Here is a 71518-nt window from a genome sequence, read left to right as displayed (position 1 = left end):
AGGTGACTGTCCAGACCTCAGTCTGCAAGTGCCTTAAAATAGGCATCGAGGCAGGAAATGCTAGCTTTCCTTTTTGGAGATGATTCTTTTAATTTAGAACCTGTAAAACATGTATCTAACCCTACGTGTCATCCATATTCTTAACCACGCTTGTGTCACTTTCTCTTCCAGGACTCTGATGAGGAGGAGATTGCCAGCACACCACCCAGTTCAGCAGAGTCTGCATCTGGCTCTGATTAGCCAAGAATAGTCAAGCCATCACACTGGTCCCCCTGCCCCTTAGGCAGGTGGCATGGTGGCTGTACTGCTGAGGGGAGACTGACTGGACCTTTTCACCCAGGCAAATAGGCTGGAGACCTGGCACAGCGCAGGGATACCTATCTTGTTTCACTGGCCTCCCCAGCTTGTCCCCCTTCCAATACCGCAGTAATTAGTCACAGCCAGTTACTGCCTTTGGAGAAAGGACGCCACCTAAAAGACAGTTGAGAAAGGCAGCAGTCCCTTTTCTTCTGCCTCCATGTTGTTGTAGGTGCCCTGTATCCTTTTAGGTGGCAAGCTGAATGGTATACAGCTGGAAGCTGGGACACTGTGCAGCCTCCGTAGTCAGGTTCAGTTGGTATCTCATTCTTCCCCCTTTGTTTTTTAAAGGTTCTCTTTGCATTTCTGTTTTATCATGGCTAACTGAATTAATAAAAATAAAGTGAATATGGATGGGATTTGTTCTAATGTAATCCAAAGCAACAGCTGGACAGATGAGCAAGTACCTTTCACCCTGCAGGAGAACTGCAAGGAGGAAAAAGAAGAAGTGGCCAAGATTTCTGCAGCTGCAAGTGCAGGGAAAGACCTTCCCTACCCCCCACCACTCTTGACCTGAGCCAGTGATTTCCCTGGAGGAAGTTGTACAGCAGCTGTATCTGCCTCTGCCTTGGGCCAAGGGTCTTAACTCTACTGCCTTCCATTAGCAGCAGCACTAATTGTATTTAAAGGGCCATTGTGTGCTGCTGGGACTTGGCTAATGCAAGAAACAGTCAATAGTGTGGAGGTCTGGCAATGCAGGAGGCTCCCATCAGCAGTAATGGCTCTGAGCATCTTTGGCATTAACTCGTGGGACAGTTTCTGGTTTCTCTTGCAAGTGCTACGTAAGGCAGGGTGGGGGAGATGCTCTTGTGCTCTGCCCTTTTAGCACAGGACAGCATTCCTCCAGAGGGGAATAAAGTGAAAGGTGATTATTTTTTTCCCACCTAGAATAAACTCTCCATAACCACCAATATGAAGGCACTTACCAATATGCACACCTATGGAAGGACTAATGGTGGACTTGGTCTGGTCTCTGGTTGAATGACATTAGCTCTTTACTCGGTAAGGATGTTATTCCTGAAATCTGGCTAGAGGTTCATGAATAGAAATAGAAACAGTTGGATTCCCTGATTCAGCCCACGGAATTCTCTAGCCCTACATTAAAGATTCTCCTGGCATGAAACAAGTGACATCTTTATCAGCATTCTGTCCCCTAGATGTGGAAGAAAAATAATTGGAGAGACCTACAAGCAGAATGTGGCAATGAAATCATTCATACCAATCTGTATACTGCATTGTTACAGGATTTCCTCTTGGCTAATATCGGAAAAAGGAAAACCAAGCGTGTGCTACTGGCCATCACAACATCATAAGAGAGCAGGCTCAGACCTATTAGGCATTGGTTTGAATAATTTATATGCTTCAACTTGGCTGTTTAGACAGTCCAAATGAAAGTTATGAGCTCCTGCTATTTTAGAATGGCTGGTTTTCCAGATTCCATTTCCCCACACTGCTACGGTTATGTGTACCAGTCAACCGCTTATCACTCTTTCATTGTCCTAAAATAATCACAATCAACGCTGACCATTTTATTTTAATAACTTCCATATAAAATGACCGGAAAGAGTTGCTATCAGTAACAAACACGCATTGAATCCTATCTGCTTAGGCAAAACAACATTTTCCCTCTCTATAATCCTGGAACCGGATGTATCTACATTTGTGGTAGGGGCAGGAGGAGCTGTACGGGTCATCTGGAATTGTCCCCCTTTGTGGAAGGTTTGAACTGGCAATACATTTCTGCAGTCATACATTGGCTACTTACTATATAATCCAGTGTTTCTCAGCCTTGGTCTCTTTAAGATGGGTGGACTTCAGCTCCCAGAATTCCCCAGCCAGCAATGCTGGGGAATTTTGGGAGTTGAAGCCCACCCATCTTAAAAATGGCCAAGGTTGAGAAAGACTGATACAATCTATGGTATGCTACAGAGACAGATGATGTAAAATCCTGGGCAGACCCCTCTGTTATTCCTTGCTAGCCGCCTTGCACCACCTGACTTTTTTTTTTTACCTTTTTGGTTTGTTTGTTTGTTTTTCACATTTCTATCGCCGCCCACCTCCCCCCAAAAGAGGGGGGATGAACAAGTGAGAAGCTAGGTGCTATGAAGGGCCAGACTCTAGCTTCATTATTTTCAAAAATGTTTCTAGGCCCCACCTTGACCCTGTAGCATAGCTGTAATCCACATGCTTTGTTTATAAGTATCCTCACCTGCCCAGAAAACAAAACAAAACACAAAAGTACTCCTGAGGATGCTCTTTACTCACCTGTTTGGCTTCTGGAAAATAGGAATGTTGCAATTGGCTTTAGTAGCCATTTTGTGAAAGCACCTCTCATCTTTAAAACTTCCAAATGTACCCACTGGCTGAAAGAGGTAGTTTGCCCCTGCAGTTAGATGCTGTTAAGGTTTTAGTTTTTATTAATAATGTCAAATACATTTTAGTTTTGGTTCATAGCTATCTTCCTTCAGTGATTATGATCAAAACTATGTTTGTGTGTATGTAACAGTATTTTCTGCCTAAAACGTGTCACACTTCTTGTGATTCGTAACTGTTCTGCAGATAAAATATAAAAGAAACATTGTCATAGGATTACAAGACATTAAACATGTCAAAACTGAAGGTGTGATATTACAATTTCCTGGCACCCCAGAAATCATAGGATTGCTTAGATTTCTCTCTCTGGGGATCAAACACAGGAGGTACAGCATAACACATGTCCTCTGTGAGTCTGTAGTCAGGCCTGGAGTTGGTTGTCCTCTAACAAAAGGGTAAAAACCATTTGGGAGCAGGATGAGAAGAATTTTAAAGTCACAGGACCCAAAGCTTTTGTGGGTTTCCTAACCTTTCTGCTGAAAGAGGGGTAGGGGGCTTTAATTTATTAAAGGAAAAAAGCCTTATGCCTCATTACCTTTCATCTTTCTGACATAGATCTAATGGATTCTTCTACTTCGATTTTTTCTTCTCCCTCCCCATGAAGAACTGCTTGACTTTTCTAATAATTCCCTATGATCAGTGCTGTCTCCCATTTGACAAGAGCTTACTGTCAGCCCTACAGGGTAGACAGATCAAGAAACCAACTCCACAGGAAGGCTATAACTATTTCTTCTGCCCTTGTTTCTGTAAATGGCTTCTGAATATTTCCTTCAAGGCTATCTCCATGGCTGTCTACACTTACTCTGCTACTGGGCTGAAGTCATGCTGCTACCAAACACTAAGCCAATTCATGTATAAAAGCTGCCTGGGAGCAGGTCTTTAACAAAGAGTCCACTGGAGTTGGGCAGCCAATAAATTTAATAACAACAATGAAGATCTGCTTTGTACCATGGTGACTTGGCTTCCAACTTTTTCCAACCTGATTTTTCTGTGTAGCATCGTCAGCAGCAAGATATTAAAGAAGAGGGAAATGGAGTGACAGTGGTTTACCAAGTCTCTATCACTGAACTTTACGGCTTTTAGAACATTCTGTTGCTGTATCATCTGTCCTGCTGGCCATCAGCTTTCCTTTTTTAGCCATGATGCTCTTGGAGAAAACCTCAAATGTCCTTGATTTCAACGTACATAAAGGGACCTCTTACCCCTTATTTTCCAGCCTCTACATTATATGTGCCCTTCTCTCTCAGCACGTAATGTTGGATCTGGAGTTTATGCTGAAGGAAGAAAGGAGAGGCAAATTGCCCATGCCTCCTTCCCATTTAAGCCTTGAACACCTCGAAAAATCTACTTTGTAAATGGGGAGGGGCAGCCCACCCTTTAGAACAGTTTTGTGAATTGGCATGGAGCAATGGCACAGAGCAAGGTGAGGCAATTTGCTTTTTATCTAGCAGGAGGCTGTACTGGATCTTGCTCTTCTCCATGAATTAAGGCAAGTCTGGATTCAATCCATCTTATTAAAATGCAGGAGATGCCTTACTGCATAAGCAGAATATTACTCTAATATAATTATTTTAATTTTCTAACACGAATCTTGATGTGAAGTGGTTCGGTCTTTTACTAAAATGTGATGATGGCAGTATAATGCATTTAAGATTGAAACTCCCCTAAGAAAAGAAAGTCGGAATGTGCATTTGTATGTGTGTGATTTTTTGTTGTTGTTGTTTTAAGTCTTGAACTTTTCTGGGGCTTCTCTGTATGGCTTCCTTTATCTTGAGTAATGTTCTTCATTTGGCTTTGACCTGGAGAAAAATACATTTGAGGGAAAGGAAAGGATGACATACCCATACAAGTTATGGAATGGAAGCAGCATCTTAGTTATCTTCATATACGTACTTCTTATGGTTATTAAATTCAAACTCCTGTCCAAGCATCACAGTTAAACCTGCACACTTACACAATCATGTCTAGCCTTTCCTGTTCTAGGCAGCCTTGATCAATATTTGTATAATATTATACAGTAAGAGATATACAATCCCTTGTATAAGGGATATACAATATTCCTTGTATATTCCTTGTACAGTAAGGGATATACAATGGTCATTCTTAGGATTTGACCAGTCTGTGCAGAAAAGCTTTTAATGCCTACTTTCCTATCCTTTTCTCCTTTCATCGCTTTTCATCTCTGTATGTTTTTTTTACCTCTTGTAAATTTAACTACTTGGTGACAGTGGATTTTCGATCTACTATATTATGGTTAGAGCACCTGTAGCGCTGCTTTTTTCCCTCTGCTAGGACAACGGATTTGAAAAAGGGGTCTGAGAGGCTTGATCCAATTAGAGTGGATTACCTGATTTCAGCCATCCATTTAAAAGGCTGTGGGGAACCTCTGAGACTCTCTTCCAGTCACCTGCCAGTCAGATCACATTTTCTGCTATGGGATAATTTAATAAGCACTGAATCGTTTTGCTGGAAACTGTCAGGGAAGAGCCTGTTCTTTCCTCTGCTACTTGGCTTGAATGCTTGAGGGCTGCAAAAGCTGGCTTAAAAAGGGTGCAATGGAAATCAGTGGCAAATCCTTCCTGCTGTAACTGGAAGCAAAACAAATATAGAATCCACCTCCCACCCACCCCCTCCCAATTTGGTGTTTCTTGCAGCAGGTTTAGACAAATTATTTATTGGAAACGTACAGATCCGTTGCCCAAAATAAATTGGGACAGACTTCATCCACCTGTTTGGTTTGCTCGATCTAAGTGGCAAGGTTTGGCAAATGGGAGCTATTAACATCCTCTTGTCTGGTCTTGACAACTATTTCACTCGACTGACCCAACTACCTTTGTGAAAGGTGTTAGTTAGCTCAGCTTGCATTTGTAAGGCTAGCCTAATTTTGTTGAAAACCTACTGAAGACAGCCCATCCAGCTTCTGCATAGGAGAGCAAGGTGCCTGCCTTTTAAAAATGTTTCCAGATAGGCAGTAACTTGTATTTAGTGGAGAAGGGGTTATGGGAAGGTAGAGATCTACTAAATGGCATCTGCTACTGATAAAATCACTAGCAAATTATTCTTCGCTTTGCATGGTCTTCCTGGCACTTCTGATTTTGTTTTTATTTATAGAAAAAAGGAATATTGGGTGGCACGGTGCCTTAAAGATAAACTACATTATTAAAGCATGAATTTCTGCAAGTTCATCAAATGCATGTAAGAAGCCAAAAGGGTAGGCACAATTATCTGAATTTTAGAAATGCTAGCTAGCAAGGCAATAGTTCATTCTTACAGGTACCATGTCAATTAGTCCTAAAAAATACATCTTAGTACTTGAATTAATGGTTGTCTTGTAAAAAATAGGTTACACATGAACTGGGCCACAGACCAAACACCTAGTGACCCTCTGGTGTTTTGGATGACATGCCCCAAAGATGATTAACTGTCAACTGTATCACTTGAGATTATGGGTATTGTACTCCAACCATCTGCCCCTTACCTTAGTCATTGTCTTTGAAAAACTCATGTCTCAGTTTGGCTTCCAGTCCACTTTACTTATTTACCAGAGCTGGAGGCATTCTCTTCAATTTTTCCTGTAGCAACAAGCCTATGAACTTCTAGGGCTGAGGGGAAACATGAACCAGGATCCCCCAGGTCCTAAGCAACACTTTTATGACTACATCACAACTGGCCTTCAATTACAGCATTCCTGCTTTTCTGGCAATTAGTCCCCCCCCCTTTTTTTTGATAGCTAATGCACAGAAACTTACAGGAACACTAAACTGTATTCGTAAGTGAGATACAAAGTCTGAGGAAAAAGCAGGAATTTGGTGGCATACTTGCACTCATTGCCATTGATATTAAACACCAAAATGTCCATTTCACCCAGGCCTTTATCAAAATATGGGACTTTCTAAATATTCTTGTGGAATGATTAGAGAATTCTAATCTTGTTCAGAATTCAAGTAATATTGAAGACTTTATGGAAAGCTTTCAAGTATTCTTAGAGACTTGCCCACTAACCAGAATCTAGTTGTACATATTCCCTACGTAGTCAGGTGTTGCTGAATTGGGTTCAGCTCCTGTTTATTAGACAGACAAACGCTCATTCTCTTGACTTGTCTTTAGTAATAACTTGTAGCTCTTACAAGCACAGTTCTGTGCTTTCTTTAATCCTGTCCATCCTTTCCCATTGTCCTTTCTACTTTCTCATCTTGCCAAACATTTTTTTCTAGTTCATTATCTGCTCACATCCCATGTCCAAAGTATATGACTTTCTACTTGCTGATCGTCTCAAGGGGCCAGTCAGCTTTTATTTGGTCCAGACCTGATAAACTGATTCTTTTTGCAATACATGGTACTCTTATAATAGCTGTCTCCAAATCCATAATTCAGAGGCATTTAGTCTCTCACTCTCCTTCAATGTTAGCTTTCATAATTATGCATTACTATTAAAAGGACCATTGCTTTATCTATTTTAATTGCAGTCAGTATAAAGAATATCTTTACTCTTCATGATGTTTTCTAAGTTTGCCATTGCCTTCCTCCCTAATACATTAAACTCTACTTTCCTAACTCTGTGTACCTTTATATTTAAAGCTATCAACTACCTCCACTTTTTCACCATCAAGTGTGAATTCACAAAGCATGAAGGTTGACATTAGTTTTTTTGTTGTAATGTATAATATTAATTCAGATTTTTCATATCTTGTGATACATCTTTATTTTCAACTAATAAAGTGGCATCATCTACATACTGTATCTAGTGGTATTGGTTTCCACCTTCATTTTTGATTCCAGCTGTCATCCTTTCTAATCCTGCAATTTTTAATGCATCCTTTTCTCACTTCCTTCCCTGTTTTTTTCAAATTCAGTTTTTACGGTAGCATCTTGTTAATTGAAAAGATTCCTCAGTAGAGTAATCAAGTGTTCTGGTACACCCATTAGTCTTAATAGGTTCCACATTCTGGCATGCTCTACATAGTCAAAAGCCTTGATGTTGACAATGAAGTAAAGACAAACCTCCTTTGTGTAGTCTCTTGTCCTTTCCAACATCTACCTTATGTTAGTTATTTGATTTGGGGTAGCTCTGCTGTTTATGAAACGTATTTGGCATTTCTTTATTTATGAAATGTTTGGCGTTTCTTCATTTATGGCTGCATTCTTCTTAAGCAAAACTTTGTATGAGGAACTGATGTAATGGTAATGGTTTGATAACGTGAACATTTTTTGTTATGTTCCCTCTTCAATGTCTGATATACACTATGTTTCATATCCCTAAGCTATACAGATTTGTTCCATATTTGTTCACACAGAGTTAACACTTCTAAACTGTGGTTTCAATAAAGAATGTCCATATTTCATTGTAGTTGTCCATATATAATCTATGTCTGCAAGCAACTCATTCATAAATTGCAACTAATATGAGGTCTTCAATCCATTGAGTAATTGGGGACATACAGAAATGTCCCAAACATCCCAAATATTAAACTTTGTCTCAAAATCAAATTAATATATGTCATTATATCTCCCCAGAAGACAGTAAGTTTAGAGCATTAGAAAAAACATATGTTTAAATGAAGTGTTATTCTCACTGGATCTCCAACAACATGAGAATTTATTCATTTCTTTTCTGTGCAAATGCAATGGGATCCAGTAAGGCCAAAAGATAACTTTTTTGTTGAATAAGACTTAATTTAAGATTTATTGAAATGTTTTGATTCTAATGTTAAAACAGTTTGGATATCAAACTGCTTTATCAATAACAAGTTATTTACAAAAATAAATTATAGGCTTTTTATTTCATAAGGTTCAATGGTCACTTCTAATAATTTAGGTGTCTCTGAAATTAAAAATGCCACTGTTCCAAATTAAGACGTCATCCCAAGGGAAGGGGGGGGGGGGCGCGACAACAGCAGACCAATGATATTTATCCTCTGACTCAGAAAATGATTTTAAAAAATCATTATCATCCAGTAAATGATCTAAAGTAAAAATCCAAACATATATCCAAATCTTCCATATAACATATTTTAATCAATTTTGAAGTCTGGATAGCCCACAGTTTTAATTTAGCATGAGAAAAAAGGATCAAAATGCAATTTGCCAGATATAGTACAGTATACTACGATTTTTGAATCTACGTAATAGTGATAGGAGTTGTGTTTAATTCATTATGTTTTATCATATTTCAAATCCAAAACATTCTCATTAACAAAAGGTCCTTTTTGTGCCTAGAAAGGAAAATTATACTATGTGAAGCCTCCAGAATTTAGTACAGTCAAAATATATGCATAATTCAAGATTTGAGAAACCAAAACCTCCATCTTTAATTGACAACTACATCTTTTTCAAAGCTATCTTCCAAAGTGAAGCATCCTGTAGAAATTTACAGAACAGTATACTGAGTTTTTGAAAATACATTATACACACAAACGTGTATAAATACGAATTCCTCAGCAAACTGCATTTTTGTAATGTGTAGTAACTCCTTTCCAGAACATAGCAAATTTAGGTCACTAAAAAACATCTGCTTTAATTGTTATTCTCACTGCATCTACAACAACATGATGTACTTATTACATTTCTATACGAAGACAATGGGGTCCTTGCAAAATGAGGAACTTCTTTTCATTATTGGTACCATTGGTAACCAGATGATCTTGTGTCTTTAGTCTGGTTACATTATCATCTCCAGATCTTCCCAAGTAATTGGAAGAGTGTCTTTCCTACTTGGATGGGGTAGTGGTGAGTGGTGTCTCAACATCTTGCATCCAAACTCATCTCAGTGTTACAGCCATTGAGTAATCAAAAATGTAGAATACAAAAAGGCAACACTGAAACAAATTTAGCAAATCACTGTATTAATTGTGTCCATGCCCATGTATTTTTCTTGATGACAGTATAGAAGTAGTTTGCCATTGCTGCCTTCTGGGTCTAATTTTAGAGTTTCTCTTCCCAGATGTGTTGGCTTCTCTCACATCATCAGTTGTGGAATCCTTCTGGATAGCCTAGAAGATTTGGGAGTCAGGGGCACTATTTTACTGTAGTTCTGCTCCTACTGGTTAATTCCAGTCAGTAGTCATGAAAAGGAAGTGCTTGAGTCCATGGGAACACTAATGTAGGGTCCCACAGGGCTCAGGGCTCCGCTCATGCTGTTCAACGTCTATACAAAATCATAGAGAAAGGTTATCCATTACTTCAGTGTGAAGACATTCAATTATACACTGCCACTGCAGGACGAACTGGAGATGTTACCAGTGTCTGAAGGTTCTGAGGATTTGTATGGAGTAAAACAAGTTCAGATTAAATCCTACCAAGACAAAGTTGCATCAGTAAATGTCTGGATCATCTCATCACACTGGCCCAAGTAGTTACTCTGAAGAATGTAGTTTGCAACTTTGGGCGGGGGGTGGGGAATCTTCCTAGAGTCTTAGCTCCTACTCAAATAGCAGGTAGAAACCATGGCCAGTTTTGTCCAGCTCTGGCTGGTGCATAGTTGCAGCCCTATCCAGACAAGGATGCCATGACATTGATAATTCACACCTTGATCATCATCTGATTAGATTATTGCAATGCACTGTCCCTGGGGCTGTCTTTGGAGAAGACCTGCAGCAGATACAAAATGCAGCAGTTGGATTTCTGGTGGGACAGCCCTCCAGTGTAGAATAACACCAATTCTGAAGTCGCTGCATTGATTGCCAGTAGGTTTCCAGTCTCATTTGAAAGTGTTGGTCAATACTTAGAAAGCCCTTTTATGGTCCAGCAACAGATGCATCAGGCTACACCTTGCCAGAACTGAATTTGCTCATCTGGTCTGATCATCCAAGGAAGAACTGTTGAAAATTCCACCCCAGGAGAATACTGGAGTGTGGGGAACCAGAAGACAGGCTTCTCCATGGCATACCTAGAGGTGCATACCTGCTAGTATCTTACAAATCAATAAAAGCAATGCTATTTCAATGATACTTTTGCCCCAGCTGACCTGATTGAGGGTGCAGAGGAAAACAGACATAAAGTTGAAGTATGCAAGAGCTGTTAGCAGATAAGAGACAGTAAACAACATTTCAGCTCCTGGGAAAGGTGGGAGCATGAGAAAGAGGCTCAAAATAGCTCTGCTTTGATTCTGTTTGGTATAAGAGGCGGCAGAGGGAAAACAGGTTTTCAAGATTTCGTTATTATGCCCTATAACAATAAAAATGAGTTCCAGTAGTCTTTGTGGTGTCTGTTTCCTGACCTGGCTTACCTCAAAGGGCTGGCAGAGGGTGCCTATCATATGTTTATTGAGTAGAGGGTTTTGCTGTCATTTTGTCTTTGTAATATATTCCCTATATGAGACCCAGAATCCTTTAGAATTGGGGTAGGTTATAAATATTGCAAATAAATAAATCTCACCCCCTCCCCTTGTGAATTATGTTTAGGTTCCACCTAGGAGGCATTTTCACGCATCAGAGAATTCACATTCAACAGAACTCAAAGATGCTGCTCTGCTTGACAGAACTGCTTACGCTGCTCTTTGCTGATCCTTTTCTTCATCTTGTGTTTGTTAGCAGTGAAAGCATTTGTCTTTATGGGGAAGAGAGAGCAGAGGACAGCTGGCAGGAATGAGGAAGAAAATAGGACTAAACAAATGACTGTGCTGATGATAACATGTGAAGGAGTGTAACTGGCAGAATCTTATAACAGAGGGCCCAGCTAGGTAGTAGTGTCCAGCTGTCTTTATAAAGGAAGCAGGGTCATGTTGCCAAGGAAACTTCAGAGACAGGTCTGCCCATGAAGTCAACAAGAGTAGAGCCTGACTGAAGCACTCCTTCCTTAAAGGGCTCCTTAAACTGGGTTGTGTGAAAACTTGATGGGATTCTATGAGAGACTCAGGGGAAATAATAATAATAATAATAATAATAATAATAATAATAATAATAATAATAATAATAATAATAATTCACTCAGACACAGCCAATGTTCCATTACTAGAACTTTGCCTCTTGACTAGGGGTTCCAGGAATGTTTTTCCCCCAACTAATAGGATCTGTGGCCTGAAAAAGTTTGAAAGCCCGTTTTAAGGTGTTAAGTCTCCATCTGGTGGCGAAATTTATATCGTGGCTTCTTAAATATACAGTATCTTCATATTGCATACGAAAAGGAGAAGACAATTAGCCATGTGTTTTCCCCTGCTATTTAAAACATGTTGTGAGAATAAAGCTGCCAGTTTCTGTCATATGTGATAACAGTTCACAACTGTAGTGCAGTCACTTGCGAAATCCTGCATGTCTAAAATCATAATCCTTATTTTATCGACAACTAATAGGTAAGTTCCCCAGGTAAGTTCCCTCAACTGCTTTGCAATTTATAGAGAATGGATATCTTTTCATCCTTGTAGCATCAGGTATTTTGCAATATTAACAGCACAGGGTCCATTTTTATTATCCTTCTTTTAGTTTCCAAACCATGTGCTCTCCTACATGTAACCCCTTACCATCTAGAGATATGCTGTGCTCTCAAGAGGTCCACCTGCCATTATGGGATGGTTTGCTTCATGAGTTAGTTTCAGAAATAATGTGGATAAAGCCCATGGAATCCTAAATGTACATAACAGTAGCCTCAGTGTGAATGTTGAAATATCTTATGGCCAAGAGTCTTGTGATCTTCAACAGCACATCTGAGGCTGACTAGATCAGCTCAGACAGGGACTCTGTGACACAGCAGGGTGGCACCTGTCAGTAAATCCTTAAAGTAGCTACATCTTTTCCTAGGATCAATGGCTGCTTTCTGCAGCTTCAACACAATGCCAGGAAAAATGTATTTGGTTTAAACATCCGCAGACAAATACTGTATGTGCACCCTTGGGAACTCCAAAATACCGTTTTGGTCTGAATTTGAAGTGTTGCACAGCCCTAATCTTTTGTACCCTTCCAGAGGGTACAATGGGATGATAAGGATGCATGACAGAAAAGGGAGGAGGTTATTTTCAAGAGGAACAGATAAAACATATTTTTCAGGCAAATGGGATTGAAGGCCAAGCAGTAATTGGTTTCAGAAATGTGAATTAAAGGAGCCGTAGATTACTGCTTCTTAGATCTCTTTCAGTATCTTTTGCAACTGGTTTACAGACCAACAGAACGGAAATACAATAAAATAATGGGAATATATGTATCAGGGAGAATAATTTGGTCCAGCAGCTGTTCTACTACTGAAAGTAGCACCTGCCAGCATGTGCAATGTGGGAGAATGATGGAATGTATTACTTCCCCAGTACAACAATTAAGGCTGCAATTGTATATCAACATAGCTAGAAATAAGCACAATTGAACTAAATGAGACATTTCCCCACCTGTTTCTATAGCATTGTCCTGAAATATGAATAATTAATGTTTTAACCCTAGAAGAATATAAAACCATAGAGTAGGTGTTGGAGACTGTATCATCTTTTGTATCTATGAGCTGTTTTGTCAACTGAGGCAAACAGCAAGACCAAGATAAGGGGAGAGAGCAACTTGGTATAGTGACTAGGATGCTAGACTTGGGTCATGAAGACCCAGGTTCTGGTCTTCCTTGAGGCATGGAAGCCGACTGGGTGTCTTTGGACCAGTCACTCTCTCAGTCCTAGACTGGGAAACTGAAAAATGTCTACCTACTAACCTGCATTGGACTGGCAGATAATGGTTCATAACCTGAATGAAAAGTCCTTTATCTTGCAGTGGGTTGACATGGGCTGATAATAATAATATCTATTATCTATTTTTGTCCCTGCACCTCTTACCTATTGTTAGTGAAATGAATCTCTGTGTCCTAACTGCCAGGAAACACGCTGAGACAAGGAACTGGTCTCTAGTGTTTTATTGCTTGTACATAACAGGAATCCTAACAAACTGAAGAAGCGTGGGAAAAACCCAGCCATATAAACCCCAAAGGTTAAGGAGGTCCCGATCTGTGTCTCTTTGAATGGCTACCTAATTCCTCAGTGCTACGCGTGCGCTTAACAGTCTGGATGGGAGCCCCCTGCTCGCCATCCTTACTCATGACACTCTGTGTTTAAGAAACAAAGGTTTCATGCTTCCTCCTCTTCAAGGAATAGCTGAGCTTTTCTATCATTTTACTACAAAGATAATGAACATTTATTACCATTCAATGATAGGTGAACTAAGTCCACACTTCACATCCAAGATAGCCATACTATGAACTTAAAGGTAAAGGTTTCCCTTGACATTAAGTCCAGTCGTGTCCGACTCTAGGGGGCGGTGCTCATCTCCGTTTCAAAACCGAAGAGCCGGCGTTTGTCCATAGACACTTCCGTGGTCATGTGGCCGGCATGACTAAACGGAACGCCATTACCTGCCCATCAAAGCGCTACCTATTAATCTACTCACATTGCATGTTTTCAAACTGCTTGGTTGGCAGGAGCTGGGACTAGCAACAGGAGCTCACACCGTCACACGGATTTGAACCGCTGACCTTCCAATCGGCAAGTTCTTTTTATGGATGTTCTGCTACTTAATTACTCTGTATTCTGTCAGTGCTCTGCTTGTGTTCAGGAGCACATCCTCTAACAATGGCTTCTGCTGAATTCAAAATCTCCCACAATGTTACAGGCCCATATTAGTTTCCAAGCTGCAAGCTGCTGAATAATCAGGAGTAAAGGATTACAGAAGAAAGTGTAAGTATCCCTGGATAGGCAGAGTAAGCATAGAGAGGCAAGATAGCCAGCTAAGATTTTTTTTAGTTTGGTGGATTGTCCTGTCCTGTCCTAGGCAAGCAGCTGCAAGGGGCAAAGAAGCAGGTTCTACAAGACAACACTTTCCAAACCCTTTTTATCTTCAGAGGTCAGATTTGGGAAGAGTAGGTTGATTGTGTGATGTTTTTGGAAACCCTTGGATTTTGGCAAGTCCTGGAAGTGCTTCTGGAGGTGAGGAGCAACAAGTTTGATAAGGCAAAAACAGGAATGCCTATGTGCATAACTCTGGATATGTAGGTAGCAATGTGCTTGTTTGTATCAGTGAACAGAGAAAGGTCAGAGTGGTTTAGGTCAAAGTGAAGAAAGCTTGCCATACGCTCTATCGTGTGTCTGATTGAAATAATGAGCTCTTTAAGAATGCAGGATAGTGCAGGCATCCCCTCAGACCAAGAGCCAAATATATGAACTGAGGACGCTGCTTAAAAATAAGGGGACTTCCAGGGGAGGCATGGTGAACTACAGTAAGCATGTCTCTGAAGGAGTGGAGATGACAACCACAGCAAAGATCAAATAACTGGTGAGTAGACCGGTTCTTTGGAACCTCTTCAGGTAAGGAGAGGATTGGAGAATATCCACATGTGCTCTGGGTTTGAGGGCCGGGAGACAAAGGGATCAGCCATCATGCTCACAACTGCGGTGGAGCCTTTTAAAGGATACTGGGTTTGCTAACCTTACTTTCTAATCACTCTCAGAAATTGCTTATTTAACTATCTTAAGGCTATTAGAGATCTTCGGAACCACAAGTTTGAAAAGCCACCTGGTAAGTTTACCTTCATTCTTGAACAAAAGAAAAGTTAACCATAAGTTTAAGAACTTAAAGAATTGGAAATAAATGGCAAAAAGCTAAATAAAACTTTGATCTAAAAAAGTTATAAACAAATTAAAGGTCCAAATTCTGGAATATTGAGACTTTTACTATAAGATTCTGGAAATAGTTATATAAAATAATAGCTTTTCATGGCAATCAAATTGTTTTGTCTATTTTAAGTCATAAAAGAGATTTGAGACTTTATGATTTCAAAATTGGACACTAGAGGGGACTAAAGATTTCAGGCAAAAAATAAAAAGGAAAAAAGAAGTGCAAACTTGCCTTTGGTTTTTGGTTAGTACGGAGATTTACAAAATGATGCAAAATGTTATAACATTTGAAATACTCCAGGAGTATTTGAAGAATGGGGCCTGAAATTAGTAGCTACAATGTCAGCAATGATGTCTGCTTCTATGTATAGATTATGTCCAAAAGATGTTAATGAAGGAATGACAGATGTGAAGCAAATTTTGCCTGATGCAAAAATAGTCGAACCAGAAATCCTGGATAATAAAAAAGGTATGCATTATAAGATAGAGAAGGCAGCTAAAGTGGTAATACAAATGATAAGCCAAGAGAATGACCTGGATAAGGACTTTCTATTGGATATACAAAAGGAGTTGGTTAAAGTTTTAAAAATCAAAGTGGAAATACAAATGATAAATCAAGAGAATGACTTGGATAATGACTTTTTACTGGATTTACAAAAGAGGTTTGCTAAAGTGTTGAAGAAGCCTTTGGGATGGGAAAAAGAAAAACTGAAGAGAGACCAAACAACAACATCTGAATGAATTAAAGATTTAGATTGTTAGAAGTAAAAGGAAAGAATATAAAGTTGGTTTATTTGACCAAGGTTAAAATAAGACATGTTTCTATAAAACTCTTTACAGACTTTTTGCTGAAAAGTTGATGATTTATGGATTTGCATACAGATAAGGGATGGGTTATGGGAAGAAGAGATATTTGTAACCTTATAGGTGGTAAAGAGTTGTCAAATTTGTTTATACTTTTTATGAAGTCACTTCTTTTTCTTTATCTTCCTTTCTTCTTCTTTCTTTGCACTTTTTATTCTTTCTATTTCTCCTTCCCTTTCTGTGTTTAATTTGTATTTGCTTTTACTATTGTAATTAAAATCTTCAATAAAATTATAAAAAAAATAATGGTGATGTTCTAGATATTTTTGTTTGGATGTCTCTGCCTCAATATTTTAATGTAGTGAAACATACAATAATCAGATTATAATGTCCAGAATACGTAAGCAGGAATACCTAATGGGAACAGAGACATTCTCTGAAGCCTCTGTTTTCAAGGCTAGAGAACAATTCTGCTTTGTCTGCAAAAGGAGATCACATATAAGGGCATTTTGCCCCAAGGAGGCAAATGCCCCCAGTCAGTGCTTCAGAGATGCAAATGAAGAAAGAACTAGCTAACTAACTTCTCCTCTCAAAGGAAGAAAAAATAGCCAAGCAGGAAAAGGCTGCAGAAGGAGGCACGCTTGACCCCCAAAGGGCAGGAAGTGATGCCTTTGAGGAAGAAGAAGGTGGTGCCTTTCTCAAAGATATTCCACTGGTAGAGCCTCCAAATGGCACAGTGAGCTGAACTCTATCCAGGTAAACAACCCGGATAGTGGAGCGACTGTTCCAATGTTTAAAAATAAAGATTTCTTTGTTGATCTTGACACAAGTTGCAAAGGGCAGATCATAGCGGTAAATGGGAAGCAAACAAGCTTGCAAGGGATTGGAGAGGCTGGGACAGAATGCAGACTGAGTGATGAAGAGACATCCGCTTTGTGTTTGGAGGATGCACTGGACACTCTAGATTTGGACTCCATTTTACTAAGCGTGAGTGATGCAGTCAGGAAGGAACATAAAGTCGAATTTGCTGATAGAGGCTGCTCAAGAGCAAGTAAGGATGGAGATCTGTTTTGGAGGAAACACTGTTGGAATCTGGACTTTTCAGAGTGGATTCCCCAGAAGACTGTGAATTTTCTGGCAGGAGAAAATCAGCTGAAGTTGCAAAGCTAGCAAAGCAATGAAAAAGGAGGAGTGGCCTTGAATTTTGATTCAGAAAATCTGCACATCTGCAGAGTTCGTGGGAGAACTGTCCAAGAGAATTAAATATAAAAAAATTACTGAAAGCATGGAAAATACAGAAAACGCAGTACAATAGCAGCATTTAGTAGGTAAGAAAATCCGGACTGACTTCACTTGCCTGCCCATTGAGTCAAATGGAGGAAACAGGCATTTTGTAGACTATCAACAGTAAAGGAACCAGCAGTCAAGAAATAAGCCCACAGGCTACCACCTGGTAGAGTAGCAATGAAGGCTTTGGGGGAGATATTCAGATGCCAGGATGTGTCCGTATTTACAAAGATCAGAATTCGGCTTGCAATGGCTTTCCTTGTTGAGTCCAACAGGATAGAAAGCGTATTGATGTTTTTGAACTTTGGTGTTGCAGAAGACTCATGAGAACACCATGGACAGCCAAGAAAATAAACAAATGGATCACAGAACAAATCAGTTCAGAACCCTCACTCATGGCATAAATGACCAGGCTCAAGTTACCATATTTTGGACACCTTATGGGAAGATCTAGCTATAATGCTGGGAAGGAAAGAGAAGAAGGCAACCAGCAGCCAGAGGGATGGACTGAGTTAGTGTACAGCATAGATGGATGTACCCTTGGTAGGCTCGAAGGGCCAGGTTGGGGACAGATCATCCCAGAAAAAATCTGGCTACTGGTAGTTAAGAGCCATCCCCAACTTGATGGCACATAACGAATTGGCTACTGCTAGTTTAGTTACAGAGGCTGGGTTAATGTAACAAGCGGCGCTAAAACGCGCCGGGCTTAATTCTGATTCAGCGTTCCGGCTAAGGGAAGAAGTTAACTGCGCACGTGTCCTGCATACAGGACAGGCTTTCTCAAAAGTAACTCATATTCAGACCAGCGGTCCTTACTTTTAGCGACTATGGGGTCACAGCCTAAGAGAGAGGAAAAACGAAAGAGCGGCGAACCAGCAAACCTCTGTCCCGAAGTAGTTGCCCGGGCGTGTTATTAATTACATTCTTCAGTCCAAAGCCTTCATGTCTGAGATCGGAGGACACCCAGCCTCACCCCATAGAGTTGCGATCATCGGTATCTGGGCGGGGCTTTGAGGAACGAGGGGCGGCCTTCCTTTTGGGGTGGGTGTAGTGCCTGTTGGATGCTGCCTGCCCGACCCTGCTGGAGGGAAGAGTGGAAATTAGCTACGCAGTTGATATATACTGGTGCTTGTCGAATGAAAAAAGCCGCGCGGGTTGGAGTCTTACACGGGCAAGGACTTGCTTTCGAAGTTTTGACCATTAGTCATAACGATAGGAGGACGCAACCAGCGAGAATGAGCATCGCATAATTATTGCGCATACTTAAAATGCAAATCACAGGCTCGTTAGCATCCATGCTTATAGGGTGGGGAGGTTATTGCAGAAATGCTTCAGGTTACAGAAGGGAGGCGCATCTGCATAGGCCCACCCCTTAGCCGTTCTCGTAAACCAGTTTTTTCCTTAATAAGGCGGGAGGCAACGGGTTCTCGTCAAACGTAAGCTGAGGCTCCCTCGCTGGCCCTGCCTTTCCGTAACCACTGTGGCCTCCTCGCTGTGACACGTGGGGCTGGGTGTCTCCGCGGCCATGAATATGAATTAGAGCAGGCGTGGCCAGCCTGGGCCTTGATAGGGCCGTCATGAATATGCAAACAGTGCGAGGATCGCCGGAGCCTCCGTCGGGCCCCGGATCGCGGAGCCTGGTAAGGAGCCTTTCGCAGCCGCCCCCGAGAAGGTGGGGAACCGCCGCGTGTCTCTTTTCGCATTCCGCGCAGTGAAATTCCGGCTTGCAGAAAGTCGTGGGATGCCCGGACGCTCTGGGCGGGAGAGGTTGGGGGAGGGGTCGCGGCTGGGGGATGAGGGGGTGCGAGAAAAGGGAAAGGAGCGCGAAGGTATGGAGGGCGCGTGTGAAAGGTGGGGAGGCCGAGAACACCCCCCGATGTTAGAGTTGGGAGCTTTGAAACGGGACGGGACGGTATGAGGAAGGTCGCTTGCGAGGAGTTGAGTCACCGCGGCGGCGATCAGTTCTGGAGACCCTAATTGCGGCGGGGATTTGTAAAAGGCCTGGTCTGAAGATCTGACCGGCTAATAGCGGGGGAAGGATGGCGGACTGGCTGCAGCGGGAAGGCCAGTGAGGTTAGTGCCATATGGTCGGGGGCTACGCTACTTGGTGTGTCGCCTGGGCTTCTCGGCTGCTGCTCCTTGCCTGGATTGTTTGCCGAAATTTGGAACCGTGTGGTTCCTCGTTTTCTTTTGGTTGGCATCCGTCTTCCCTTATTTTTAATCTTTCCACCCTGTTCTGCCTGGACTTCTTTGCAGCGCTACCTGTCTCCAACCGCTCCCACTCTTGGCTGAGGTTCCAGGTGCCCACACCTCCGTTTGAAACTTACTGAACGGCAATTAGTGCAGACAGGCTCTGTGACCCTAAAATACACCCTCTGACCTGTTCTTGGAGCGCATTCTTTCCCATTCCCTGCCTTTCCTGGGGGAAGAGTGGTCCCAGTCAGACAAGGAGAACTCTTCAAATGGCATTTTGGCATCACAGTTTCTGTCTTGTGTGGGGAGCCAGTTGTTTTTTTCTTGTTTACCATGAAGCTCCTTCTGTGATAGGAATAATCTATTCTCTTTGTCCTGGTGAGTATGCTAGAAATCCTCTGTACCTTCCAATTCTTAAAAACCATGTTCCTATCTGCTTAACAGAATTGTATTCTTTGATCTTTAGGCAGCATTTTCATTTTGCTTTCAAAATTTTATGAGGACCTCCTACCTCTGCCCTGTTTTTATTTGGATTTCTTTATTTGGATCTCTCTCTTGGAAATCAGTCTGAGCTAAAAGGAGCCATCAACTATTTCTTCCCAGAAAGAAAACATCATGACAAGGGGGGAGGAGATTAGTTTCTCCACCAACCACAGGGGACATCATCCTACAGACAGTTGTCTGGGGACTGGAAGGGTAGCACGTTCTGGCCTCATCCAGCTACCTTGGTGGTTCTGGATTCATCTTTCAGCAGAAGGAACAAGAGGCACAAATTGCTTTGCAAGGGAGAACTTCCAGAAGCAAAGATCAGCCCAGTTTAAATTGCATATAAATGCCAGCATATTGCTCTTCCTTTCCCCTCCACTCCCTGTCTCTTGTGTGTCTCTGTCTTTTTGGGTTGTGAGCTGGTGGGCAGGGCCTTTCTCTTACTTTTAAGGGATGTAAACTGCTTTGCAAGACGCTTGTCTGAAAAGCAATGTTAAAATAAACCTAACAGTCTTTAGCATAAAATTTATACTTGGGTTTTTATTAAGCCAGCGTGGTTTCATCTAACCCCCCTATTCTTACACATTTTTATAAGTCCATCTGCTGCTGTTTGCTTTTCTCTTCCTCTAAGGAGGCCCCTCCCAGTTAACCATCCCATGAGGGCTTTTAATCCTGGTTCTTATAACAATCGTGTATGCGCTGTGATCATGCTAAGATTAGGATTCTTTTGCAGTCTTCTCTAACCGTGGGCATCATCCAGGTATATGGACTTCAATTCCCACCAGACTTCTTATCAGCGGTCATTCTGGGTGGAAAAGGCTGGGAGTTTGTGCACACACTTCTGGAACTTCCCCAAGTTCAGGAAGGCTCTTTTGATGTGTGAACTTCCACACATATAATAGAAATCAATGCCTTCTGCAAACATTTTATAAGCAGAATAGACAGGATAACATGCAAAACGAATTCAGAAATGGCAAGGGATTTGCTTGAATGTCTGTTATAGTTCAGACAGCATTGCAGGTTGGGGCACTTGAATGACATGGTGTTAAGTTTTCCCTGTCTTTTTATTCTTTTCATAAATTCCATTGTGACTACTTTCCTTCAATGAGGAGGTGGCCTCATTGCCTCATTCCTTTACTAGGAAATGCGACCAAAGGTGTGAATATTTTTAGATGATAAGGTTTCAAACTGGTAGCTTGACTGAGTACTAATTGCACAAGATGCGTTCCTACACAGTGGAGCACTTTCAGAAGAGATAGTTGTGCTGAGAAAACATCACCTCTTCTCCACCTTTTGGAGTGCCGATCACTACTGTGGAGGGAAACCAACCCCCTCAGCTCTTTCCCCATAAGACCTCCCACATGGCTGCTAACTTTCTGTGGAAGGAGAATTGAATTTTACCTATATTTTTTGCAAGGGTTTTTCCTTTTATCTATTTTCTTCCTTTTAGAACAAAATTGCTGAAGATGTAAATGAGGGGTGGGGGGGGATGTTTAGTCATCTCTGGGTCCATCTAATCCTGAAGAGTGTTTGTATAAATGATAGAGGAGTTCTGGTTTTTTTTAAAAAAATATACCAATTTCAGCTGTGGTTTTAGAGGCTAATGTATCTGAAATTAATAGGGGTTTGTTAACTTCACCCAATTTTCTGTCTTTGCTACAGTTTCTGATTCAGGCTAGATTGCATTTAGAACAGATAATGGTGCAGGGACACTCCTCAGAATGGAGAGAGGCAGAGTTTACACATAATGAGTCACATTTTCAAACCAAATGGGACAGCTAGGTTAGTTCAGTACAAGCTTGCAAGAAATATATATTGCAATAGAAGGTTTATTGCTGTGTTACAATAGATATTTCAATTACTGCTGATCAGCATTTATTTAAAGGTAGTAGGAAAAGAGAGAATTAGAAAGTAATAATTGGGGGAAACTTCTTTGGATTCCTGGAAGCAAGTAAGGAACAAGGCTTTATGCTGGAGAAGACAAACAGTATAAGAAGCATTGTATGGAGTTATCTGTGTCAGTCGCCCTCTTTGTTAAGAGGAAGGGAAATTTAGCCTTCTAGATATTGTTGGACTATCATGCTTTACCATGCTCATTGCCTGGGCTGACTAGGAGAGTGGGAGTTGACGTCTAAACCACCTGGAGGCCAAGTGTCCCCATCTCTGCTCAAGAGAAATAAAGCAGTTCTATTTCAACTTGATTTTGAGCTAGGAGGTCATAGGTTGTATCAGTACCGTTGGTCATGGACACTTAATCCACCAATAGCGTAGAGAAGGCCTACATGATCTTCTTCTCTGGATATTTCTGTAGGAGATGTTTTACTGAATATCTTGGAGGTATGAATGCTTTACAACAGGAGTGTCTATAGATATTTAACAGTGCCCTTTGGGCATTCTGTTATTTCTATTTCTTGGCTCAGTTTTTGCATTTGCTACCTTCCTACATATACCTTTTGGCGTCTCTGTGTCTGAAGTTTCTTCCTTCTACATTTTCTCTGCTATTTGCTTGCTCCTCAGGATTTCCTCAACCAGATCCTTCTTATAATCTTGAAGGGGGAGGGGTGTTCTTCTGTCACTTTTAAAGTTGCAACATCTTAAGTTGCAGTTGATGTTGATTCTGATTCAAGTTCTAAGGAACCTTTTTTCTGCTCAGTTGCTTGTCATGTGGTAACTAGATAGATTTAGATGCTTTACTTGAAATATGTGCTTAGCCATTATCTTTTATCTGCCTTGGCTAAATCACTGTCTCCCTGTTTCAGTTCCCCATATATAATGTGGAATAATTTTGTCCTACATCACAAAGTTCTAAGGAAGTACAATGAACATTTCTATATAGATAGCAATAACTACTCTGCTTATACGCCTTTCTTTTATACGCCTTTCTTTTCTTTGCACACTGAATCTTCCTGTCTTTCTTATGTTGTTGTACCTTACTTGTCACTTTACAGATTTATGTTTCTGTATATCAGCTTTTCATCACTGTAGCCCAGGGGTCACTTGGATAATATGATGTGTTTCCTTGCCCCCAAACCTTCTTTAAAGATGCATTACAATTAATTTTAAGCCCTCCCAGCTACATTTTTTTTCTATGAGCAAATTGCTTTATAGAAAATCTAGGGTTAGGATTATGTTAGGATTAGAGCTTGCATCTCCCTGAAAGACTGTAATAGAAAAATCAGTTTGTTTATAGGGCTTGCAAAACAAGATGTAGAACAAGTGTGAAAGAACCCCCCCCCCCATCCCCAGGTTTCTTGCAACATGAAATACTCCGAGGAAAAGAATTCTACTGTGATAATTTCTTCCTATTCAAAAACTCAGTACATTCTTTTCATCATGTGATATCCTCAGCCAAACAAGGTTTTTTTCTTGGTTCTTTGTTTACTCATTGTGTATATTTTCCCAAAGTATGTACTTCCTCTTTGAAGGTTACTTCATACTTATTTTACATTATTTTCAGTGTGTAAGCCATCTAATATAATGAATGCATTTCTTTCTCTTTTTCCATATACATTATTTTTTCAGAGACAAGTAACATTTATGTAGATTAACCTTATGTGTGCACTGGACTGAACTGTTTAATGAAATGTAATTAGATTACCTTATATTTGGCACACTGGTGTCTTTCTCAGTTTTATCCTGGTTGACAAATGCCTTCCACAACCTGATTCTCTAGATATCTTGGGACTACAACTCCCAGAAATTCCAGCCATCGTAACTGTTGGGTGCCTTTGTAGATTAAAACAGGTTGAGTAGTCTATATTGGATGGTACTTCAAGAGGCAGGGCTGTGTGTAATTGGAATTAGGATTAGGAAAAGAGAAGAGGATAGAAAACAGCAGTACGGGTAGTCCTTGTTTAGCGACTGCCTTGTTTATTGACTGTTTGCAGTTATGACAGTGATGAAAAAGTAACTTATGACCAGTCCTCACATTTACGACCTTCACAGGTCTGTAAAGCAAAGGAAAGCTGAAGTAAGATCGTAAGCACTGTTGTTGTTTCACTTAGCAACCACTCTGCTTAATGACCAAGTTGCCGGACTTGATTGTGGTTGCTAAATGAGGACTACCTGTATGTGGGTGATGCAAAGATTCAACCTGAGTCAGCGTTATTTGCAAGAGAGGTTGGCTTGTAGATATAAAGAGATGAGGTGAAGAGCTAAGCAGCAAGAGGACAGCTGTCAATCTGTTATTCAGTCTCCCTCATTCAGGCTTGGAAGAAGATGCTTGCTGGTCCCCAAGATGCAGGCTAAGAATGGGGGTCTCTTTACATTCTTTCAGGGATGACTCAATCTCCTCCCTTTGCCCATTGTGCCAGTTTTTTCTGTATGGCTAAAAGGGAGCTCTTCACAAGCCCTCATTCTGGGGTCCCCTTCTGTTTTGAATATAACCAATTGGAACAGTTTCTGCAACACATGCTCTCTGTAACCAAGATGCTGGCTGTTTCCCTTCTTAGAAAGAGTTTGGCCCATTCTTGAAATCTAGTGGGAGGTCGTTGCTGTAGTGATGGGAGCAGGCCCCAGCTTTACCTCATTGAATACCAGTGGCTCTGCCAAGTGATTGAGAAATCAGGAGAGGGGAAGTACTCCAGATGTTTACTCCCTGCCCTGCATATCCTGGTTGGGAGCATATACAGCTGGGATGGCGCTGAGCTGAAATTCTCCCATTACTGGGGGGAGAGGGAGGTAGCTGAAAGGAACTTGGAAGGAGGAAGATGGCTCTGATTAGAAAAGCAGCCAAATGGGAGTGCTGTAGTGAAGTGACAAGAGCTGACAACAGAAAGAAAGGAAGGAAGGAAGGAAGGAAGGAAGAAAAGAAAGAAAGAAAGAAAGAAAAAGAAAGAAAAAGAAAGAAAGAAAGAAAGAAAGAAAGTTGGCAGGGTAGGAGAGGGTGTGACGAAGGAAGGTGGCTCAAGGGCAGTACTGTGCAGAACAGGGCAGTAGCCTAGGCTAGGAAGCCTAAAACCTGATGCATTTGAGGTTCTGATCCTTCAGTGTGAGTCATGGCCTGGTTGCTTGTGAGAGTCCTGCTCCCTTCATCCTTGTTCCAGCCTGCCCTGGGAGTGGCCTAAAATGACTATATGTGTGTGTGTGTGTGTGTGTGTGAGAGAGAGAGAGAGAGAGAAGGAATGGTGCCTTATGTTAAAGCTAAAATCTAGCTAGAAATAACAAGCAAAAGTATTGGTGAATTTTCATTTAGATGGTTTAACGTCAGTGCTGTGCCATCAGTCTTGGTTATCTCATGAGAGGATTTTGCAAAATGCCTAACCTTCTTTTTTGTTCGTGTGTCCTAGGGGCTGGCCTTTATGCTGAGTTCTGAGTCCCAGCCTGATGTGATGGATTCTAAACCTCAATCACTGTGTTCTTCATTTTCCATTACTGCTGCCAATGGCCGTAAAGAATCCAAGCCACCATCCAGCAGCCTTGAAATAGGTATATCCCAAGGGGCAGCAGAACTGGGTTCCTTACCACTTGGTGATCACTTGGTGATCTGCCAGGTTTTCTGTTGATGTTAAGGGAGTGGTTCTCCTAAGAATTAAGTGCTGAATATTATAGGAAACGGCTCTTTCTGGACTGTAGTATTGCAAATTGCATGTATGGGAGAACGTTTTCTGATGTACTCTAATGCATAATTCTCTTTTCCCCTTCTGAAATATTGAACACTAAACTAGAACACTTCTTGTTGACATTCTAGTTTTGTAGGTACAGGAAGGTTTTTTTGTTACTTTTTCAGGACACAAGATAGGATTCCAACATTTCCTTCCTCCTGTAGTCTGAACCAGTGTTTCTTTACCTTGGCAACTTTAAGATGTGTGGACTTCAATTCCCAGAATTCCCCAGCCAATTCTGAGAGTTGAAGTCCACACATTTTAAAGTTGCCAAGGTTGAGAGACACTGGTCTAAAGTGATATAATCCACCAGGAGCTTTAACCATGTTGAACCTGGTGGTCATATCAAATATTGATCCTACTTTTCATCCTGAGACTGCTGCACCTTACATGCGATCCATAGGGTCCTTCTTGGGTTATATTTTTCTTTATCACCTGAGATTCGCAGGCTTGATAAGCCAGAAGTTCATCCAGTCTGACCTGGGTTCAAAGTTGCATGCATTCTTCATGGAAAATGTTAAGAAATTATGCCCACTTTACTTCCCCCACCACCACCCCATTTTCAGCTCAGCACTGCTTGCAGCCTTTTATTGGAAAGAAACAAGGGTGTTTGGAATACATGCATGCTGTTGCACTTGCCTAATGACAGATTCTTGTCATCTCTGAACAAGCTTCTACTGTTAAAAGGTTGAGAGGACTTAATCTTTCCAGAAGCAAGCTACTTTATGCTTGCCAGGAAGACAATGGACCGTTGAACCTTTTCCTCAGCATAGAGCACAGATTGCAATAATAGCCCCTGAAAATTGGGAAATTAAGCATAAAAGACATTAGAAACACTGATTTCAGGCTTTTGACTAGACTGAGAATTCTTATATTGGAGTCTGATAATTTAATGGCTATGTGTTGACATTTAATTTCCTATTAAATGCTTCTTTTTCCTGCCAGGGGATGCCCGTCCAAAGCCACCTGTGAAACCCAAGCCCTGCGTTCTCCCTAAGCCAGCTGTGCCAGTGAAGCCTCTGCCTGGATTGCGTCAGACTCTTTCCGAGGTGCCTTCTGCAGAAAAGATCAATTTGTTGGCTGGGCCTAAGCCATATAGCAGTGGAGCTGGCAGTGCTGTAAAGCGTCTTTCCTTTAACCTGAAGTGCTCTCCAAGAGAAGCTACGAATGGGAAAGAGGTTTCGTCTTCTTTCTCCACTGCTGGCAAGCTATCTGGAGAGAAAGAAGATGCTGAACCCACCAAAAAATCCAGTGCTATTGAAGGAGCTTCTGGGACGGAATGTAGAGAATCCTCTAGTATCCACAAATGCACACTTCCCTTTAAAGTGAAACCAGTGCCAGTAGCAACCAAGCCAGAGCGTTTTCCCGGGACCACAGTGGAGGAAATCTTGGCCAAAATAGAAAAACCCAACAATGAGGGTCCAACCAGCTCTGACAGGCCTCGTCTGGTACGCTCTTTCTTCAGCCAGGATGGTGGTTCAGCCATTCACCTGGGGCCTAAGGGTTATGTTGCTTTCCGGAGGAGTTCCAGTGGAGAAGAAGGTGTAGGAACAGATCTAGAAGGGCCTGCCTATCGAGTCTCCTGTGAAGTTAAGGAGAGGAGATTGTCAAGGGACAAGGAATTCAAGGAACAAAGCAGGAGCTCAAACGGGCAGCATGTGCCTGAATCTCAACAGCCAGAGGCAGAGGTCAAAAGAAATGCGGTTTTCCTTCCTACAGACAGGTGAGGTTCAGATAATCCCAGTGGATCATTCTGAGTAGCCCTGGAAGTTCAGCTTTGCTGTGTGGCTCACCCAGTGCATTCTTAGAACAGAGAATGATTGTGGATTAGTAGGTATTCTAGCTCTGGCATTCCAAGAAAAATGGAACTAATGCACCAAATGTATCTCACAGTTTCCTTCTTTGCTCTTTTACATTTAGCACTAGCAGGGGTAAATCCTTCCTCTAATCTAAGAATAAAAGATTAGGTTGCCACATTTTTAAGATTCCAGTTCTCTCATATATGTACACTTGGAGTCAGTCTCATTCAACTTGATGTGACGTTCCTCTGACTAATCATATCTGGAATTGAGCATATTTCCCACAGTTCCATCTTTGCAAAATCAGTTATAATGAATATAGGGTTGCAAGTGATGGCAGTTCTCAGATCTTTGTACGTGATCTGTTGACAAGGTAGAGGAAATGACATCTGATGAAACAGAAGATGCTTGGACTGTTCAGCAAGACTTAAAATTTCCATAATTTTGCACTTAACAGTATAATCAGTTCATTTAGATCAGGCATGAATAGCTTCCTCTTTCTTATGTAGATTATGCATGTGATGGGCATGATGTCCCTTAAAATAGGGATGGGCCTTTTTTATGGGCTTTGGAAGCTATAGTTTTTGGACATCCCCCTGTTGCCAGAACAGGAAGATGTAAGTCAAGTGGCTGTTTCCCACTGGTACTAGAAATGGAAAAATTGTGATGTTCAGGATAGCTTAAGTTGGAGGAAGTTAAAGCCACTCTCTCCTTGAAGATGATGGGGAAGAAGGATGATTCTTCTCAGTTTCTGGAAGCTTGTGCAACAACCTGGGAGTGTTATCTTCACACGCCCACTTCCTTAGTGCAATGGCTGTAGTAGTATGTATGTGGAGAAACTGACATCCCAGAGAGTTTAAGGTAAGCAGTGATCCTGTGAAAGACCTTTGAGGGCTCCAGATTGTCCATATGTGTTTTAGATTCAGGATCCTTAGTCCTGTTTATGTGGTTGTTGATTTACTTGGTATTCATCCTGCCTTTATTTAAAGTAACAGAAAGTGACTCTGTTCTGCCATGATAATGCATCTTTCTGTTAGCAGCTCCAGCCAGCCTAGCGTGAGCTGTGAGGGAGACCAGCTTGGACCCAGCAGTCCACCGTCTTCTCCTGGTGTGAGTTATCTGCAGCACGGCAGTTCCTCCACTGGCCTCTCTCCTTCCAGGCTCTCTTCTGTCTCAGGGGTATCTGCCACCTCTCTCCTTCCAGGCTCCCTCCCTGTAGGGTGCGTGTCTCCTTTCTCTACTAATGCTTCTCTTCAGGAAGAGAGTGATAACCCTAGCAAGCAGTGCACTTTCATGCATCACTATTGGTTGCCTTAGGCCAAACTTGTTGCTCTTTTGGGCACAGGTTATGGCATTGTAAGCAAAGAAACAATTCTATGTGCTGATTTGTCCAGGTGTTTGATGTTTCAAATTGAAATATTCAGCTCTACCAGCTGTATTAGTTGTTAACACCTGATATTTTGGTATAGGTTTATATTTTCCCACACTGAATGGCACTACCAGGAGTGCAAAAACCCAGGCTATGCTGGTTAGTAGATCATGAGAGTCTAGGTAGTTATTCCAGTGCTTTTTTTTTTACTAACCACCTCACCTCCAAGCAAGGAAGAACAAAAATAGAGCAATGTTTCTTCAGATCTTAAAAAAAAAAAAACCTCTGGCCCAGTCTAACTGATAGAGAGAACCAAAGCTATGCAAAGTTATGGGACCATAGCCGGAAGGAAGGGAGCAGCTGTGACTCAGAGTATGTAGTTCAATGACCTGCCAGGTATGTATGAAACAGTTCCCACTGCTTGGCTTGTAGCCAAATCTGCTAGTAGGGAAGGCACAGCATCCTTTTGCTCGTTGCTCAGAGTGGGTGATGGTAATGATTAACTCCATTTGCCTACTTAAGGAAGGAGGGCCATCAGCTCACTGGGTGTGTTTTACTTTGTTCTGCTTACTCTCTCTTTGTAAATCTAGCAGGAGAGACGGCAAAGGCTGGGGTGGGGCATGTACTTTTGTTGTTACTGCAGAATGTTGATTGATTTCTTCAGCTTCTCTTTTTTCCTTCTTGTTCCGCTCTTTGCATTTCATTATCTTCTGGCTTTAACAGTATGGGGATGATATTTTGGGGAGGGTTTTTCGATGTGTTGGATAGTTTTTGATGTGTAAAAGTAGGAAGTATGCTGCCCATGGAGGAAGGTGCTGCCCATGGGGTGATTCAAGGAAAAATGGCATGGTTGGGCCAGATGTCCTTATATTCTAAATAATAATTATTGGGCTATAGGATGCCAGAGTTCAGGTTCAAGATTTTGCTAGATCGTTTAGGAAGGTTTCAGGAAAAGAAAGTCGTTTAATTTATTCTTCCTGTGTGTCTCTTTCCCCCAGACCGAGCTCTCTTCCAGAGTTACACCTGGATCTCCTGATGCCCCTTCTGAAACAACCCAACCCCCTGGTGCCCCATACCTTCCAACAGATGCCCCATGTAGTGAAGCTGTGCTTCCCCCAGGCTCCCCTGATGGATCTGCTAAACCCTCCAAAAGTCCTCTGGTAGACCCTGTCAGTCATGTTCAGACTGCAGATTCCCCTGTGACCATTGCAGATTCCTGGCCTCCAGGATCCCCCATTAAGACTTCTCCAGGACAGTCCTTGCTTTCAGGTTTGGCAGGTGTTTCTGCAAGATACCCTGAGGTCCCTCTTCTCCCTCAGCATCCTGCCAGTTTGATCCATCTGCCGGGTGACTATAATCTGGAGTCTCACCAATTGGGAGTCTCAGAGTCCCCTGGCTCCCCTAGCATTCTTTCAAAGTGCCATGTTAGTTCTGATCAGCCTCCAGGTTCCCCTTCATGCATACCAGACACCCTACTCAATAGGGACAATGATTATCTCAAAAATCAAGCACAAATGCTTCCTCTTGAGGACGAGGCCCCCCAGCTAGTTCAGCGGCGTGCTTCAGAGGGAGTAGTGCAACCACGGGGTAAAAAAATGGTCAGGGAAGAACTAGGAGGTTCCTTAGCTGCACTGCCAAGAGAAAGAGGCCCAACTGTAGAGCAGACGTTAGGAGGGGAGTCTAGCTGGAGTCTGTCGCAGTCATTTGAATGGTCATTCCCTAATCAGGGTCTTGAGTTTGGTGGGAAGAGACTAGTATCTCCTCCCAACTCTCCCATTAAGGAACATGACGATGACAACCTTTTGGAAGCTGAATTGGGTGGAGAGATCCCTCCCTGTCAAGGATTATATCAAGAGGCAGGTTCAGAGGGACAAATCAGGAGAGAGGAAGAGACTGAGGCTAGTGGGTACAGTGCCAGTAATTGCAAGGAATCTAAACGGAACTGGAAGAAGATTGAGGGGCAGCCAGAATCCCAATCTATCCTTGAGTTGTCAGCACCTGGTGGTCCCTCTGTTCAGAGAAAGAATGATAGCCCCAATCTAAAGGGCCCTGTGGTGGCAGAAGAGGTTACTTTTCAGGAGGATCATGATGGTTTCCTCCATTTTTCCCCAACCCATGAGGAAGGTGCTCTACAAGCAATAGAGCCATTGCCAAGTGTAGAGCAGACTGTTCCTCCTGCAGAGCCTTGCATCTTGTTCTCAGAAGGTGCCCAGGTGCAGACGGCTACTTCCTGTCAGGAAGACTGTGATGCCTTGGGCGTGGCAGAGGAAACCAAGATGGGGAACTCTGACCTGCTGCGTGAGGTTGAATCTGATCCTAGTTCACATTGGCTGGATGAACTTCTGGCATCTCCTCCACCCAGTGCTGATGATACAAAGAGAAGAAGCACACCCAAGGTGGAAGACCCTACAGGACCACAGGTAAAACACTGCACTCAGTAGTAAGTTTATTGAAGGCAGTATTCTATTGAGAAAGAATTGTGAATAGAAGATCTTACTGGCAACCACTTTCCAGTGCTCTTAAGAACCTGGCATAGAAGGAGTTAAATGGACACAAGCATGCTTAGATGAATGTACAGTCCTGCCCAGTTAGATGACAGAGCCAGGGCTTGTCTTTAAGAACAGCAGGTTGTCTTTTTTGAGGAAGCTGCAAAGCAGCTAAACTGGTTAGGTGGCTGCAGAACGTACAAGAGCAGAGGCTGAGCCAAAAGGTGCTGCCATATGAGATAATCCTCCAGCCATCCTGCGAGAAGTTGCTTTCCTTTTCCCAGATCCAATTTCCTTTGTGCACCAAAGGTACTCTTGATTGTTGGACTTCTTGGCTATTGAGAAGCTATAGTTTGAATCCATTATATTCGTGTCTAAGAGTGGATGGTGTTATTCTTAGGGTTTTTTTTATCCGTTCAGTCGTGTCCGATTCTCAGAGATGGTCTGGACGAGTCCCTGCAGTTTTCTTGGCAAGGTTTTTTCAGAAGTGGTTTGCCATTACCTCCTTCTTGGGGCTGACAGAGAGTGACTGGCCCAAGGTCTCCCAGCTGGCTTTGTGCCTAAGGCAGGACTAGAACTCGCGGTCTCCCGGTTTCTAGCCTGATGCCTTCACCACCACACCAAACTGGCTCTTTGTTATTCTTAGTTAATAAGCATTTAAGTTATGTACATCAATTACTGAGATGGGGTTGATTCCATTAAGGGCCCACTGAAGTTTCTCAAGCTGAGAAACCAAGTGGGCTGATAGATTTAGGGCTTGACTAATTTCCAGTGGATGCTATTTTCTCTTCCAGTTGGGCCGTATAAACTTTTCTATACTTTACCCATCTTTGTTGCCAAAATATCTGAATTATTTCTTAAAGCTGATTGTTTATTTCTATTGGCATATTTCATGTTTACAATTTTATACATCATAGTGCTTTCCTACTTAAGAACATGAGAATTAGCTATACCTTTAGTGTTCGTCATATACTGCATCTACAGATGGTTGGATGTAGCTTTCAAACCTGTGGATACACGTCTAACCGAATAGGGTCATAACACATGATTTACATGTAGAGATAATACAATCTTACTATGGGAAGTGGCTTCCATTAAGAAACAATCCATGGGAATGTGCAAGGCTAGCATGAAAAGTCAGACTCTTGGTCCATCTAGTTCAGTATTGTCTCATCAGTACTTTCAGACTTTTCACAACTGGGGCCAATCTTTATTTCTAATGTTTACTTTGGGATCAACTGTTTAAGGCAGCCTTTCTCAACTTTTTGACCCTGGAGGAACCCTTGAAATATTTTTCAGGCTTCTGGGAACTCCTGCACATTCAGGCTCAAATATAGGCCAGAAGTTACAAAATTATTACATTTGTTTCATGGCTAGGCCTGTATATATGCATTAACAGTGTTCTTAAACTAAAGATAAAGAATGAAACTTACCTCTTTAATGTGAAGTTGCCCAGATTTGAAGTAATTTTTTAAATAAATCATGATCTCCCAGGGACTCCTAGTGACCTATCTCAGAACCCTAGGGTTCCACGGGACCCTGGCTGAGAAACCCTGCTCTAAGGTTTTACCAACCATTTGTATGATAGGCTGCCCGAGTTGTGGATCCTGACTCACCAGCTGAAAGTCAGTGGTCCATACAAAAGGTGGGGAACTTGGTGGCTCTCATTACTGAATTACAACTCCAAGCAGCCCCAGTAACATTGCCCATTATTGAAGTTGCTGGAAATCATAGTTCAGCAATATCCGGAGTCACTATATATAATTTGTACTTCTTGTGATTCACATCCCTCTGATTTATTATCCTAACTCTTTGCCCACAACAATAATCTCACGCAGTTTTCCCCTTTGCCTTTTTTGTTTTGTCTTTGTCTTTTTTCTTTTTAGGATCTTCTTGGATGGTCACGGAAGGACCTTCATAGTGAGTTTGGCATTGTAGGTGCTGAACATTCTGATACCTTTGGCTTGGGTTGGACTGCTGATGTGACCAAAGTAAAATGGCTTGAAGAAACAGAACAGGATCGAGAGTTTGGCACTGGCTCACGGGATTGGCCAAACTCATATACTGTTGGTAATGCTGAAAGTCAGGATATGGAATTTGGTGCCAGCCAGCAAGAATGGGCTAGAGGATCACCATTATTGGGCAGTTCCAGTCCAGGGCAAGAAGAGTGGCTCACCTCCTATGGCAGCCGTTGTGCTGATCATCCCACTGAGGAGTCAGATTGGAGCGGCACATACAGCATCAGTGCTGCTGAGGGTCAGGACAGAGAACCCTCCACGAGGAGACCAGGCTGGCCTAGACTCTGCAGTGCTGGCCGCGATCAACAGAGCAGTGAGTTTGCAGTTGAGAAGACAGGTTGGAGCAGCCACTATCATGTTGGTGCTGCTGAAACAACTGACTGGCCCAGCAAATACCATGTGGAAAATGCCAGTTGTCCAGAATCAGATGTCAGCCCTGAACCATCAGAGGTGCCTAGCAAATGCACTGTTGAGAGCCACCAGGAAACAGAGTTCAGTGTCAAACATTCAGATGACAGCTCTCTGGCTTCTGCGTTCTGTGCCAGCCATTTAGGCTGGCCTAGTGAATCTGATTCTGGCAGTGGTACTAGTCAACCGCAAAGAGAGTTCAGTGCCCCTCAAGTGGAACAACCTAGTGAACCTCAGAACCATCCAGAACCTCAGGTTAGTTCCCAGCAGGAACCAGAACCAGACACATGTGGCTTTGATGACGGCCACTGTCTAGAGTCTAAATTGAATGTCAAACAGTCTGACTGGCCTAGCAGATGTGATACAGGAATTGCCCCAAACCAAGGTGATGAGTTCAGTGCTGATAAACCTGATGGAGCCAAAGAGTATGTTGGCCAGATAGGCTGTGAAATTGAAATAGATGGTGGAATCAAAGATAGTAACTCTCAAATGGAGGCTGATAATCCAGAGTTCTGTGCCCAAAGGCCAGTCTGGTCTGATGAGTATAGCCTGAGTGAATTTGAACCACAAGAGGGCAGTTTTCCTACTGGTGCAGGAGATTGGGTCAAAGACCCTAATTTCTCGGGAACTGAGCAGATCAATGCTACAGGACAGGATCTAACTGCTAGATTTGGCTCATTAGATTTATCCGATCAAAAAGTTACAGTACATATGGAGGAATCATCTGACAGCCTAGTACATCAGGCTGGAAACTTAACAAATTTGGCCATGGATGAACCCCGAGGAATCGGAGAAGGGGAACCTGAATGGACTCAAGATCTTGGCCTTGGAGGTTTGGCTATCTCCAGCGACTTAAAAGTTGAGAACTTAGAAGCTTATAAAACACCCGTGGAGAAGGAGCTTGACTGGGTCCTTCCTTTTGGCCTGGAAACTTCATCTGCCTCATCAAATACAAGATCTGTGAATGCAGAGGGAGGCAGAGAACCTGATGTTGGACAAGCAGATTTAATTGACAATATGGATATACCTGGCACTGAAAACACAGATGTATCCAATTTGAGACCCATGGCTTTGGATGGGACTGAAGTGGCACATAGGGACCAGAGCCATCACTTTGGGGCTACTGGTTTAGATGACGATGTGATGCAGCATCAAGGAGCAACACCAGAATCTGGAGAGAGGTAAAAGCTGTTACCATTATCTGGTAGCTGAGATGCAAAGAAGCAAGGGATGAACGAACACAAGGAATTAAAGTAGCAATTAATTTTGTTCTTGCATTAATTTGTTAATCAACCATGATACATAATTAATGTGTAATTGCTCATATCCATACTGTCCTTGGCTGTGCTTCCTTTCTTCCCTGCAAGGAGCCAGTTACTGGTGCAGGCAGTGCTATATAGTTCTTTGCGATGTAGAGTTGTTGAAATAGGTTGCAACTTGCTCTGAAAGTCAGAAAGCATTGGAAGAGCCCAAATCTGTAATGCCCATAGTGCTGTACTGTGGAAATACAGTTCGCAGTTAAGATGGTTGCTATTTCAGTTCTATTCTTGTCTAAAGCAGCCTACCCCAACTGGACACATATCAGATGTGTGGTTTCAATTTCCAGAATTCTCAGTAATGGCCACGATGGATTGAAATTCTAGAAGTTGAAGGCCACATCTCTGGTGAATGCTCAGGCTGGGGAAGGACATTTAAACCAAGTGGGAAATAACTTGTATTTTTCACTTGTTCTTGAAGTACAGTTGCTAGCTAGGGCCATTGGGAACTGATGCTTAAAAACTTACATGTGTCTACAGGTTGTCCATCCTTGCCTTAAATTATAAGGCAGGGAGGATGTAAGAATGACCTGGATAGCCACAAGTGGAAAGTGAGTATCTATGCTCTGGGTTAATGCTGAGAGAGACAGACATAGAGAAATAATGGTACGCAATGACTCTTGAAGCTGTACTTTCTGGCACTCTTGTCATCTAGCCGAAAACCCAATGTGTAGACCTAGTAGTTAGAATTAACACTGCTCTGATTTTCTACTTGGGAAAAATGCAGCAGGATACCAAAGCTGCTGCAGAATGAATACACAGATATCAGACTTATTTTTACTTGCTCTAAATGATCAGAGAAATGTGTAAAGCTAGGCTGGAGTTTTCTGCAAGAGCTATGCCATTTGCTGTTGTGTGATCAGTAGTTCATCCATTGTCTTGTCTTGGGTAGCTGCCATATTCAGTAGAAGTGAGGGCAAGGGGACTTACTTTCTAAATTCCATTTAGTGCTTGATTTTCAATTAGCTGCCTATATCTTCAGGTTCCATGTCTTTTATGTACAATACCAACCAACTCTTTCTCTCTGAAGGTGATCTCTCCTGCCATATTCTTGTATTCTCTGAGGTGAATGCAAGATAATATCCATACTTCTTTTTCCTGTAGTATTCTAGATAATTCTTTTCTCTTCCCAGGATATTTTACCTACAATGAGATCTTCATCTCACCTTGGCCTTGCTGGTATTTCTCCATTTTCCACAATGCTTGAATTTTGGTTGTTAAAGTTGATCCTGGTACTGGGGTTGTCACATGAACAGTCATAGCTAAAAAGCAATTTCTGGCCAATAGTGTCTTATTTCTGCTATACTTCTATACTACTAGCAAGTGCCTAAATTCTTCTCAAAATTTATGAGGCTACTAGAAACACCAAGGACCTAGAATCTAGATTCTAATAAAATAGAATCTATTCTATTAAGCAGACCATGAGATTATTCCTTTTTTAATATGTATATTTTGACTTTGTTATTGACTTTCCTGTTTTCCTCATCTTAGGTCTTCCTACAACACTGACAGCTTTTCAATTACCAGTTTTATTGGCATCCTTCCTCACATTCCAGTTTTGATCTTCTATGACTTAGGTTTCTCTGCATGAATTGTCATATAGCTTCCAGTAAAAAAAAAAAAGTGAAGTGTAATGTTGCAAGACTGATGACAACAAGCAGTGCATTGCAAGGATTCATAGCTAATGTAAATATTCACTAAATCCTATCTTGACATGACCTTAATATACCTTTCCTGTTGAACCCCTCAACCTTGACGGAAATGAAGTATGGCTGTGAGATTTAGAGTATGTGTGGAGTAATGTTGTAGCAGGAACTTCCCACCTATCCTGAGCAAGATGTTGTTTATCTTATATTTAGTAGATTGTTCTGAGGCAACCCTTCCAAAGAGAGAAATAATCTGGGTGGTAAGAAACATGGAATAGTCTTTACTTGTCTCTTAGAGTCACGGAACAGTACTACCCCATGGAGATCCTCAATTCTGGAATTCTGCTTTTACTGAAGAAATAATATTTTTGAAAACAAATTAGTTTGACAGGAATGCAAAATTGTAGCCTGCTATCCTTACTCTGCCATTCTCTTGTACTCAGTCTTGGCACTGACATTGGGCCTATGTTTCTGTTTATATAATGTGTGCACCATTCAGGTTCACCTCATTTTCTGTGGCTTATAGCCAGTTTTTCCCTACAGCGTATCCTACTATTAGAGGAATTCATCTCACTGCGTGGAAGAAGACATCTAGATTTTTAGCTCATTCTTCCAGAAGGCCCTCACTGCTTGGATTTATGAAACTAGTTAATAATAATAATAAAGAAAAAGAATCTAAAAAAAAGGAATTATGAAAGGAAGGAAGAGCATATGAGAAAGGGCTCCTGCAAAATTGTATAAAGAAATAGAGATGTCCTTCTGCAAAACAGTAAAAATGCAGCAAATTCTTGATGTCATCCTATTATGTTCTCCATATATCTCTAGATGTTGGAGGAAAAAAGTTATCACTTTTAAGTAATTTGAAATTGCCATCATGTAGTTCATGTGACCTAGTAAAAGATGCCTATAGATATTCATTTGGCTTCTGTAGAGGGTCAAGGAGATGCAAGACATGAAAATCAAGGACACACACCCAGTTTTAAAGATGAATAAGAGCTGTTCTTATTCAGAAGAAGTACTGCCTGAGGTGGTTAAGTGAATAGGTAGGGAAGAAGATTTCTAGATAATGTTAAGGGCATCCTGCTTCTCTCTCCCAACTCACAGTCTGGGTTGGTAGGATATTTTCAAGTTGTCTAACATATATTGAGAGGTGTATTTTGGCACTGAATTTGGTGGCTTAATTTAAATAATTGTCAAGGCTCACTCTATATTGATTAATTCTGTGTCAGTCCTCCCCTCTCAATCACCCTCCAGACTGTAATTCCAAGAAATCCCAGCTAGCTTTTCCTGTCTTAATAACAGGTTGCACACACTGTTGTGTAAACATAACATGACCTTGACAGTTAAAGGAAAGCTGTCTCAGGAGGACATTATTTTCAGCGTAAGATGATGGGGGAGTGAGAAAGGGAGAAGAGAAACTCTAACCGGCCAAACAATTTTATGTTTCCCCCACCCCTGAGACTTTTTAGGAGAGTGATGTCCAAGGAAAACTTGGATAAAAATCTCTCTCTGCTTTTGATTTAAAAAAAGTCCTAAGGATAGTCGGCTGGGTGACCTTGGGCCAGTTACTCCCTCTTAGCCCGACTCACTTCACAGGGTTGTTGTGGTGGGGAAAATAGGAGGAGGAAGGAGTATTAGGTATGTTTGCCATCTTGAGTTATTTATAAAAATAATAAAGGCGGGATATAAAATAAATAAATAAATAGTCATTTTACATGCTGTGAAACATAGTTCTCTTTGTGAATGGGATCTGCTGGGCTTTTTTGATAGGTGGAGTGAAGACATTTGGTTTTTAACAATTCAGCTTCTGCTGTCTTAATTTGCCTTGTTTCATTTATCGCCAAACTCTGTATTCTAAGGATTTGTATATTGGATTAACAGCATATTAACCTTTAGAAAGAGAATCCTGAACTGCTTCAGGGCTACTTTACATATTATGCCAAATTTGGCATTGCATGTCTGGGATCTGATGGGCTTTCACTTGTTTATTAGACCTGCAGTTAGAGGAGTATTATGGCAAAGAGACCCGGTACTGCATAAAGACATGGGCAAATGTGGGTTTCTGCCCTTTATATTGTAAGAATCCCTTCATAATATATGCATAATCTTGGGCATATACTTTTTTACCTCCTAAATTAAGTAAAGGTAAAGGTTTCCCTTAACATTGTCCAGCCGTATCCGACTCTAGGGGGCAGTGCTCATCTCCGTTTCAAAGCCGAAGAGCCTGTGTTTGTCCGTAGACACTTCCGTGGTCATGTGGCCGGCATGACTAAATGGAATGCCGTTACCTGCCCGCTGAAGCGGTACCTATTAATCTACCCAGATTTGCATGTTTTCGAACTGCTTGGTTGGCAGGAGCTGGGACTTGCAACGGGAGCTCACCCCGTCACGTGGATTCGAACTGCTGACCTTCTGATCGGCAAGCTCAGCAGCTCAGCGGTTTAACCTGCACCGCTACCACTTCTCTTACATTTGGAAAAATTGGAATTAAGAAAACAGATGCAGTATGTCATTGCAGCGAACCACTTCTGAACTCCTTGCCTACCGCTTTGAGTCTTTGTAGAAGTACCTCAGTCAATGCTGTGGGCGTATAGGGCTAGTCCTGGAACCAGTTTGTGTACCACAATTATTATGGGATTTTAAAAATTATTTTAGGTTTTAATTTCAGTGCTAAAAGCAATCAAGGGCTTTCTTTGAATTGGCACCAATTATTATTTTTCCCCAGTATTCCGTCTGCAATAAATAGTGTAGTCAAAGGTTAAAATGTTCCCTTTGAAAGTTAACGTTTATAGATTAATTTATAGTACTGGTAAAATATTTTCAAGTTGTTGTTGGTTTTTAATTGTGAGACTAAGCATCCCTTTGGTTTATTTTGAGATGATCATTTTTTAAATCAGATTTTGCAACTACTTATACGTAGCTTGGAAACTGAGGTTAGTACTACTATCCTATTCTTTTTTTCCCTGGAGCAAGAGGCTTCTGTGCCTCAAATCCCTCTGAGGACAGGACCTTTATGACATTTTAACAATAACATACTCCTTTTCTGTATTTAAGATGTATTTTCTTTGGATCATTATATGACACCTTTATCCAAATGCCAGTGACACAACATAATCGTATGTATTGTTACATTTTAATCTTGAGCACTTATTGCAGCCTAGAAAGTTCTGTATCCATGGAACAAGCAAATTCCTTCTCTCTTGCGATTTGGGTCTGCTTAGCGTTGCCATTTGCGAGGTTGGTCATTGTTCTGAAGAGTGCTCCTTATTCAGCATGGACACTTAGCCAGTATAGCAGGCTTTTAAAGGAAAATGTTTCTTGCCCTTCATAATATGTCTTGAAAGCACAGGACACGAAGTATCTCCCAAAAGTAGCGAATACAACTTCTGATACAGAATCTAGTGCTAAGGGGTACATGGGTATAATTCTATTTTATCCTTGCATCAGCCTTTTGAGGTATAGTAGGATGAGAGATGACTGTCCTGAGGTCACTAAAAAGCTTTGGCTGAGAGGGATATGGCTCTTCATTGTGAGATCATGTGCATCCTTCACTGCAGAGCTATGTACTACTTTGTATTTGATTCCAGAAAGGTGCTTTGGAGTGTGGGATTGAATCTGAAATTCCTCAAAGCTCTATTTCCTTGCTGTTTACTACTCTTGTTTTCTGTTTGCTTCCAAACAAAAACTTCCTTGCAATTTAGTCGCACTGATTCTGTATTCTAGCTACACAGTCAATTTTTGAACTGATTCTGTAAATCCAGGTAAGAACCCAAAGACTACCAACCTAAAGTAGCAAATGCTAAACAATCGACCATTGCTTGAAACTGCTATGCATGCCAGTAATCTCTTTCTTGGTATTTGTTTGGGCAATGCCTCTAAAACCTTCAAAAAGGTTTAGAACCTTTCCATAGTTAAAGGTGATAGTAATTTATTCAACATAAATACTTCTCTGAAAAAAACCATCTTTGTCTTTCATTTTTCCACCTTTTCATCTCTAAGATTTGTGCAGCCTGCCTTCCATTCTCCATCTGACCAAACGATCTGGGAAAAAATTCTGAACTTCATAGACAACATAAAGTGTAGAAATATATCTGTCTTGCAAACTTTATTCTAACTACAGTACATAATTAGGGCTTACTGAACACTGCCCTTTATCTCAGTACAGCATTCTCTAACCTTTGTTATTTTCACCTTCTCCTCACCTAGAATGGGGCTGAATATCGAATGCTATCACCATTAGACCAATGGTTCTTGTAACATGTGGCTGTTTGGGAGCCCAGTAAAGTTGAGGGTTGTAGTCCCATTGAATAGAGTGGTTGTTACAATTCTCTGCCTGCTTCAGAGGTATCCATGGTTTGGCTGTCCTTATGGGAAAAAAAAGTCGAGAAGGCTTTAAGCCAGCATCCTGCAAGCTAGTCAATTACAAACTACACATAAAGGGGATTGCTGTTATAGTTCAGTATGGAAGTAACACTTCTGAAGTCACCATCTATTACATTTCGCTTGAGGTTAAGGTTGCAGGACACATTTTCCTTTCTTCTGCCTTCTGTGTAATATTAGTTTTCTTGGATCTTGTGAGTCTGACCTGCATTTTGAAATGGTACAGCCTCATAAAGGTTTCATGATTTTTATAATGATTCGTATCCAGTATGTTTATACGGCTCTTTTATTGGTGAGAATACGTTTGAATCCTCTCTTGGATCTTCTCCACTTCTCCATATCTCCTTATTATATCTGGAAATTCCTCACTCTCCCTTTAACTGTATAGCCCAGTCCTTCACACATTTTCAATACTCATACAGTGAGAAAAGCTTTAAAAAAGGGAGTAGCTGAACTGGGGACACACTGATGGCAGCGAAGCAAGTAGAGCAAACTAATAAAATGATGAGACCCCGTTAAGAATTTTACTTTGTCTCTTTATCTCAAACTGAAGCAGAAAATGCCACAGTCAGCGCCTGTCCAGTCCCAGCTGCCTGCTGGAAGGAATGGTTTCCAGTAGTGCCAACAGACCAGAGGTCCAGCAGAAGAGGCCTGCCTCTTTCCATAGCTGCCATTTAGAAGAGGAGAGGAGGCCCAGTAACTTGCCCAGTGAGCTGGTGGCAGCAGCTGAAACGATCAGGCCATCTCCATTCCCATTGGAGGATGTAGGAGAGGTTTTGTCTGAAACTGGTGGTGAGAACAGCCAGCTGAACAGTGGAAATGGGAGTCAGCTGCCCGTAAAGCAAAACAGAAGTCAAGCCACACAACCTAATTCCCAGGATGATTGTACTTCAGAGGGGGCTGGAGCACTGATAAGAGAAAATTTCACCTTCTTGGAGGTAAGTACTACTGGGGATGTTCCTCTGGTGGCCACTTGAAAGATAAGAGCGATCTACGGTAACGTTTCTGCAGCAATGTGGGAATTGTGATAGTAGTAGTAATTTAATAATTAGGCCCTAAACAACACCATATTAAGACTATATGGTGTTCTGACTTCTATATGCTTTCAGGATACAGAAATTCTTGATAATACTGCACACCGTGACCGTGCAAATTTGGGCCGCAAGCGGGGTCACCGAGCCCCAACCACCCGAGCAGGGGGTACTCTGTTAGAGAATGACAGGAACAGCTGGATGTTCAGAGATTCTACAGGTAAGGTGCTACATTGGTCTTGGCATGAATTACTGACCTGTGCCTAGTCTGCACTCTTCCTCATGGCTCCCACATACCATTACAGTTAACTGTTAGTTATGGATTTACGTACCTGTCTCCAAAAGAAGCTTAGAACCCATACTTTGCCCTAATTCAGAACTTACTAATCATAGCTCATTAATAATCATTTAATGAACTTCTGAAATCTGTTCTTTTTCAACATCATCACTGCACTTGATATTTTAAGGAGTCCGTGAAGGCAGGTCTCTTCCCTAATGATCTTGCAGTCTAAAAATTAATAGAGGAGAATTGGAGGTGGGGAATAAAACATAAAGTAACATGCAGTTTCAGTTGAATGCTTTATTATAGGCTCCAAAGGTTTTCCAAGTTGTCTGGCATTATTTTGGTTTTAAGAGTTATGCTTCCTCATGCATTAATTTTGTGGATTTTCTCTCCCCCCTCCCCTCTTCCCCAGACCCCCAGTTAGTTTCTGCAGTCTCTGATGAAGAAGTGCACGAGGAGTCCAAGGCCAAGAAGTCACGAAGCTCTCCATTGTCCAAGGGGGTAAAGGTACCCCTCTTCCCAGGCCTCAGTCCTTCAGCTTTGAAGGTAACGTATAAAGGAAGTGAGGATAAAATAGAAGAAATTAGGATGGATTGTCAGATTGGTTTCTGGAAACTGGATTGTTAAGATCATCCCAAGCTGAAATCAAGTTTGCCTATGGGAGTGGGAGATTAAGGTGCAAAAGGGACCCAAGCATCTGATATCCTAGATCTGATGATGAGGTGTAATGAAAGCAAGAGAATACTGATGACGATCTGGGAGAGGAAGTATGGGAAAGGGGCCTGCTTGTAAGCAAAGGCTAGGGGTCTTGCTAGGGGCCTGCTTGTAATTCTTTTGCTCTTGACCATAGGCTAAATTGCGAGGAAGAAACCGCTCTGCTGAGGAAGGGGATCCACAGGGTGAAGTAAAGGAGGCTGCTGTACAGCGTTCCAAATCATGCAAGATTGGCAGCGCCAGTGGGAAGCCTCTGGTGCTGCCACCTAAGCCGGAGAAATCCTCAGGGTAGGTATGGTTGTACAGGAGGAGTGCCTAGAGAATTGCAGGTGAAGGAACCCTGGACGCTATAGAAGCAAATTTGGCTTCAGCAGGTACCGCTCTAGGGTCCTTGTCTGACAGCAGATGAATATAGAACTCTGGCTGTGCAGGGAACGGGTCTCTCGCTAGATTTCATCCTAGGGTCGGACTTGAGCCAGTGACTCAGTAGCACCTGTACTGCAAGGGCAAAGTCCTTCCGCAAAGGGGATCTTTTTGAATCTACCTTTGAAAACCACTGATGGTAAGGGTATCACATTATTTCAGCCTGGAATCTACATGGAGCCATGTGTGTTTTCAGCAACTTTTTCTTACAGTTTCCAACCCAGTCCCTGTAGAAATGCGACTAAGTTCCATTTGGAATTTCATGTCTGGAATTCTTTGCTTAAGCTTTGCAGTGTCTTGCTCTTAGTTCAAGGCTGGCACCAACTCAGTAGCATATTCATAGTGGTGCAGTTTGTCAATAATGCCGCATTTCTAGGAATATTGTTAGCTTTTGGCCAGAGTTTGAGGGCCCAAGCTGTGTGGAAGAAAAATTAGCTTTAGATGGTGATGGTGATGATGGTGATGGTGATGGTGATAGTGATAATGATGATTTAGCTTTTCCATACTCTGGTCCTACCTTATTCAGCCCTGGTTCTATATGGAATGTCATACTGAAATGCACTGAGCAAGAAAAAAACTTCTTTAGAAATTTAGATTGAACTTTCTCAGATTTAGCAAAATTGGTACATGATGTCCTACCTGCCAGGAAACACACTGAGACAAGGAACTGGTCTCTAATATTTATTGCTAGTACTTAACAGGAATCCTAACAAACTGAACAAGTGTGGGAAAACCCAGACATATAAACCCCAAGGATTAAGGCGGTCCCGATCTGTGTCTCTTTGAATGGCTGAACAATTCCTCAGTGCTACGCATGCGCTTGACAGTCTGGATGGGAGCCCCCTGCTCGCCATCCTTACTCATGACACGTAGGCTTCATTGTGACACTTCCGATCGGTTCGTCAACTTCGTTGCTTTTATATCCAAAGCCGTACTATATGCACACTGGGGAAAATACCTTTAATGATTCTGAGAAACCCAAGTTTTATAGAAGGACCACACAAAGAAATATAAGTGTTTAAAAAATCTTGAAAATAGTCTAATGAGGAATGAATGAGCTCCCAAATGCCAGGTGGGAAAAGGGGAGATCAAGGCAAGGTAATTGGAATGTAATGAAATCACTTGGATGCTGAGTTGAGAGTATTCCACACTGGAAACACCTGTCCAATCCAAATGCATTGAATATCTATTATTGCTTAGTTTCAGGTGTTTGAAGGCTGTTTGGTGAGACTTTTTAATAAAACTCAGATGTACCCATTATTCATATTTGAGTACATTCAGTTTATTAATGTTTAATTGAGTAAGTAGATTGTGTGTGTCCTAACAGTCATGACAGTGTGTGTGTGTTTAAATTTTGGCCCTCCCCACTGTTGGACTTTTTCTTAAGGGAACATGACCTTCATTTGAGAAAAAAAAAATGAAGGCTGCCCTTTTATATTAGAGAGAGAGGCATTCATGGATAGTTTTATAACCAATAGCTTTATGTACATTTCTTTTAAATCTGCACAAACTCTGCAATTGCCTGTTCTCTGTCTAAAAATTCCGTGATAGGTGATGATGAAACTGCTGAAACTGAATGGAGCAATATACACATTCTTGGAATGACATTCTCCATCTGAACTTTCTCAGACTTTCTGTCCTACCACAGAGGTCCTCTCCGCATTCTTTGGTTGTCAGGGAGCAGAAGAAAGGTAGAGGGGATTCTCCTCTGTCGGGTGCCTGTCTGGTGGCTCTTCTCACTGAAGTGCTGCTATCCAGTGTGGGTGCTGGCAGAAAACTCTGCCAGCTTAAAGAGGAGCGCTGCCAGCTCCTCCTCTGCCTCAGAGGGAAGAGGCAGGAGCATTTCCTTTTATCCGGGTTACTAGCAGAGAAGGCCTGTGCTTCCGCTGTCAGTCCTCCAACCTCTCAGAGTGATCGTTTCTCCTGCCACCAGGGAAGAGAGGCGGAGGGTGGGAAGAATGCTGTGCCCCCTTCTCTCTCCTCTGCTGTCCTTGCCTTGGGGGAAGAAGCAAGTCTTCTGACGTCACTTTGTGGATCCCACGGAGTGATCAGAGAACTGGCAGCAAAGAAGCTGTTCACTCCCACTCTCTCTCTTGCTGTTCTCCTGCAGCCCATGCTGAAATACCTCTTGGGCTTTTGTTTTAAGGGAGCAGGTTTATTGCTTTGAATAGAAAACATGGATCCACCAAATCATTTCCAGTGCTGCACCTTCCTGTGACAGGTTTCCCTCACTGTGCTCGCCCTTCAGAAAAGATTTTTTGCAAGGTATAAGCCCTTGAGACGCTTGTCGGTATCTTTAGCGCAGTACCGAAGTTCAGGATTTTAGGGATTTGCCATTTGGACAGTGCTTCTGCTGAAAATCCAAGCCTGTTGTAATAATCTGCAGTGCATAACAATGATGATTCCAGATTAATTGCTGCCTCTAGTTCAGAGCTTGTTGGCTGGGGAATTCTGGGAGTTGAAGTCCACACATCTTAAAGTTGCTGAGGTTGACAAACACTGCTCTAATTGCACAGCACAAATCCCATCCCTTAAAATTACTTTTCGTCTCATTGTCCAGAATCTGGCAGTTATTTTGCTTTAAAACCATGCCTTTTCACTTATATTTTCCATCTGCCTTTCTTCTCTAAACTTTATCTAATGATTCTCTTTTTCTCTGTCCCTTTCCAAGTTTTATTGTACTTCCTGTCACTTGGACTGGAAGGGGAAGCTGGCAGAACTGTTGTCATTTTATTGGTCCACTGGTGAATCAATGAAACAAATTTAAAAAAAAATCAGATTCATCATTTTGCAAGTCTACTGGTCAAATAAACAGCAAGCATACAAGCACCAGTCAAGCATGGGAAAGTGCTTTCAAGAGAGAGCTGGCAGGTCAGCAGCTCAGGTTGAAATGGGCATAGAGGGCAGATTCAGTGTCCGCAGGGAAGGTGATGTTCCTGCATGGTAAAGTTAAAGTGGCAGCGTTTACCCACAGTGAACTAAAGCACAGCAGGCACATCAGCACTTCTGCCAGGAGGAGTCAGTAAACACTCCTTTTGATGCAGAGCAAGACAAGACAGGCAGTGTTTGCCTTTATAGAGAGTGGGCCATGGATTGGGGTTGACATTGTTTGTTCCTGTCCTTGAGAAATGGTTTGTGGGCCACTAATGTGCGGAGCCAGTTTGGTGCAGTGGTTAAGGCACCAGGCTAGAAACTGGGAGACCGAGAATTCTAGTCCCGCCTTAGGCACAAATCCAGCTGGGTGACCTTGGGCCAGTCCCTCCCTCTCAGCCCTGGGAAGGAGGCAATGCCAAACCACTTCTGAAAAACCTTGCCAAGAAAATTGCAGGGACTTGTCCAAGCAGTCGCCAGGAGTCAGCACTGACTTGAAGGCACAAAAAACAAATGTGCGGATGAGCCCTCAAAGTGTTTAGTTTCTTTGTTGTTATCTTGAGAAGGTAGATTGCTTTACAGAGTATTCACAAATCTAAGCTTTTCATTAAGTTATTGCTTTTATTTATTTTAATGATTTCTGTTTATGGTTTGTATTTTATTATTATACTGGGCTTTATTGTAAGTCTCTTCAGTATGTTCTAGTAAACAAAGGTGAAAAAGAAATAGATATAAAAGTTACCATATTTTTGTTCGGTCTCCACTAGTATGTCTGCATAGTTGACATACTGAATGTTCTTTCTAGAGGTACTTCGTGGCTACTTGGTCAATACTTAAAAACTATTTCTTTTCTGAAGAGAGGAGGGGTGGGGTAGAGTGAAGTGGATTGTCCATTTGTGCATGTATGTTAGGGGAAAAGGAAAATCTACACATCCTCAGGTTTGGATCATAGAATCTGTATACTACAGTGCCACGCTATTACTTTTGAGTTAATTATTTTTATTTTCCAATAACAGAAGAGAAAAAGAAAATAATAACCAAGTAAAATAATAAAGAAAAATACAGAGAGCAAAATGAAATAAACTGGAATATAATGAAAATTAAAATAAAAAATAATGTATAACTAAAGCAAATATACCACAATATTTAAATCCTAAACAACAAATTAATTTTAATGAATTAGGATTTATCTGCTACCCAGGATTTTAAGTCAGGTAGCCTAGAGTCTTTCCACCAGAGTAAAAGAATCTTCATAGCCGCTGCCCATAAACCATCAATCAAGTTCTTCGCTCTTTGATGAGTGTTGAAGTTCTTCACTCTCCGATGGGTTTTATATTTTTATAATTTAATTCAACATCACATTCACATCTTGGCCCTTATTTCTTTTGCACTCTTTTACTTTTTAACCATATTCTGATTCTTCAGGTCAGAAACCTCCTCACCCAACTGGCTGCAGGTTCTGAAGCTGAAAAAGAAGAAAAGTTGAAATCCAACCAACCTTCAGGCAAGTATCTTATCTTGGACAAGGAGGTTGAGTCTGGCTTCCCAAACAGGCATCTGATCCTGCTTTTATGCAGTGGAATCAAATACTAAATGTACTCCATACAGCACACTCGGGCTTTTTGGTTCTGCAGCTGCAAATAAACTTTGTGGAATTTGGCAGCTGGGCCAGAGTTCCCACCGCGAAATGCTTATGGCTGCTCTAAGACCTCAGAATTGCTGTCTCTGAGGAGGATTAAGCATTTAAACTGCAACATTCTTCATAGCTGACAAGTTTGGAAGGAATCATAAGAGTGTCTGTTAGATTTCTGAATTGTTATTATCCATATATCCTAAATTATCTCTTCTATGTGCTTCATCACAGTCTGACCTGAAGAACATTTGCAACGTCAAGACGTTTCCATTAGCACTTCACAATTGAGATTGCACTTAGCTTTGCTTTTTAATGATGCTGGGGGAATATTTGCATCCTCTGACGTAGCAATGTGGATTGGCTTAGCTTCTGTGCTGTCACTGACTGATCCCATTTCTTTGGAGATCAGAGCTATCTTTGTGGCTGAAACCTTCCACTGTCTCTATTTTCCTTTGGCTTTTACTAAAACAGGGCTGTGAGATTGGGCTTCTCATATAATTCGGTAAACTTTTTGTTCTTGTGAAAGCCCAGCATCACTAGAGGATAAAACTTTTCTTAGAATTGCATAAATGGGAGGAGATTGCACTAGTAAATTATTTTAGATATGCATTGCAGCTGTGCCTAGCATGGCAGTCCTGCATCCTAAACAATATATTATTCTCCAGATTCATTATGTTCTTGCTTTTGCTTGTTTGAATCTCTGCAGCCAGGCACAACATTTTTTTTTTAAAACAGCCAGATATCAATATCCATATCATGGCAGAATTGAATCAGGGTGACCCTTACAGACGCTCTTTGTGAGTTTTCTTTGTGAATAGCCCGGGTAAAAACCAATCCTGGATTTCATCAGTATGATGTGACCCAAAGGAGAGGTGCTTGGAAACAGTTCTGCAAGAATAAGCATTCTGCTGGTTTATGCAGTTACTACAGTATCATTCCTTTCCATGGAGATGCATGGATAATGTCCCCCAGTGCCCAGTCACCTGATGGATAATCCTGAATTTTACTTGCCCTTCCTTTGGGAAGTGTAAGTTGTGGGTGAAGCAAGTATGATTGACTCACCTGTAACTGAATTTTCATGCTAGTAGTTTGGTATCTGTCCAATTAAGTCAGTTCCTGTCAGAGCACCCATGTAGTAGTAGTAGTAGTAGTAGTAATAGTAATAATAGCAATACCAATAAAATTGCTACTGGACCTTGAATGAGAGTGCCTAGAGCTTGCAAGATGTCAGTAATTTCAGCTAGATCTGAGAAGTCTTGTCCTAAAATCTTTGAGATTGGGGGTGGGGATATCAGGGTCTAAAAAAGTAACTAGCCCTTGATTTAAATGATCTTGTTGCCTGGGTGGGGGGGAGCCTTTTTCCCTAGAAGCTCTCCCAAATGCCAGGGGATCTGATACAACGCACAGCAGGTGAGTATAGGAAAGTCACTTTGCTTCAATTAAGTTGTTCCAAGGAGGGTGCTGGCTTGCATGGGAGACTAAATGTTTGCCCATGAACTGGAGTCAAGTAACAAGACACAATTGTGTAGGTGGGATCTGGTGCTTCAGCAGACCGTCCTGCCAATTTTTGTAATTCTTGTCATTTTTTTCTTGCAGATATGCTCTCCTACTTCTGGGGCTTTAACAGCAGATGTTCTGGTCAGCTTTTTATGCGTTAGAGACACAGTCCCCACCTAACAACTTGGAGGGATTTGGGGGAGGGAAGGGATTTGTGGGGAGAGGGAGGATGAAGCACATTTATGCACTTTGTATCACATTCACTCACTCATGCATATGGCGGTCAATTCTCTCTGCCATTATATTCCCCATTTCCTCCCCCCCCACTTTTTGGGCTCCATACAATTTTATGAAATCTTTTTTTTTTGTAATCAAAATGCTTGGCACTAGCCTCTTTTCTTTCACACCAAGATAGGGAGGCAAGACAAGGAAGTGAGGCTTTCGCTCTCTCTGCTGCCATATAATGCATTTCAGACAAAGAGGAATGGATTTTTTCCCCTTCAGTCACTTGAAACGAATAAAGGTTTTATGGCTATGAAGGCCCTGCTGTCGTATTTGCTTAAATTTAATCCTCTGATCTGTCTCCAGAGCCAACCTGGTTACTTGGCAACATCGTCTGGAGCTGGGCAGCCTACAAGGTTATAGCAAAATGCTGGTGGAGGGATGTTTTACTTTCGTGGTTGAAATGATGTGCTCTTCTGTAGAGTTTTTCTGTTCTTAAAGCACATGGGCAGGTTGTTTTGGTTGTTGGGAATTTAGGAGGAATGTCATTTGCTTCCCTGAACTGCTTTCAATAGAGTTAATATTTGGTCTGGGAGGAGACTGATGTACCTCTTGCAGGCATTTGAAGGATGTAGAAGCACTGTACATAACAAGAATTGTTACCCTCTCAGCCAGACTACATACTTGCTTCCTGTTCTTGGGATAAGACACTTTTTGAACCCTGAGGGCACCTGCACCTGCACGTGCTTATGTGAATGGGCATACACACCCACATACCCAGTCACTCTTCTCCCCTTTATGCATATGTAGACCCAGAAACAATATTTTCCTGCCCCCAAAGTAATAGGTACGCTGTCTCACGCATTATCCCCCATCCTCATTTATGCATGCAAGCAACTTGACACTCATACATCCAGGGAAGAAAAAAACACTTTATAGGTAGAAGACACCTAGAATAAAGCTGTGAGATCTCTGTTTGCCATAAGATCTTGGATTGTTCTGAGTTTGCCACAAATAAGAGTGGAGTAATAATTTGGGTGCCAGCTGGAGGCCTGGGGAATGCAGATGCACCCAAGAGCAGTTCCTGGCCAAGCAGACTCGTTCTCCAAGAATCTTGGGTAGCCAGAGGATACCTTACTTGCACTGGAGGGATGTCTAAGCAGTCTTACAGAAACCCAGGGGTTTGCAGAAGTCAAAGGTTTAACTAAAAGCCTAAAATGGAGGAAACTCTGCTGAGGTTTGAGCATGGACTATTAATTGCTTTCTGGAGGTGGAATGGATTTGAGTACACACTGGAAGGAGGTGTGGCTGACTGGCTGGCTATAACCCTGGGGGACTCCAAATTGCAAGTTTTGTTTTCTTTTTGCAAATTCCATTATCTATGAGTAATTCTTCTTTGGGCTAAAGTTGGTAAAAGATCTGGGCCTTGTGGATTCCACTTTGCTAGGTTAAATTTTGATTAAGTATCTGATCGTTTATTCATAATATTTATTCAATAAAGTACTTAATGAGCAGGTGCTTGATTCCTTAAATAAACAAGCAACACTGCAGATGGGTGCATTGATAAATGCACAGATACACAATGTGTGGTTAACTCAAAAGTAGCATGGTATAAGGGACAAGTCTTGTGGCTGAACCAACCAAGGAATTGCTGGTAAGTACAGTACGTGTGATGGACACATTTTTAAAATGTGCATTTATTGTATGCACTGTCTTTTAACACTGACTTTCCTGTGTGTTTCCTGGATTTTTATCCAGGAATGTGATTCCATGGTCACAATATAATCAGGATCTTGATATATTACATTGCACAGCAAACCACATCCTTAGTGTGTGCATGCTAACTGACTTTAAAATATTATTGTACATTTTACAAAATTCTGTTTCTTACCCTTAGTAAGGTGTGCTTATGTGAGCTCCTAAACTGGGAATGCTGCTGTGCTTCATGGGAATAGGATGGATCGACAGAGCATGCACTACTCTTACAATGTAAGAGTGCAAACAGGGTTCCTATGGTATGGTTTTTAAAGAGATACTTATGTTCGCTCTGACTCAGAATCAGCCAGTTTGATGACTGCAATGAAGAACACTGAACTTTGGCTCTTGTATATCAGCAGTTTTAAGTTTCACCTGTTAAACGCAGAACAGAGAAATGCAGCTGGGAGATACATCTGTTTCCGGACACTTAACTGTTTTGCCCTTAATTTTAATTGAAGATGAGGTCGAGTACCATACTGTAGTATTTCATTGCTTTCTTCGGTGTGCTCCTTCTGAGTTGCAGGTTTTGCCTGCAGCTCTTATTTCAGTCGCCAGAGGCCGCTGCTGTACTTGCTAAGCTAACAGCAGATCAGTCTTTCTCTGCATTTAGGGGTTGCAAACAGACAAATTAGCAGTGACAGTAAAAGAAGGTCTACTCCAGAAAACAAAAAAGGTTAGCAGCAACAGCCCAAATTGCTGGTTTTAAATAGAAGATATCTGCCAACATGATTCTTTTACGTCTTGCGCTAGACACCAAAATAACAGCAAGTTCCAGAATTAAGTTGAAGTGTTAATAACATGTCAGCAGGGAACCTGTAGCTTCCAGATGATGAATTGCAAGGCCAACCAAGTACAGTGGTCAGGGAGGATGGGAATAGTAGTCCCATATTCAATGCACAAGATTATGTGGCTGAAGAGAATGGGGTTAATTTCAGAATCCACGTCTTCATTGTTCAACCTAAGCTAATGGCAAATCCCAAGCAACTTTGCCTGACCTAGATTTGTCTGCAATGATCCCAGCTTATATCTCCATCTATCCATCCATCCATCCATCCCAATGTTTCCATTTATAGTTATAGTTAACAACAGTAATTACCCGCAAAGCCTCAATTTGCCATATCTAAAGAATATTATTGTTCTCTCCGTTTGGGCAACATAATCTCACAAGATTTATAATTGTTATGTTAGCTTTTTGAATGCTACTAAAGCCCTATCATTGCTATTTCCTTCCTTCCTTCCAGGGGGCACGTAAGAAAAATGCTGCATAGACTTAGGAGTTCTAGTTGACATTTTCTGTCTTCGGTCTTGTGCATTTGCTCCACAGAGTTTCCTTCAGGGCTCATGTCAGAATACTGCAGGGATCTCCAGATCAGACATGAGAAATGTCATCACAGATGTGACCATATGGAAGCAAGATATTTCTAGGCACTGGAATTTCTGGTCTCATCACTGGAAAATAAGCCAGCCAATCCAGGGGCATCTCTTCCGTATAAGCTTTACGTGCTAACTGGTATTAAAGTGGCTTCGTAAGGAATATATCTTTTTAAACACACATTCACTCAACCTTAGTGTAAATATTCAATTTACACTAAGATAAGAATGCTATCATAAGTAAACTAAAAAGCTCCAGAAATTCCATCAGCATGGCTTAAACATCACACATATTGTACTAGTCTATAAAAGGATACGGAAGCATTTTCAGAAAAATTTCAAGCTCTTTTTCTGGTGAAGAGAGAGTGGTTATTAAACTTTCCATAAGCTGGTGCAGATTTTGGACAGCCCTAGTAATATATTCACTGACAATGGACTTTGGAATAGTTCTAGTGTGTACTGAAGTGGCTAGCAGAATTTCACTGAAGAAACTGCCTCTTTATCAGCTATTAAAACATTTTTGACTTGCCTGCCAGAAAGTGGCTATCTGATCAGTTTAATTAAACTTAATTAGCAATCCATTTCTATGTTGCACAAACAGTATGTTACTTTATTCTGTAATTGTGAAGAATTACAGCTCCATGATCGTCATAAACCATTAATGATTATTATGTGCAAGTTTGCTGTTGACATAAAAACTGCTGTCCTTGGCATATGCCACATAATGTTAAAAACGGAAAAAAGCCATTATTTAGATGCTGCTCAGGAAAACGATCAGGTCAGGTCAACAGCACGGTTGTCTGATTTGCCCATTTCAAAGGTTTCGTCCATTTTCCACCTTGGCTATGCAATGCAAAGCATTTGGTGTTCTGCCCTCACCAAAGGCAGATACTGAACTGAACTCCACTTCCCATTAATCTGTTATCCTTAACTTGGTGCCTTCCATATGATTTGGAAATAGCCAGTGCCTGTGGTCCTATGGTGGACTTATCCATGGTTTTGTGCACCATACTGGCTGGGTTCCCCCAATAAAATAGGCCACAACGAGGCTGACCTGCTATTCAGTGTGTCATGTAGTGGTTAAGGTGTTAGACTGAGACCAAGTTGAAGCCCACATTGATTCCCATGGTTACTGACTTACACTCAGAGGAAAGGCAGGTAATGCATTTAATAAATTCCTGTTATCCCCACTGGCGTGGCAATGGCAAGGGTTCGTATTATGACAGCTGTAATATAAGACAGCTAAAAGTATGTTTCCTATCCCTGCTGCAAAGAGTAATATGGCTGGATTATGACTTGCTTGTCATATGTCTTAACTATATTATTATTTACTGAGCTCTTAATAGAAGATACAGGCATTTTAAAAGCTGCTTTACTCTCTTAAGTTACTCCTCATCCAGAGTGGGATCCTCTGCTATTCATATCTCCTTATTGTTACAGTGAGACAGACTATAAATATTTTGCTCGCTATGTGCTGGGCTCAGTACCCATCTCTCCTTTTCCTGACTTCCCTTCCTGTCTCCATCCCATTTCCTCCCCCCAACCCCATCTCTGCCAGATATATTTTTTTCCCTACATCACACACTTGCAGCACAGAGTTTAAAGTGACAGAAATAGAAGGGTGATGGACCTAAGAAAAACTGCTGACCAACTTTCAGCTACATAGCAAATCTTTTCATATCGGAACCTTTCTCTTCTTTATGCTGTTCCATGAACAGGGGAGTGTGACTTTGCTCTAAACAAACCAACAAAAAATCTCCCAGCTCTTCGTCTACAGCACTCTGCTTCTGTTCAGTAAAGAGATCAGGTAGTTCATCCCATTTTGCCACTTGGGTTAAAGCAGCAGTGCCTTCTTTTCCTTGCATTTTCTATACCTCGTTAATCTTGAAATGCAATTAAACAACCCATACCAAAAATAACTCCCTGACATACTCTTCTGCATGTTTAATGAACAGCTATTCCCATTCACGGGTTTTAAAGGAATGATACAACAGTCTCCTTATTTGATAGGATATGAAGGATAACTGAAAGACAAGACAAAGATGAAGTACTGTTTGCTCAATCCAGGAAAATTTCCTTCTTCGCTATTCTGAATCTAGCAACAAATCAGAAATTACCTGGTAGTTGAACTGCCCATCCTAGCAACCCTTTGTGGAGCGATAAAGGTGTGGTCTCATTTTCACCTGTTGGGGACTATATTGCAAATTGAATTATAAGGGGGAGCTTTTCTTTGGGAGGGGAAACAAAAGCTGAATTCCATTTATTTAGCTGTCTCTACTGGGAGATATACCAGATGCTTTGGGTGGCACTATTCAGGCATACGAAAGACAGGATTTGTCATAGACCACCTCAGATTTCCTATCCTTGAAAACTAGGCTGCTTTTTAAAGAACTGCCTGTATATACAATATTTTGCTTACTGATCTACATTACAGGCTTGTTAAGGACTGCTGAAATAAGGCATGAACTTTGAATATTCTGAAGCAGCACAAAAATGGTAAATTATAGTTAGAGATTTGGGATCACCAATCCAAAATTCAACAGTACGGCTAGGCACACTTGAAAAATTATTTGGAAGATGTGCTTTGAGCCTCATACAAGCACAAGCACATCATCCCTCTGCTCTTCATTAATGCAGCCCATGTTTTTTTTCAAGCTTCTGTTCAGTGAGACTGAATAAAAGATGGTGCTGCTTAAAGCTGTAAGTGGGTCCACGGATTGTGCTAAACCCAATGTAGGTTGTTTGGTTTTAGCTTAGTGGGTTGGGCAAATCCAGCCACCGTTTGAAAAACGTGGCTTATGGTTTACTGCAATGTCTGAACCAAGCCAATCTGGCTTATTCAACAAACCGTGGGTAAAGAAACCCTGGCCTAGAAGAATGTCTAAACCCAGCCTGTACATTTTCACTTAAGGCTTGAGACAGACCTAGATAAGTCCCAGATTTTATTTTTCAAACATGGGTGATCAAATCAGCCACTGTGTGTCTTTGTTCAAACATCACTGTTGGTAACCTGAAACCAACATAGCATCTGGCAGGAAAGTATAACTCAGTGAACTTGTCACCAATTCCTGTACTCCATCTGAAGATGGTGAGCAAAGCAGGTTTTATGGCTGCTACATCATTTCAGCTTTCTCCTGCCCAGCATTTTGCATTATATTTATTCTGATAAATATATTTATTCTTGGAAAATTAAAAAGCTTGCTCATTATCTTGACATTTTGTTTGGTCCCACTGAGGATTTTGGCTGATCATATATTCTCCAAAAATTTGAACTGCTACTTATTACTTAAGAACAGATTTTTGTATGAGTTGGGCAAAATATGTTCTTGTTTAAATCAGATACACTTTGCTTTAATTTCTAAACTAATCCCAAAGAGAAGACTGTGAGAGGAAGGATAGAGTGGTGGTTACTTGGATTTGGGAGATCAGGGTCCAAATCCCACTTCATCCACTGGGTGACATTGTGCCTGTCATTTATTCTCAGTGAATCTGCCTCATAGGAATGCTGTGAAGACTAAATGAGGGAGTTATAAATATCATCGTTAGGGCCTCTGAAGGATGCAGATCACATTCAGGGTTATGGAGTTGTTCTGGGATGTTTTGTTTTTCCTACTTTTAACCAAGGGAGAATTCTAACATTTCAGAGAATTAGGACAAGCCTGAATTACTTGCTAGTTGCTTTGTTATTCTGATGATACTGCAGCATTTATGGTATAAACACAGACACATGGATGATGACCAGGACAACCCACAGAATTTATCAGGATGATCAGTAAAGCACCAAGGGAAGATTAAACACCAAAGCCATCGGTGGCTTATAAGAGTGGCGCTATGGTCAGCTCAAAGCCATTTTCTAATCCAGGAAGCCAGTTATTCCTGGGAGGGCAGATAAAACCCATCAAAAGGCAAGATAGGTAGCCAGCAGTGCCATCACTATAGGTACTTCAAAGGAGCTGCTGATACCTTCTACAGACAGACAGCAAATACAGTCTGGTTCTGTCCAGTAGATACTAGGATATCAGATGTTGCCTGGTTTCAATTTGTTCTTCAGTATAGTTTTTATATCTGACTTTTTGGCCCTGTCAGAGTTAAGTGTTTAAATGTTCTATCCTAAAATTGCAGGAAGTAAATTAACAGACTATAAAGACAGTCATAAATTTTCATCAGTGAATATGCAGCTTATTAGACATTGTACAGTTCTATTATTTAATTTATAAACTGCTTTACTCTTGATATTATGTGTTTCATATAAAGGCTGTGTTTTCTGTGGGAACAGCAACGAAGACATTTCTTTTGTGATCAGGATTAAATCGGTATTAGAGCATTTCAGATGCAATGGCAGAGGTTTAGATTAGTTACAATGAATTTGTAACAATCTCTTCTCTTTATTTTTTACGTAAATGGACGACTTTAATTTAGGTTTGCTCCTTTTAGAAAAATATCTGTTTTAGCATACATCTATCATTATTGATACAAATTAGTTTACAGTTTGGCAAGTTCCCAAATCTGCTAAGCCCAAAATACTTTTCAAATACTTGGGCCGCCTAGGAATATCCCGTGTATCTAAAATTTCAACAATATACCACCAATGATCTCTGCAGACCAAAGCAGGATTTAATTATCTCCCCTTTCTCACATGTTTCTCTCTGAGATGTTTGCTGGGAGTCCAACACCTTGACTACATTCTTCCCGGCTCTGCCCCCACCTCCTTAGTTTTCAAAGCCTTTCTGGCAGCCCAGCAGAACATCTTTCAACTTCCTTAGTAAAAGCTTATTTACATGTACATAGGAATGCATTCCTTGCTGAATCCCACCATTTCTTTGCATTAACAAACTTTCCTTAACATTAGTGTGCTATCATAATGTGATCACAGAATGTCTTAGCAGGACTGACTTAAAATGCTGTTTTGCTTTGAAAAGATACGTACTTAGATCACTCTGCTTCTGCAGCTGAGAAAAGCTCATGGTCATGAAACTGAGTCTTTAGGCAAGAGTTATCAGGTTAGCCAGGCATCTGGGAACCATGGTATTTTGATTATCACTCCATACCACCCACCCAGTATCTCTGGTTGGTCTTAAGCCACATTCCTTTCCTTCCTCTGAGAAGCTTAGGGTGAGAGCACATGTAGAGAGGGTTTGTGAAGGGGAGGATCCAAATGGCAGATGGAGCTGCCCAGCATCACAGGGGTCAATTCATCCAATTCACATAAGGATGTTGAGTGAGAGCAAGGGGAGGACTGGGGGAAGTGGGGTGGGATACACAGATTTTAAGACAAGTCAAAAGGAAGGAACTACTACAGGAGGAGTGAGTGGGTGTGTGAGAGAGATGACACAGAGTGAGGGAGGCACCGGCCAGATCTGTCTGAAGCTTTGAAAAGAAGGAGGCAACAGAAAGACACAAATGAGCTGAGAGACTGGGCTACTTTTTTTTTTTGGTCTTCCTTCTGCACAACAGCTTTGCCAAGATTTCTCCTGCTGAGTGATCTGGATAATCCAAGAGCAGCAAATAACTTCCTCTTCAGAGCACGTTCTTCTCCCAGCAGAAATGGAATTTAGCAGTGATACCGACAACAACTCAGTCATCTACGAATGTGACTACGATGACTGGAGTTCTTCCAAGATTCTCATTCCTTCAATCTATTTGCTTTCTTTCTTTCTGGGCACCACTGGCAATGGCTTGGTGCTATGGACCATTTTCCGGGGAGGACAAGAAAAGCGACGCTCAGCAGATACATTCATTGTAAACCTGGCAATAGCTGACCTGACCTTTGTGGTCACTTTGCCACTATGGGCTACCTATGTGGTCCTGGACTACCACTGGTCTTTTGGCTCTTTTGCCTGCAAACTGAGCAGCTACCTGGTCTTTGTCAATATGTATGCCAGTGTCTTCTGCCTCACAGGGCTCAGCTTTGACCGCTACTTGGCTATTGTTCGCCCTATAGCCAATGCCAAGCTCAGGTCAAAGGCTAGTGGACTTCTAATGACCATTATGCTCTGGACCATGGCGGCTCTCTTGGCCTTGCCAGCCATGATTTTCCGGAGGACTGGAGTACTCAATGGGAATGACAAAGTGACATGTTTCATGGATTATTCAAGTGTGGCAACCAACAAGACTGAGGCAGCCTGGGAAGCAGGGCTTGGCTTGTCCTCTACCCTGATGGGATTTGTGGTCCCCTTTGCCATCATACTGACTTGCTACTTCTTCATTGCCCGTACAATTGCCGGTCACTTCCGAAAGGGGCGCAGTGAAGGGCTGAGGAAGCGAAAGCGCCTGCTGACCATTATCATTGTGCTTGTGGCCACTTTTGCCATCTGCTGGCTCCCCTTCCACCTGGTGAAAACCATCTACATGCTTATGGACTGGGAGGTGATGCCCTTGTCCTGCAGCTTCCATGCCTTTCTGAGCAATCTCCACCCATACTGCAGCTGCTTGGCCTATGTCAACAGCTGCCTCAATCCTTTCCTCTATGCCTTCTTCGATCCCCGTTTCCGACAGGCTTGTGCGGCTGTCCTCTGCTGCACATCAGGGCATTTGGCTGGAGCTGCAGGAGACAAGTCAGCCAGCTATTCATCTGGTCACAGCCCGAACCATCTAGGGAAGCACATGGAACCAGAGCGTGAGAAACAGTGTCCTGACAGCCAAGAGACTTTGCTTCATGGGTAAAAATGGAACAGTGTCAGGCAGCCATGATGGACTTTGCATATAATGAGCCTTTCTCTCCCTCTCTCTCTCCGCCTCTCTCTCTCTCCGCCTCTCCCTCTGCCTCCTTTTTATTTTGTTCCCTTGCATCATTCTATCATCTGATTCTCTTTCTTTTCCTAATGCTGCATTTTTTATTTGGTAAGTTTGTTTTAACTGGCATAATATTCATCCCTTCCTGCTGTAATTCTGCTTGGTTATCCACTGTAACAATATCTATGTTATATAAGGGATTATTCTAGGAGGGGAAAAAAGTATCTCATTCTGTTCTGGAACACAATACCGCATGCACAGCTGGTGGTTCTTCTAATGCAACTTACATGGACTTTCTAGATGAACTTGTAGAGGCTTGTGCTGGTTATTTGTCAACCTGAGCTTTGAAGCATTTTGAAAACTTCCAGTAGGTTTCTGAAATGTTCAGTGAAACAGCAGTCTTATGCACAAAGTCCCATGAAATTGGGCGGGTTCATTTTCAAGGGAATGCAGGTGGGAGCTTGCTGCACATCTGGTCCATTTATAGCCTTCTCTGGTGTTTCAAGCCAGCTCTGATCAAGGTTCCTCTTTAAAAAATGCTTCTATCTTACACCCCTGGGCTTCTTTCTTTTTCTTACCAGTCACTTTGAGGCATGGTTCCTTGGCAACTTGGCAATTCCTTCATTTTCCTTGTCCTATGGGAAGAAATGATTGCAGCTCCAGAAATGTCGAGTTTTAATATTCACCATGATGGAGGACTGGCGCAATGGACAGAAAACTTTAGCCTGCAAGCCTATTTCTTCCTACATATGAAGCCAGCTTCTTCAAACAGATAACCACTGTACTTTAATTGCTTCTTTCCTCCACTTCTTTCCTGTTAAGTAAAGGACTCATCTCAGTTCAAAACTTTTTTAAAAAAAAATACATGAATGGTTCAGTAGCAAAATCTAGCTTTATTTTCAATTGCTTTTTCTTTCTTTTTCTTCTGACAATTCAGAGGGAGCTGGTTTCTCTCAGAATAAAAAGGCATGTGTAATGTTCCTTCTGTTTAATACACAATCTAAAGAGAGGTTGGGAAATGGTATTATGCTTCCATTGGTAAAAAAAGGGTTTTCCTTGTAAGGATTAGGTCCAAAACTCAACTTGCCCATACTTTATTCATGTTATTCAATAGTTTTATGTACTAAGTCATGCAGCAGTGACTTTCAATGTTTTCACTGAATTGATCTACTGATTAAGAATGTTTATATATAGTTTTTAAAAGTGCATCCTTTATTATCACTAACTAAGGGGCAGTGTAAAACTGAACAAGAAGTTGAATGCTATTATATTGCATTATATTGTATAGACTCATGATTTTTTTAAAAAATCAGAAATCTTTTTTAATGTAAATTTTTTGCTGCAATTAAATTTGCAAGGAAGTGCTTCAGACTGGAAAATGGCTTTGAACAATAAAATATTCTGCCTGAATTAAAAAAAAACCCAATTAGGATTTTCACATACATTCATTTTGTCCTATTATTATTACTCCCCATATAGGGTTTTTTTTAGATTCTAATTTTTTTTCAGTTTCCTTTATACAAGATAAAACATTCTTCTCAGTTAGTAAAACATATCTGGACATGTTATAACTCATCACTATGACATATACATGTAAAAGGATGAAGAGATAAGGTTTGCCCTGGACTGTACCATTTTAGGGTAAAAATACAAAGTTTGAATTTTAAATATTCCCTTGACAGTAAACACTGCCCTCCCAAATTCAGAAAGCAATGTTTCAGAAAAACAAGCTGAACCCTTTTCCCTGTTGTGTTAGCTTTGTAGGCACATAGTAGGTTTCAAATTCAAGCGACTACAATCAGCAGTGGTATAGCCCAATAAAAAAATTACTTCTTGATTCTGTTGAATGTATAGAATGGCCTTGTGTGTGTTATCTTACTCTTTTTAGCTTTCAACATAGCATAAAATGATAGATTTTAGGATTCCTTACCTATTTAACGTGGTACAGTAATAAGTTGAATGGCTATAGACTGGGCCTAAAAGTACCAGAGAAGGAAGAGAGAATATAGTGTCCTCCCTCAGTGAGGGAGGTGAATTTTCAGATAATTTTCATATTCAACAGCACAGTGTCTTTGAGCTCCTCTGTTTTTTATGTACAGGTATGAATATGCATAATGCAAAACAAGAAACTGGATAATGTTTTGATTCTTTTTGTTATTATACACTGTGGGCTTCATTTGCAATTTTCTCCATATCATCTCCACTGTGATGGGAGCAGAGTAATCTTCATCTCCTGTCCAGGAGTGTTTCATTCCCTTAATATGCATATAATCTCACTTTGATGAGCTAAGTGGGCTGTTGGGGTGGATCGCAGGAAACTGCCTGATACTGATTCAGAATGTGGATCTATCTAGGACAGTATTGCGCACACTGAGTGGTGGCAACTGTCCAAGATTACAGAGATGACTGTTTCTCAGCCCCAACTGGAGATGTTGGGGACTCCAACTGGGACCTTTTGTACGCAAAGCATATCTTCTGCTACTGAGCTACAATCTTTTGCATAACATCTGAAGATGGACAAAATAAATATGGAACATTTGACTGGAGAAATAATAAAAGCTCAATGAACTTGTACCTCAGAGTTTTTATTGAAAAGATTATGGGTTGAATGTTTTCCTTCCTTCCCTGTCCATTCAGTGAGGTAGAAGAAAAACTGACATACATATGTATATATGAACTAGTCTTTGAGGGGATGGAGGAGATGGAGGGTGTTGTCAGTCCTTTTGCAACACTGGCTATTGATACAGAATATATCTCATAAGGCTCGGTCTGCTTATGACACCCACTGACCTGTCGGGAGCACAGTTCAGAGAACCATTCTGATTCCATGTTAGTGCCCCAAAGTTAGCAACTAACATGCAAGCTTTTGAATTTCCCAAAACTGTTTGTCATGCAAGGTGATAAAGGAAAAAGAGAGGAAGAGGAAGAGATTAAAAAAAACAGATAACGTTCAAGCCAGAGGAACAGCATTAAAAGGGGAGATATTTTGCAGTCATTCAAACTAGGTTCTATCAGATGTTATGGGGGGTTCAGGTTGCACCTGGAAGTCTCTCAGGGGTGACTGAGAAGAGGCTCATTAACAATGATGGATCTCTTCCCCCCTTTGAAAATATAAAATACAGCTGTTAGCACTACTTTTGTCCTTAGCTGAAATACATATTCCTTGGTAGGTGAAAAACTTTTATGTAATTGATTGGAATTGTATATAGTGAGTACACAAAATATGTTTAATGGTTTTCTACAGGGTGAACTATCCTGAAAATGTGCTAACACTGAACATTTGAAATGTGCATCTTATCAAGGGCAAGGGGATAAGGAAAAGATCCAGAACAGATATGTAATATTATAATATAATCCCTTCAGCTCATATAACAAATATGAGCTGAAGGGATTAGCAAATTGGGAAGACAGAAGAGCCAATCAGTGCAGAGGAGATTATATAATAAATGGCAGGGATGAAATGACAAGCATTGTTCTATGCCATGATGTAAGCTCCTTTCTGTAGCTCTCCAGAAGACTCTTGGGCTCAAGAGGAACCCTTTCTTTCCAAAAGGAATGGACCTGAGAATTTTTCCAAAGAGGCACTAATCTTTGTAACCATAAGAATGAGCACATTGGTGTAGTCTTTTGAAACTTGTCTTTTTTTTTTTTGAGTTCTGGGTTGGGGTAGGTTTGTCATTTTGTTCCGGGGAGGGTCGTCCTTGTGGATGCTGCTGTTCATCCATTACACATAGGTGTGTGAATTGGGCTGCAAACATCCTCTACTCTGTGGCAGCTTGTTTTCACAGACAAATTCACCTAACGTTGCATGTTCTCCTGCCTGGTTTGCAGTGAGGGAGAGGGCTGCAGCCAGGCTGGGAAAGGTTTGGGCCACAGGGCTTGACAACATGTCCCAGCACTGAGCAGGAATAAAGTCTAGAGGTTATGAAAGCTCATTTTGTTTCCAGTCAGTTCTCTTTGCTTTTCTGAAGGTTGCTTTACCACTGCCAAGTGTAGGCATTGCAGGTTGTAGCTGGCTGATATAGAAGGTATACTCCTGAGGAATTTTTGCCCATCAAACACATTGATTTCATTTGCAAAATAATCTGGTGTTTAGTTTGTTTTGCTGTTTCCCTACTTCATAGTCTACATTGGGTTATGGTGGGATTAGTATTGGGGAATGGGGTAGGCAATGAAATGGGTCAAGGTTGGTCACAGCCTCAGAGCCATGCAGGAAAAGTAAACTCAGAGGCCAGGAGGCAACTTTAAGATGATTGAGAGTGGGGCCTGGGGTGAAAGTAAGGACCTCCTTAGAAGTCCACCCAGAGTTATAAGATCAAGAAAGGAGCAACTCAGGAAAATCTCCCTTGATACCTGTACAAGTATGCCCAAGTGGAGATGGTAGCATTCCAGAAAACTTGGGGTCAAGATAGGCTTAGATAGTCAAAATCATCAGGTGACCTTGATATTTAATCATATCCCTTCATTATTAGGTTGCTGAAAGCTTTATTTTGAGTAAATAAATGTGTCACCCAAATGTACCATGTCTTGTCTCTTTATTTCCTGTGGGTCAGCCTTCCTCTCCGCTTCCCACTGTGCCCATTTTGAAAATTAAGAGGAACAAATGGTGCCAGAAGGTGCCAACCCCATGGCTCATTTAAGTGGTGTGATTGTGTTAAGCCAACTGCAGTTGTGGGAAATCTTACTTCTGGAAGTAGAGCTGACAAAAGAAAACTAATTTCATCTCCTTTGGAAGTTCATTCCTTTCATGGTACAGGATTACCAAGAGAACATCAAAGAAGCTTCTCAGCCCCAACATCAACTCTTTGGAGTGTTTTCTGCTTTAGGTACTTCCTTGGAAGAAGTCCGATGGGAGGCCACATCCTTCAGTAGGCCCAATCTGTAGAATCAATAAGGCCCCTGAAATTTGGCCTTTCATTGGGTTCCTTCAACTTGACTGTAATCTGATCATGATATTGGGTAAGTGGAAACCACAAACAAGTTCCTTCAAGTCAAAGGAGTTATGCTGACAATATAAAGAGGACCGGGAAACAGTCTGATGGGTATTGCACCTTATTTTAGGAAGTGGAAAGACAGATTTTGTTCTGGCAAATAGATCTGAGGCACTCCAGTAGCTTTTCCCTGGAGGTGTTCCTTATTTTTAATATATATTAGTGTTGCTTATATGTTCTTGTAATTGGCATTTCCTAATTAATTTTGATCTAACAGTGGTAAAATGAACACTTGAATAAGACCCAGAAGGCAAACTGTGTGAAATACAATAGTTTGTAGAGTTTGAACTGTATAAACATTGGCTGGGGAGAGATTCTGGGGAATTCTTATTTACCAAAGCTTACAAAAGCTAAACATTACCATGGGTGCTGGAGAAGTGCTATCTATTGGTATAGATACAGTGGAAGGGAAAAGGGTCGATAAGCCTTTTGGGAGAACATTAAAAAATACAGCATGAGACCATGAAAAAGACATAGAATCCAACATCAATGGTGCCTTGATTAAGCCAAATCAAATGGCATATACTCTGTATCAGGAAGAGTTTATAATAAGCAGGTGGTGGGGAGAAAGAAGAAAGCCCCCAAATCAGGTCAGGTGCAACAGTCTGAGGTTTAAAGTCAGTGTTAGGATGAGAATGTAGCAAGTGATAAGTGTTGTTGTTGTTTGATTACACTTGGTGTTGTTTAGATTAATGGTTAAACTCTACTTCCCCAGGTCCATAAATACAAAAGCAGTTTGTTCTTAGCCGCTTTAGAAAAATGTGGTGCTTCTCGGTTGCCTTCTGAAATCTTGATAGATACAAATTGCAGCTGAGCTTTTCTGAGATTCAGAAGAAGAGCTGACACTTCAGTTTGGTGAGATTGGAAACTAAAGGGAAAAAACAAGCCCATCAACCCGGACAGCTGATTTACTTCCCTGCTGCTCTGAAATTCAATCTCTTTACCTTTGCTCTGTTTAGTTTTCACATCACATGTTGCAAAATGTTAATTTCTTCTTGGAGTTCTGTAAACAGTGCAATTGGCACAAAGATCAAAGCAGTTGATAGTGTACTAGTGTCTCCTAAATGTAACACAAATGTTTCAAACCCTGAATTGCAAGATCAAGGCAGAACTCTTCCCAGAGCTATCACCATTGCAAGACAAATAGAATAAATGTAAAACCAAATTGGTAAGGGTTATGGTCTAAGGGTTTGCAGGAAGATTTTGCTGCAAGGCTTTAATTCCTCTCTCACTGGAGAAAACAAGGGATGCCAAAATTAGACTCCCTAAGGATCTTTGGCCCTAAAAGATGACACTGAAGCATTTTTCATGGTGTGTGTGCATACATACTTACGCAGTATACAGTGACACAAATAATACAATCTTTCTCCTGGTTTTGTTGGCTTCATTTCACATTTCTGTTCAAGTAAAGTAATGGAGGCAGCAGAGCCATCAGCAGCAGAGTGGCATTCATATTTCGATTTTTCAACCAATGCAGCTGAAAAAACTACAGTCTGCAGGAGACTGGGAGGAATCAAAACAGCTGTCTATCACAATCTTCCTCTACCTGATGAACTCCAGTTGTCTTGGATTCCAATCTCCAAAATCCTCCAGAGATTCACAGTCTAGCACATCTGGAAGGCAGAAAGATATAAAAAACACAGTTACTCAGAAATAATGGCCAGGTGATCAACAAAACACACATTGTGTAATAATGTGTGATAATGTATTTATCCCTCATCAGAGGACTACAGATAATGGAGTTACTCTAGTGTGACAGAGTATACTATAGTTTACTTGGACGAAACTTGCTTTCCTGGAAATTCAAGACAAAAACAGGGAACTATAATCAGAATGGAAACAGAATGCACAAACAAATAGGCTTGTAAGGACATCTTTCTAGGTGTTCTTAAAACTGTGTCTTGAACAAAGTGAACTATTAGACTAGTTGCAATGCTGGGTCATCTAGTAAAGGATATTCTTATGGGGATGCATGTTTTGTGTGCCAAAGATTAATTTGTGGTGCTCAATTCCCCTTCCCCCTGCTTTTTTTTTCAGTTGCAATTTTTATAATTCAGGATAATTATGGAAAAACAATTGTTATGATGGCAGATACCATTGTTGAAGATCTTGATCAGTGTCGATACTCATATATGATACGTGTAGGCCAGGGTTTGTTCGGGTACAGGAGCATGTTAACTTTCACCTCTCTCTCTCTCTCTCCTTATTTACTAACTGAGCTGTATTTTGCACTTCCATGTCAATAAGAAATTGGGATTCTTAACTTCACCTCATAGCAGAAATGTGGAAATTACTTCTCCAGAAGTAATAGAAATAAAAAATAATGGATACAAATGACAACTTCAGCAAATTCTGTGAAAAAAAATCTCCTTGGCAGGCTGCAGACCACTAACAGATATGACAGCTGTGACAATGGAGGCCTTACTACTTTCCCTTTGCAAAAATCCATGGATATGATATTGGGGTCTGACTTCTTCCAAGACCCATTGTACATGTAGATGGGTGAGAAATAAAGCATTGCGGAGACAAGGCTCAACAGTATATAATAGAATCATAAAGTTGGAAGGAACCTCAATGGTCATCCAGTCTAACCTCAGCTCAGTACAGATTCACTAAAGCATTTTAGACACGTGGCTGTCCAGCCACTGTTTGAAGATCTCCACTGAAGAAGGAGAATATACCACTTAATGAAGCAACTAAAGTTGCATGTACAGGCAGCAAAGAAATGTGGGTAGGTAGTTAGGTAGATGTGAGAGCCAGTTTGGTGTAGTGGTAAAGGCATCAGGCTAGAAACTGATTTGATTTCTATAGCGCCCAGAGTCACTCGCTATAGAAATCAAATAAATCAAATAAAATAAAATAAATAAACTGGAAGGCTGTGAGACCTACTCCCACCTTGGGCACAAAACCAGCTGGGTGACCTTGGGCCAGTCACTATCTCAGCCCTAGGAAGGAGCCAATGGCAAATCACTTCTGAAAAACCTTGCCAAGAAAACCGCAGGGATTTGTCCAGGCAGTCTCCGAGAATTGGACACGATTGAATGGATTAAAAAAAATAAAAAATGGATGGAATGAATGGATAAAAAAAAAACAGAGGTAGACAGACAGAGAGATAGAACCTATTCTATTGGGTGAAAGCCTTTACCATCAGTACATTCCTCCTGATATTTAATTTTATTTCCCTGCAGTTTCAATCCATTGGTTTTGGTTCTGGTTCTGCCCATTGGGTGACAGAGAACAAAGTCCACTCCCTCTTCTACAAGACAGTCCATTCAATATCTGAAGGCTGCTATCATATCTCCCCTCAGTCTTCTCTTTGCAGGCTAAACATACCCACCTCCTTTACTTGCTCCTCCGGAATGTGATTATCAGTTCCTTGCTATCTGAATTTGCTCCAGCTGTTGATACCCCTTTTAGGCTGCAAAGCCCAGAACTGGACACAATATTCTCAGTGGGGCTGGACCAAGTTAGATCATGACTTCCCATGATCTGGACCCTATGCTCTGTTAATATATCCCCAAATAGCATCTGCCTATTTAGCAGTTGCCTCATGCTGTTGGTGCTTGGGTGGAGTGAGTATAGAGGATGGCCTTGAAGGACAGAGGGAAGATCTGCTGCCAAGGCAATGATCAGGTCAATGAGGCTTGAGCCCAGGCCAAGAAACTGGTTTATGAAAAAGCCTCAGACAGCACCCCCCCACCTCCCATTCACATGAAGATAAAAGAGGGAGGAAGGGAAGCACATTCAGACTTGCAAGATTCTGTTACTATTGCTCTTCTAATAAAAGTAGCTTTAGGTCTACCTTATAGAGCTTATACAGTATTGTTGAACTTGAGATGAACTAGAAAGCCCAGATGCTTCTCATTATTGTCAAGCCAGGTGTCCCTCATCCTAGACTTCTGCCTTTCTTTTTTTCCTCCCCAGATGCAGGCAATTTTCTCCTGTGACATTTCATGCCATTCAACCCCATCAAGATCTGTTTGAATCTTCCCTTTCTCTTTTAAAAGGTTAGCCACTCCTCCTATGCAGAAGCCCTAGCTTTGTGCTCAAAGTGGTGGGTTGGCACATAAAACTACATTTTGCAAATTGTCTTGATTTGCTGGGACATACTGGTAGTCCTTGTTTAGCGACCACAATTGGGACCAGCAGTTCCATCGTTATGTGAAGCAGTCATTAAGTGAAACCATGACCATGCTTATGATCTTACTTCAGCTTCCCTTTGCTTTATAGACCTGCAAAGGTTGTACATGTAAGAATTGGTCGCAAAGTTACTTTTTCATCACAGTCATGAGCAGTCACTAAATGAGGACTACCTGTACATATATCTAACAGGTCCCCCATGAGTCCCCTTCCATCCCTCTTGTGCAATGAACCACTTTGACTCAGGAGGTTGCCAGAAGACTGCTTGCAGGAGCCAGTCTTTAAAAGCCTCTCCCCAGCGTGAGGCAGGAATCTGAAGCCAGGTCCCTGGAAAAACCCAAGAACCAGCCCAGGCCTTCTTGACCCTGCTTGTGATCTCTGTTTAGATCAGCCTGTTTATGCCAGGGGGAACCTAGTCAGGCAATTATGGCTCATGCTTGTAAAAGCTGAACCAGTGGTGGGGTGAGTTTGTGTCTCACATTGAGAAAGATGTAAAAAAGCCAGAACTGGGTTAATTATAATGCTCTTTGTGTGCCTGTGTGTGGAATAAGTAAACTAAAAAGGGGGAAAAAAATCACCCTGAGAGTTGTTTAGGGAAATCAAACTAAAGATAGCGGCCGGAAAAGGGAGAGAAAAACATTGCCTCCTGAAACCTAATAAGGCCATGAGGCCTCATGCCAGGCTTGTTGATCGAAGCCGGACAGCCACATGAAGACGGTTTTGAAGTAAATGTAGCCACTGATAGATTTGCACATCATCGTGGCTGCTGATAGAAATGAACAAACTGGAGTTCTTTGGGAATTACAGGCAGGGCAACTTACTAAAATTGTTTGTACTTGTGATAAAGGGGGAAGTACTTTCTTTATATATTTCTTTTCTTTTTCTTTACCATATTCTTATTTTTTCTTTGTTTTCTATTTTTCTTTCTATTCTTTTCTGCACTTTCTATTTTTTTCTTTTTCTTCTTTTCTTTTTTAGTTTGTATTAGTTTTTATCTTTTTAACTGTAATGTTTAATAAAATTAAATTAAAAAAAGGAATTACAGACAGGGCTACTGTAGCAGGGCTGTAAACATCTGGATGGCCTCTAGAGTCTAGCAAAGGGTTCCTCTGCTGACCTCTAGTGGCCATCTGGATTTTACAGCCATGGAAGTCATACAGGTTTCAAGGCTGCTCCCTCCATCCTCTTCTCCAGCTGTAGATATACTGCATTGGAGGGTTAAATTCTCTTTCCATAGCCATTAAAAAACAAACAAACAAACACAAATAAACATTTGTAGTTGTGATTTCTACCTGTTTTTAATTTGGGTGTCTTCAGTCAATCCCCAGCTTTTATGATAAAAAATCACCAAGGGATTCCTTTCCCTTAGCACTCTCTGTATTGCTTGCAAGATTGCATAGGGAGAGGTGTTTATTTTATTCCAGCCTTACTCAACCTTTTGACCCTGGAGGAATCCTTGAAATATTTTTCAGGCCTTGGGGAACCCCTGCACATTCAGCCTCAAATATAGGCCAGAAATTACAAAATTATTATATTTGTTTATGGGTAGGCCTGTATATATGATTTAACAGTGTTCTTAAACTTAAAAATAAAGAATAAAACTTACCTCTTTAATATGAAGTTGCCTGAATTTGAAATAATTTTTAAAATAAATCGTGATCTCCCAGGGAACCTCTAATGATCTCTCACAGAATCCTGGGGTTCCATGGGACGCTGATTGAGAAATCCTGGTTTATTCTTTCAGCTTGAAACTTCTGAGAATAATGCCTGATGAATCAGAGAACTGTGTGGCATCATTGTCTCAGCCTTATTGAATGAGATGGTACAGCAGGGCTGTACGTGCTGGCTTTTGGCAATCCTGTGATGAAGTTATTATGTATGTTGAAACACTTAAAGTCAGCACCACTAGCACAAAATTAAGAATGTTCCAGAATGCTAAAATGGATTGGGAACCCCGGAACTGGAGATCAGGGAGTTCACTGAATGGAGGCTGAGGTTTATACTCCCCTGCCCTTCAAAATAAGCCTTGGCCCACCTCATCTCATATCCAAATGCTATAATGGAAGTAATCCCCCCACCAGAGCATCTTAAAGAAGTCAAGATGGCAGTTCTGACCACATGATTGAAGCTCTGCCCCTTTTCTACAAGTATGCAATGTACTTAAAACAGGAAGAGGTTTCAATCACATTTTCACAACCGCCATCTTAATTTTTCAACCCCCACAGACTCCCTGCCCGGCTCCCCAGCTGCAAGGACTAGCTATTTGAGGTCTACTTTGGCTTTCTATATAAAAGAAATCAGACATACCCCTACAACTAGACAATCACATAAACCTGAAGGTAAAGGTAAAGTCAGTGAAATGACCACTTCCATCTTGGCCTCAAATCCCAAGCCACCTTGGGATCTGCCACTTTTAAAGGCATCTAAAGGAAATCCCAAGTCAAGTCAGAGATCAGAGTGGATGTGCTGTTGTATTTACTTTACTTATTTTTGTGATTTTTATTCTCTCTCTGTGCCCATCCTTCCATCTCCATGTATACTTGCAAATTATGTTGCTCCCCTCCCTGCTTATAACTAAAACAAATGCAAAACTTAATACCATCTGCAAGTTTTCTTTTGTTCGGTCTTGTTTGTGTGGCTTTTCTTATCACGGTGATCTCATGTGCAGTTTGTGCCAAGTCCTTAACTCCACCAAGAGTAATAAGATTTATGACCTAACACACAGTTAAAAAAAAATTAAGGAAAGGCCACAGTAGGTT

General features: G+C 41.4%; 3 protein-coding genes across 6 annotated transcripts in view; all 3 read left to right on the top strand.

Moving 5' to 3' along the window:
- The window catches only part of SSRP1 (structure specific recognition protein 1), a 16043-nt gene extending 15332 nt beyond the window's left edge, over positions 1–711 (top strand). Inside the window, exon 17 of the mRNA XM_063289085.1 lies at positions 172–711. Within this exon, the coding sequence (XP_063145155.1) occupies positions 172–240 (69 nt within the window). The 3' untranslated portion in view covers positions 241–711. The remainder of the gene's footprint in view (positions 1–171) is intronic.
- An 18200-nt stretch (positions 712–18911) lies between these two features.
- On the top strand, positions 18912–50084 carry TNKS1BP1 (tankyrase 1 binding protein 1). Of its 4 annotated transcripts, none has more exons than XM_063289099.1 (12): positions 18912–19029; positions 25357–25495; positions 26617–27394; positions 28511–28580; positions 29838–31259; positions 33212–34932; positions 41647–42031; positions 42203–42344; positions 42820–42953; positions 43258–43409; positions 47841–47919; positions 49645–50084. In XM_063289099.1, the coding sequence occupies exons 1-11, from the start codon at positions 18967–18969 to the stop codon at positions 47899–47901; spliced, it is 5067 nt and encodes a 1688-aa protein (XP_063145169.1). In that variant the 5' UTR covers positions 18912–18966; the 3' UTR covers positions 47902–47919; positions 49645–50084. The 4 variants fall into 4 exon arrangements, with proteins under 4 accessions (XP_063145169.1, XP_063145168.1, XP_063145167.1 ...); XM_063289098.1 differs by having other exon boundaries at positions 28508–28580; positions 41650–42031; XM_063289097.1 differs by having other exon boundaries at positions 28508–28580.
- Positions 50085–58191: 8107 nt separating this feature from the next.
- APLNR (apelin receptor) lies at positions 58192–61095 on the top strand. The gene has a single exon (XM_063289084.1). It carries the CDS (start codon positions 58441–58443, stop codon positions 59557–59559), a length of 1119 nt encoding a protein of 372 aa, XP_063145154.1. The 5' UTR covers positions 58192–58440; the 3' UTR covers positions 59560–61095.
- The last annotated feature ends 10423 nt before the right edge of the window (positions 61096–71518 follow it).

This window comes from Candoia aspera, chromosome 1 (genome assembly GCF_035149785.1).
Source record: "Candoia aspera isolate rCanAsp1 chromosome 1, rCanAsp1.hap2, whole genome shotgun sequence".
In the NCBI taxonomy this organism is placed as follows: domain Eukaryota; kingdom Metazoa; phylum Chordata; class Lepidosauria; order Squamata; family Boidae; genus Candoia; species Candoia aspera.
The sequence above is the reverse complement of the archived record's forward strand: the minus strand, read 5'-3'. Positions and strand labels throughout refer to the sequence as shown.

What these genes read in the sequence shown, in the direction of transcription:
- TNKS1BP1 (XM_063289097.1), top strand. Translation starts at nt 18,967, where the DNA reads ATGAATATGCAAACAGTGCGAGGATCGCCGGAGCCTCCGTCGGGCCCC. An exon ending in GTCCACCGTCTTCTCCTGGT is followed by an intron (nt 28,581 to 29,837) that starts GTGAGTTATCTG and finishes TCTTTCCCCCAG; the next exon opens with ACCGAGCTCTCTTCCAGAGT. An exon ending in TCAGTCCTTCAGCTTTGAAG is followed by an intron (nt 42,954 to 43,257) that starts GTAACGTATAAA and finishes TCTTGACCATAG; the next exon opens with GCTAAATTGCGAGGAAGAAA.
- APLNR (XM_063289084.1), top strand. Translation starts at nt 58,441, where the DNA reads ATGGAATTTAGCAGTGATACCGACAACAACTCAGTCATCTACGAATGT.